Genomic DNA, 72,089 nt, shown 5'->3' on the forward strand with positions numbered 1-72,089 from the left:
CTATGCATTGGCCACAAATTCTGGGTTACCGTCCACCTGACGCTTATTGCCTCCTTGACTCGCCGGGTTATGCTGCTGACCCTTTCCATTACCGTTCTTCTTTCCCTTCCCTGTCTTTTCCTCATCAGACGCGGGATCCTTGGTACTATCAGAATTGGCATATGTGACTAAAGCCGCCATCAGCGTCCCCATATCATTGCAATCATGCTTAAGGCGCCCCAGTTTCTGTCTCAGAGGCTCAAAGCGGCAATTCTTCTGCAACATGAGAACTGCTGAGCCGGCATCCATCTGGTCAGACGAATGTATTATATCTTTGACCCGGCGCACCCAATGAGTCGTAGATTCACCTTCCTCCTGCTTACCATTTGTCAGGTCCACAATCGACATAGACTGCTTGCAAGTGTCCTTGAAGTTCTGGATGAAACGGGCCTTTAGCTCCGCCCATGAACTAATGGAATTGGGTGCCAAACCCTTTAACCAAGAAAGGGCCGTTCCGTCCAACATCATGGTGAAGTATTTAGCCATCGCTTCATCACTAACCTCCAGCAGCTCCATGGCCATCTCGTAACTTTCAATCCATGCCCCAGGCTGTAAATCGGCCGTATAATTCGGCACCTTTCGAGGTCCCTTGAAATCCTTGGGCAGACGTATATTACGTAGAGCCGGTACTAGACAAGGAACTCCTCCGGTTCTAGTAGCAACACCCGCCTCAACGGAAGTCGTCGGGTAAGCCGGTGAGTCCTGTTGGGCTGCTAGCTGAGCCGCTAGCTGAGCCGCCCGCTCGTCCTCCTGACGTATCCGATCCTGAACCGGGTTATACCCGCCGGGCTGGTTCCGGCGTTGAGCGCTACATGACAAGGCCTCCGACTCCATGTGTCTACTGTAACTCGGGCTCCGGTTTTGACAAGGCGGAGCTAACCAGGGCGGAGGAGTTGAGTGAATCCTGTCCCGGCTGTAGGAGTAGGTCTCTTGCTGAGCCAGGGTTGTTTGGACAAGTTCCTTGATCCTCCGGGTTTCCACCGCTCTCGGATCATCACCATCTACTGGGAGAGCCGCCAAACATGCTGATGCTCCGATTAAGTTCTCCATGGGGTTGGAGAAGTGACCTTGTGGTATTGGTACGTAATGGGGCGGTGCCATATTGCCGTGAAGAGGCGCCGTCACCGGAGGCTGGACTGGGCCTCCCGCTCCGGATGTCATAAACTGATTTGCACCTGGCGGGTTACTTGGGCCGGCCCCGGGTGTAGCAAAGAGATTCCGAGGATCATAAATCTGAGGTAAACGGGACTGAGTTTTCTGATGTCTCCTCCTGATTACCTCATTAGATGCGTTCAAGCTCAACGTGAGCTGAAAGGCCTCTGCCTGAAGTTGCTGCGCCCGTACGTCTAAAGCCGCCTGCTCTGTGGCTAATCTAGTATCTTCAGCTGCTAAGGTTTCCCTGGCCCGGGCGATCTCATCGCGAACCTGTGCCACCTCTGCCTCATGCTCAGATTGGTTCGCAGGGACGACTGTAGCAGTTAACAAGGCCGTAAGTTTATCAATGAGATCCATCAGCACCTGAGCCGGTGAGCGCACAGGGCCTCCTGCCCCGGCTGCTCCTAACCTGGACGTTATCGCCGCTGAGGCCGTAGAATTTTGGCCGGGTTGAGTACCAGTCATGAAGACTCCTGCCCGGTTTGGCGACTCTGAGGGGTCCGGAATAGTGCTGCCATCGGAACAGCCCCCAAACACACCATCTTGAACTTGATACAGCGAATTTTTTGAGCCGGCGGACGAATCACCGTCAGAGAGGATGGCCGGCTCACCATCACCTTCAGATCCTTCAGAAAGTTCACCTCCGTGGATGCAACCCACAAAGGCATGCTTCACGACGGGTTGAGCTCGGGTGGGTTTCACACGCTGAGCCGTCTCGATGAGGTCGGTGCAGCTGTCCGGCTCAGGGCCTGCCTCACCAATCCGGCCGATGAAGACGTGAATTCCGCCAAAGGGGACCCGGTACCCGTACTCAATTGAACCGACGTCGGGGCCCCAGCCTTCGTCGTCGATGTAGATCTTGCTGCGATGACTCTTGGTCATCTGGCCAACTGCGTATCCCTTGAGCCCTTTGAAGCTGCCCTTCAAGAACTCAAATCCACCGTGCGCTGGCCCCACGGTGGGTGCCAACTGTCGTGGAATTGTCATGGCAGATGTCCTTTTGCAAGGACTTAGTCGTGGAGCCATCACAACTATGAAGCTTAAAGGGGTTAATCGGGACAAGGACACGCGAGGTTTATACTAGTTCAGCCCCTTACGGTGAAGGAAGGCCTACGTCTAGTTGGGTTGGAATTACTTGAGGTTTCGATGACCAGGGAGCGAGATACGCTATGCCTGGCTCTCGATCAGTTGTCTCTCTCCCTATGCCGCTGGCGGGTCGTCCCCTTATATACACGGGTTGACGCCCTGCGGCCTACAGAGTCCCGGCCGGCTCATAAACAGTGTCCGGCTCGGCGACTAGTTACTTCTACCTTACAGTACAAGTTATACCATCATGGCGGTTTATCTTTACGGGCCTCAGAGTCGCCTGTGGGCCTTTAAGCCTTTTATTGAACCGCCATCTTCATGCCTTGGTCTTGGGCTTCTGATGAACCTCTATTTGCGTAACCCGGCCCCTCCTGGATGGCTTACACAAATAGTCATATCCCCAACAGGTTTCGTAGAAAAGGAATATCAAACGGAGTTCAAATGGAATGAAACCTTCGGGAACGTGATTTTCTCAACAAACAAGACCCAGGAGACTTGGACCCTAGGTCAAGACACAAAAGAGGAGGCCACGAGGTAGGGGGCATGCCTGCCTCCCCAGGCGCGCCCTCCACCCTCGTGGGCCCCCTGTTCCTCCACCGACGTACTCCTGCCTCCTATATATACCTACGTACCCCAAATGATCATATACGGAGCCAAAAACCTAATTCCACTGCCGCAACTTTCTGTATCCACGAGATCCCATCTTGGGGCCTGTTTCGGAGCTCCGCCGGAGGGGGCATCGATCACGGAGGGCTTCTACATCAACACCATAGCCCCTCCGATGAAGTGTGAGTAGTTTACCTCAGACCTACGGGTCCATAGTTATTAGCTAGATGGTTTCTTCTCTCTTTTTGGATCACAATAAAATGTTCTCCCCCTCTCTTATGGAGAACTATTCGATGTAATCTTCTTTTTGCGGTGTGTTTGTTGAGACCGATGAATTGTGGGTTTATGATCAAGTCTATCTATGAACAATATTTGAATCTTCTCTGAATTCTTTTATGTATGATTGGTTATCTTTGCAAGTCTCTTCGAATTATCAGTTTGGTTTGGCCTACTAGATTGATCTTTGTTGCAATGGGAGAAGTGCTTAGCTTTGGGTTCAATCTTGCGGTGTCCTTTCCCAGTGACAGTAGGGGCAGCAAGGCATGTATTGTATTGTTGCCATCGAGGATAACAAGATGGGGTTTTCATCATATTTCATGAGTTTATCCCTCTACATCATGTCATCTTGCTTAAGGCGTTACTTTGTTTTTAGCTTAATACTCTAGATGCATGCTGGATAGCGGTCGATGAGTGGAGTAATAGTAGTAGATGCAGGCAGGAGTCGGTCTACTTGTCTCGGATGTGATGCCTATATACATGATCATACCTAGATATTCTCATAACTATGCTCAATTCTGTCAATTGCTCAATAGTAATTTGTTCACCCACCGTAGAATACTTATGCTCTCGAGAGAAGCCACTAGTGAAACCTATGCCCCCCAGGTCTATCTTTATCATATTAATCTCCTACTACTTAGTTATTTCCTTTGCTCTTTACTTTTCCTTTATTTTGCTTTGCATATTTATCAAAAAAATACCAAAAATATTATCTTATCAGATCTATCAGATCTCACTCTCGTAAGTGGCCGTGTAGGGATTGACAATCCCTATTCGCGTTGCTTGCGAGGGTTTATTTGTTTTGTGCTGGTACGAGGGACTCGCGCGTAGCCTCCTACTGGATTGATACCTTGGTTCTCAAAAACTGAGGGAAATACTTACGCTACTTTGCTGCATCATCCCTTCCTCTTCGAGGAAAACCAACGCAGTGCTCAAGAGGTAGCAAATATATGTGATTTTTGGGAGTTGGAATCACCACAAACGGAGGCCTGTGGTGGGCACAACCCACCAGGGCGCGGTCCCGAAGCCAGGCGTGGCGTGGTGGGTTATTCCCACCTCGTACGTCGGTTGGAGCTCTACTTCAGGTGCAAGGAAGCTTATATCCGGAAAAGAATCTTGTTAAAATATCAGCGCAATCGGTGTTACGGATCTCCAGGAATATAAGAAACGGTTTTCGGCCAGATCTGGAGAACGCGAAATAGAAGAGAACAGAGAGGGAGATCCAATCTCAGAGGGGCTCCCGCCCCTCCATGGCCATGGAGACCAAGGACCAGAGGGGGAACTCTCCACCCATCTAGGGGGAGGCCAAGGAAGAATAAGAAGGAGGGGGGCTCTCTCCCCCTCGCTTCCGGTGGCACTGGAGTGCCGCCGGGGCAACGGTCGGGACGGCGATCTACATCAACAATGTCGGTGTCAAAACCGGCGGATCTCGGGTAGGGGGTCCCGAACTATGCGTCTAGGCCGGATGGTAACAGGAGGCAGGGAACACGATGTCTTACCCAGGTTCGGGCCCTCTTGATGGAGGTAAAACCCTACGTCCTGCTTGATTAATATTGATGATATGGGTAGTGCAAGAGTAGATCTACCACGAGATCAAGAAGGCTCAACCATAGAAGCTAGCCTACGGTATGATTGTTGTCTATGGAGTTGATCAAGTTGTCCTACGGACTAAAACCCTCCGGTTTATATAGACACCGGATAGGGTTAGGGTTACATAGAGTCGGTTACAACAGCAGGAGATCTTGAATATCCGCGTCGCCAAGCTTGCCTTCCATGCCAAGGAAAGTCCCATCCGGACACGGGACGAAGTCTTCAATCTTGTATCTTCATAGTCCAGGAGTCCGGCTGAAGGTATAGTCCGGCTACCCGAACACCCCCTAATCCAGGACTCCCTCAGTAGCCCCTGAACCAGGCTTCAATGACGACGAGTCCAGCACGCATATTGTCTTTGGCATTGCAAGGCGGGTTCCTCCTCCAAATCCTTCATAAAAGATTGTAAACACCAAGAGTAGTGTCCGACTCTGTAAAATAAGCTTCCACATATTGCCATAGAGAGAATAATATTAACACAAATCAAATCTGCTGACGTATTCTGCAGTGCGCCATCACACCACAACCAAGCCCTTTACTCGAATCGTTTTTACTTTTCCTCCTCAGCATGTTTTGCGAGGCGGTTTCCTTGGCACGTCTTGTCAAAGCAGAGATCGTGTACCCTTTTTACGGGATTCTCATCAATACGGACGTGGGTAACCCAACCATGCCATTTATCACGGCGCTCGGGAGGCAAGCGAGTTTTATTAGGTAGGTGGGGACGCATAACCGCATCCGCCTATATAAGGGGATAAGGATCCACCCTTTTTACCTACGCCTTCTTCCTCCCTTGCCTATCTATCTCTCGCGCACCCGAGCTCCAGCTCCCAAGCCCGCACATCCCACCTCAACCTTCTCCAGCAATGTCCGGAGCGGGAGGCAAACAGATGGTCTCCTCCATTACGGAGGGTAAAGTAAAAAAGCTAAGGAAGGCCGGATACCTGTCCAAGGACATCGCGCACCGGCTTCCCGAAGAGGGGCAGCTTATCCCCACCCCAAGGCCCCATGAGAGGGTCGTGTTTCTCCACCACTTCTTCCGCGGACTAGGTTTTCCACTCCACCCATTTGTCCGGGGGCTCATGTTCTACTACGGCCTGGACTTCCACGATCTGGCCCCAAACTTCATCCTCAACATCTCGGCATTTATCGTCGTGTGCGAGGCCTTTCTCCGCGTCCGCCCCCATTTCGGCCTCTGGCTCAAGACCTTCAACGTCAAGCCCAAGGTGGTGCGCGGCAGCCAGGCGGAGTGCGGAGGCGCTATGGTGGGCAAGATGGCCAATGTCCTATGGTTCGAGGGCTCTTTCGTGGAGACCCTAAAGGTATGGCAAGCCAGGTGGTTTTATATCACCGAGCCACGTGATCCAGAATGGACCGCAACCCCTGAGTTCCGATCCAGACCCCCCACGTGGCTTATGTCCTGGAAAGAGACGGGCCTGTCGTGGGGTGACGAAAAAGAGGTGACCGGATTGCAAACATGCATCCAGTCCCTGGTGAACAAGCCAGTCCGGCTTGTTAATATAATCCAGGTCATGCTCGTCCGCCGGATCCTCCCGTGCCAACAATGGGATTTTAATCTGTGGGAGTTCGACCCGGCGCAACACCAAACCCTCAATAGGCTCTTCGACACGACGTATGAAGACGCCTGGAAGGTGCTATTCAAGGGCGCCGAGGCTCCCGCATCCGCTTCCGAGGACCGCGGATACAGCTCGCAGCGTCACGCTAGCAAGGTATGCCATCTACACCCTTCACAGGATGTTAAGCCTTTTTCCATAGTTTGACACTATGCGGGATCTAAACTTCCTTTTCTCTGACAGGCTTGGCGGGTGATAGCCGAGCCGATTAACTGTCCGGCTCCGCTGCCCGAAGATCCAGCCCCAGCTTTACTGGTGAAGCTGCTGGCCCCGGCGCCTTATGTGGTGCCGGAGAAGAAGGTCAAGAAGAAGAAGACCACAGGGACTCGAAAGAGTGCCCGCAACGTGGTGGTGTCGGACTCGTCATCTGACGAGTCCGAGGTGCCCTCCTCCCGCGAGAACAAGGAGGAGGAAGAAGAAGACTCTCCCTCTCCAGTGGAGGGAGGAGAGAAGAGGAAGGTCACCCCAACGGGGGAGGCCGAGGGGTCTAGAAAAAGGAAGACCCCTCCGCCGGACTACGCCCCTGACGCCAAAGAGGGCGAAGAGGAATGGCCGGACAGGGCCAAGCGTCCGGCAAAATCGTAAGTGTTCAGATACCAGAGTAACTCATGATATTCCTTTTGTTGCACAGCTTCCCCTAATGTCGAATATAATCATGCAGCCCGCCCCGGGCCGCACTCAAAGAGTCGTCGAGCGGCTCCCTGGATTCATCGGACGTGAACTCTGTTCCGCCCGCTGTCTCCCCCCGCACTGTGGATGACGCCGAAGTGGCGTCGCAACGAGCTCCGGGGCAGGAGGAGGTGGTCCTGGAGGAGCCGCAAGGCGACCTCCCGGAGCCCAGGAGTGAAGGGGACAAGACCCCCCAGGGCTCCAAGTCCGGCCTTAAGCCGGACACCATGCCGGAATCTTCAACGATTCCGGACCGCGGCAGGCGAACTCCCTCCAAGAGGAGCAAGCCTTCTGAGCCGGCACCCTCCGTCCAACCGGAGGCGCCGGACAATCTGCTGGAGGTGCTTGAAGGTGCCTCCATCAACGAGGAGCACCGTACTATTATGAGTACGGTGATCCGGAAGGTTCAGTCCGCCAAGAGCGGGCTGAATGAAGCTTGCGCTGGCCTCCTAACAGGCTTCGAGGTAAGTAAAAATATGTAAAAATATTACCGCATAGACAGTAGCCCCTGATGCTCTGTTTGGCGTTCGGAAAGAAAAGCCGAACAGAGGATCTATGAAAGTTCGCAGGAGTCTAATAATAAAGAAGTCAATATGCGTATGCAGGATTCGCTGCTAGCCACCGCCGCATTGACTGCGGAGGTGGATACCCTAAAACAGGGACTCGAGCGGTCCGAGCAAGAGCTCGGCCGTGCCAAGCAGCAGCTCGAGGAGAAAGAAGGTAAGAAATACCTTATAAAAAGGTGCCTATAGAGAGGCGTGATTGCAAAAAATAACAGGATTGTACTGCTTATTGTAGGGGCCACGACTGAGGTGGAGACCCTCAAGCAGGCGCTGTCCGAGGCCGAAAAGAAAACGGCCGCGGAGCGCACCGAGCGAGAGAAACTTGGGTCTCAGGTCGGCGAGGTGCAGCAAGAGCTTCAGGCTCTCATGAAGAAACATGAGAGTTTGGAGCTTGAGTCAAAGACCCAAGCGTCCGAGCTCGCGACGGCCCTTGAGACTGCCAAGTCTGCCAAGGCCGAAGCCCAAAAGGCTCTCCGAGAGTTGGAGGATATGAAGAAGATAGCAGCGGGTAAGGCATTCTTTATGCAAAGCAGAAACATAAAAGTAAACTACTTGTTACTTACCCGAATCCGGAGTTCTCCAGGGGCCTTCGCAGATCTTCCCCGCAGCGTGTCTGATCCCGCCGCATTCTACCGAGCTGAAGAGGGCAGCTCGACAGAGAAGGTATTCTGGTCTCAGTATGCTGAGGCCGGACACCCTATGCCCTTGAGCAACCAGCTGAAACAGCTGGTCGAACTCCACAAGGCGGCCGAACAGGTCATGAAGGGCTTCATAGTTCGGCTGTGGCCCGGAGAGGCCTTGCCTGGGAGCTACTTCGGGCTGGTGCGGCGGCTGGTGGAGGCCTGTCCAAGGCTCGAGGTCATCAAGTGCTCCGCCTGCATCGAAGGTGCCCATAGGGCCCTTGCCCATGTAAAGTGCACTGGGGTAAGCTGGACGGTGAGAAGCTTGTGACGGACGGGCCGCCGCCGGGGAAGGAGCATCGCAAGCCGGAGAACTACTATAAGGATGTTCTTGCAGGTGCCCGCCTTGTGGCAGATGAGTGCACCAAGGATGTAATTTTTGAATGAATTTGCTCGTGTTTATCCTGTGCGCTGAAAACTTGTTCATATGCGCTAAGCAATGCTTATTGAATTTAAAATATTATTTTCTGTGCGGCCGTTTATCAAAAATTGAGAGATGGCCAGTCGTCGGCTTCTGCCCCATTCCACTAGTGCTGGGGTGTTCGGTGATAAACCTGGGCGCTCTTTTCCCCATGGTTGGGTCCTTCGAGGGAGGCGCTCAGCACGACGAACCAGGCAATCGGACTATAATGCTTGAACACTCTCACTTAGCCATAGAACTTTATAATTTTAAATTTCGGCAAAGCCCCTAGTTCGGAAGACCGAGTTCGGGGCGCTATCCACGCCTTGGCTGGGGTTATCCAGCTCCTCGCTCGAAGCGGCATAAGCCTTTAAGGACTCGAAAAACCTCTCGAACAGCGACCGGTCTCTCACCTCATCATGACAGTCAGTTTTAGCTTTCTCCACTGAGGTGCTTAACCCAGCTCAACCAGGGCACAATCGCAGTGGTTCTCCTAGTGCTACCTTAGCCGATATAGCGGAATGTAAGGCACCAAAACATAGGAGCCGGGCAAACCCAACTATTGACCCAAATCATGATTCGGAGCCGATGCATATAGTGCTATAAGTTCGGGGTGCCGCACTTGTGAAAGTGTGCGGACTTCTCACACCATATTAAAGGGTACTGAAGCCCCTGGCGTACTTGCCGTACCACAATGTACGGGTGCAACATGTCATTAATGAGCATATATATGAAAAGAGTAATGCAAAAAAAAAATAGAAAAAAATCTAGGCATTGTTTATGGAGAGGCTATTTATCAAAGCCAAACGATACAGATGGTGCGGTAAGCAAAAGATATTGGACTATTCAGTATGTCCTGACCAGGGGCAGGCCGCGGAATTATATATAAAGTAGGTATATCGCTCGTAACAGAGACCACCTGGGAGTTCCATAATGCGGCATGGCTTGTCTTCCTGGATCCTGCATCGTTTGTGCGGCAATCTAATTGCCGAACAGGTCGTCCGAAGTATGGAGTCCTGAAAGTAAGAAAAAATTAAAAAAAGAATCCGGCAGCCCTTGGTACATTTTAAGCTGTATTTTGGGCGTGCCGTTATTTTGCCCCTTCCCCTGTGCGCATGGTATTTCAAGGGCGTAGTTATGTACGCGAGGTACTAGTTTCGCTAGGTCGCGAAAGCTAGGGTTGGGGCCGCATTGCTACGCTTGCTCGGAGTGTGCCAGGCGGTCCTGTTGTAGGTTACTCCGGCGCGCTTGGCAATGTCTGGCTTTTTAATGGCCGGACTGGAGAATTGCCAAAGAAGGCTACTTTGTACCTCCGCTACGAGAGCCGCCGTATGCTCCTCCGTACGGAGGGAGCGTTCGGTGTTTCCGTTGACCGTGATTACTCCTCAAGGGCCTGGCATCTTGAGTTTGAGATATGCGTAGTGTGGCACTGCATTGAATTTTGTGAATGCGGTTCGTCCGAGCAGGGCGTGATAGCCACTGCGAAACGGGACTATATCGAAGATTAACTCTTCGCTTCGGAAATTATCCGGGGATCCGAAGACCACGTCAAGTGTTACTGAGCCTGTACAGTTGGCTTCTACACCTGGTATGACACCATTAAAGGTCGTTCTTGTGGGTTTGATCCTTGAGGGGTCTATGCCCATTTTCCGCACTGTGTCCTGATAAAGCAGGTTCAGGCTACTACCGCCGTCCATGAGGACTCTTGTGAGGTGAAATCCGTCGATGATTGGGTCGAGAACCAATGCGGCGAAGCCGCCATGACGGATGCTAGTGGGATGGTCCCTTCGATCAAAAGTGATCGGGCAGGAGGACCATGGGTTGAACTTCGGGGCGACTGGCTCCATCGCGTATACGTCCCGTAGCGCACGCTTCCGCTCCCTCTTGGGAATGTGGGTTGCGTATATCATGTTCACCATCCGCACTTGTGGGGGAAAACACTTCTGTCCATTGTTGTTCGGCGGCTTGGGCTCCTCCTCGTCGTCGCTGTGCAGCCCCTTGTCTTTGTTTTCGGCTCTTAACTTGCCTGCCTGCTTGAACACCCAACAATCTCTGTTAGTGTGATTGCCTGGCCTTTCGGGGGTGCCATGTATCTGGCACAAGCAGTCGAGTATTCGGTCCAAACTGGACGGGCCCTGAGTATTCTTTTTGAACGGCTTTTTCCGCTGACAGGATTTATAGCCTTTGAATCCGGCATTAACTGTCGTGTCTTCATTGCTGTCGCTACTAACGCGACATTTTTGCTTATTCCGACGTGTCCTGCCACTTTTGTCCTTGGTATCCGAATTGCCAGGGTTCTTTGATAAGTTGTTACTGCGAGCTAGCCAACTGTCTTCTCCCGCACAAAAGCGGGTCATGAGTGTCGTGAGGGCTGCCATAGATTTTGGATTTTCCTGTCCCAGGTGCCGGGCAAGCCACTCGTCGTGGATGTTATGCTTGAAGGCTGCTAGGGCCTCTGCATCCGGATAGTCGACTATCTGGTTTTTCTTTGTTAGTAACCGTGTCCAGAATTGTCTGGCCGATTCCTCTGGCTGCTGAATTATGTGGCTTAAGTCGTCGGCATCCGGTGGTCGCACGTAAGTGACCTGGAAGTTGTCGAGGAATGCGGCTTCCAGGTCCTCCCAAGAACCGATTGAGTCTGCTGGCAAGCTGTTAAGCCAATGCCGGGCCGGTCCTTTAAGTTTGAGCGGGAGGTATTTGATGGCGTGTAGATCATCGCCGCGTGCCATGTGGATGTGAAGGAGATAATCCTCGATCTATACCGCCGGGTCTGTTGTGCCATCGTATGATTCGATGTTTACGGGTTTGAAACCCTCTAGGATTTTATGCTCCATTAGTTCATTCGTGAAGCATAGCGGGTGTGCGGCGCCTCTGTACTGGGCTATATCACGACGTAGCTCGGAAGAGCTATGTCTGTTGTGTTCGGCCCGGCCGGATTTGTTGTATCCGGAGTGAAGATCATCGTCATGTGCCGTAGGGCGCCTGCGCGATCCGTAGATCGATCTTGTTTGTCTTGCCTTGTCCTCCAGTACGTCTCGCAGGTCTGGCACTTTTTCCTGTGCCTTAGTTGAGTGGCGTCGGGGCATGGCTTGGGTGGAGGGTTGAGAGACCTCTCTGTCGCGGCCGCGAGGTGGCCGGTCTGCCATGTCATGCGCTGGTGATGTAGGTGCTTCCTCCTCTGATCAGGGTAGCGGCCTGCGCTTTGGGTTAACTCTTGGAGGGGCGTTCGAGTTCATACTCTTTGGCCGCAAGGACTTCAGTCCATCTGTCAGCTAGCAAATCTTGGGCAGCTCTAAGCTGCTGCTGCTTTTTCTTGAGGCTGCTTGCCGTGGCTAAAAGCCTGCATCTAAAACGCTCTTGTTCGGCGGGGTCTGATGGTATGACGAATTCGTCATCATCAAGGCTTGCCTCGTCTTCGGAGGGAGGCATATAGTTATCGTCCTTAACCTCTTGGTCTGCCGCTCTCTTATGAGGGCTGGCTTCTCCATCTTCCTGTGCCGAATCTTGCTAAGGTGGGTGTTCTTCGGCGCTGTCCGGGGTAGTATTATCTCCCGTGCCGGAATCACCGTTTTTGCTTTGGCGGGATTTAGAGCGGCGCCGCTGACGCCGGCGCTTTGTCTGTTTCTTGGGGGTGTCCTCCCCCACTGTTCCATCGCCATCTCCATCCTTCGGAGTATCCACCATATATATGTCATATGATGAGGTGGCCTTCCAGCGCCCTACAGGTGCTGGTTCCTGTTCGTCTCCTACATCGTCGTCCATACTGTCGATGTCTTCGGGGCCAAAGTCAAGCATGTCGGTTAAATCGTCGACAGTGGCTACAAAGTGGGTGGTGGGTGGGCTTTGAATTTCTTCGTCGTCCGTATCCCATCCTCGCTGACCGTAATCCGTCCAGGGCTCTCCTGATAAAGAGAGAGACTTAAGAGAATTCAGGATGACGCCAAAAGGCGAGTGCTGAAAGATGTCTGCGGCGGTGAACTCCATTATCGGCGCCCAATCGGATTCGATCGGCAGGGGCGCGGGGGTTTCGGAGTCCGGGGAGGAGTCCGGATCCTCGGAGTCACGGATCATGCAGAGTGCGGGGCTAGCGTTCGGCTCGATCGCCTTTAAGATTGCAGCCCCCGAGGTGGCGTCCAACCGCTCGTCCTCCATTGGCGCAATAGGCTCCGAGATAGAGGTCGGAACCGATGTGTGTGCGGCCTCCAGGACACTACCCGGAGGCAGAGCTAGATCATGCCCCTCGAGATAGTGCGGCGCGCTTGGCCGTGGCTCGAACCCATCGAAGATCAAGTCTCCGCGGATGTCAGCCGTGTAGTTTAAGCTTCCAAACCTGACTTGATGGCCAGGGGCGTAGCTCTCGATCTGCTCCAAGTGGCTAAGAGAATCGGCCCGTAGAGCGATGCCGCCGAAGACGAAGATCTGTCCGGGGAGGAAAGTCTCACCCTGGACCGCATCGTTGTTGATAATCAAAGGAGCCATCGGACCTAACGGCGACGACACAGAGGAACTCTCAATGAAAGCACCAATGTCGGTGTCAAAACCGGCGGATCTCGGGTAGGGGGTCCCAAACTATGCGTCTAGGCCGGATGGTAACAGGAGGCAGGGAACACGATGTTTTACCCAGGTTCGGACCCTCTTGATGGAGGTAAAACCCTACATCCTGCTTGATTAATATTGATGATATGGGTAGTACAAGAGTAGATCTACCACAAGATCAAGGAGGCTAAACCCTAGAAGCTAGCCTATGGTATGATTATTGTCTATGGAGTTGATCAAGTTATCCTACGGACTAAAACCCTCCGGTTTATATAGACACCGGATAGGGTTAGGGTTACATAGAGTCGGTTACAATAGCAGGAGATCTTGAATATCTGCGTCGCCAAGCTTGCCTTCCACGCCAAGGAAAGTCCCATCCGGACACGGGACGAAGTCTACAATCTTGTATCTTCATAGTCCAGGAGTCCGGCTGAAGGTATAGTCCGGCTACCCGAACACCCCCTAATCCAGGACTCCCTCAAACAATATTGCTACCGTCAACACCAACTTTCTCCCCCTCTATGCAGCGGTGTAACACCTCTTCCCCCCGCTCTAATCTCTACTTAAACATGGTGCTCAACTCCATACATTATTTTGAAGGAAATATGCCCTAGAGGCAATAATAAAGTTATTATTTATTTCCTTATATCATGATGAATGTTTATTATTCATGCTAGAATTGTATTAAACGGAAACATAATACATGTGTGAATACATAGACAAACAGAGTGTCACTAGTATGCCTCTACTTGACTAGCTCGTTAATCAAAGATGGTTATGTTTCCTAACCATGAACAAAGAGTTGTTATTTGATTAACGGGATCACATCATTAGTTGAATGATCTGATTGACATGACCCATTCCATTAGCTTAGCACCCGATCGTTTAGTATGTTGCTATTGCTTTCTTCATGACTTATACATGTTCCTATGACTATGAGATTATGTAACTCCCGTTTGCCGAAGGAACACTTTGTGTTCTACCAAACGCCACAAAGTAACTGGGTGATTATAAAGGTGCTCTACAGGTGTCTCCAAAGGTACATGTTGGGTTGGCGTATTTCGAGATTAGGATTTGTCACTCCGATTGTCGGAGAGGTATCTCTGGGCCCTCTCGGTAATGCACATCACATAAGCCTTGCAAGCATTGCAACTAATGAGTTAGTTGTGAGATGATGTATTACAGAACGAGTAAAGAGACTTGCCGGTAACAAGATTGAACTAGGTATTGAGATACCGAGGATCGAATCTCGGGCAAGTAACATACCGATGACAAAGGGAACAACGTATGTTGTTATGCGGTCTGATCGATAAAGATCTTCGTAGAATATGTAGGAACCAATATGAGCATCCAGGTTCCGCTATTGGTTATTGACCGGAGAGGTGTCTCGGTCATGTCTACATTGTTCTCGAACCGTAGGGTCCGCACGCTTAACGTTACGATGACAGTTTCATTATGAGTTTATGTATTTTGATGTACCGAAGGTTGTTCGGAGTCCCGGATGTGATCACGGACATGACGAGGAGTCTCGAAATGGTCGAGACATAAAGATCGATATATTGGACGACTATATTCGGACACCGGAAATGTTCCGGGTGATTTCGGAGAAAACCGGAGTGCCGGAGGGTTTACCGGAACCCCCCGGGGAAGTATTGGGCCTTAGTGGGCCTGAGGGGAGAGAGAGGGCAGCAGCCCAGGAGGTGGCGCCCCCCCCCCATGGGGAGTCCGAATTGGACTAGGGAGGGGGGGCGCGGCCCCTCTTTCCCTCTACCTCTCCCTCTCTTTCCTTCCCTCTCTCTCTTCCTAGTTGGACTAGGAAAGGGGAGTTCTACTCCCACTAGGAGGAGGACTCCCCCCTCCCTTTGGCGCGCCCCATAGGGCCGGCCGGCCTCCCCCTTGCTCCTTTATATACGGGGGCAGGGGGGCACCCTAGAACACACAAGTTGATCTTCGTGATCGTTCCTTAGCCGTGTGCGGTGCCCCCCTCCACGATATTACACCTCGGTCATATTGTAGCGGTGCTTAGGCGAAGCCCTGCGACGGTTGAACATCAAGATCGTCACCACGCCGTCGTGCTGACGGAAATCCTCCCCGAAGCTTTGCTGGATCGGAGCCCGGGGAGCGTCATCGAGCTGAACGTGTGCCAAGAACTCGGAGGTGCCGGAGTAACGGTGCTTGGATCGGTTGGACCGGGAAGACGTACGACTACTTCCTCTACGTTGCGTCAACGCTTCCGCTTCGGTCTACGAGGGTACGTAGACAACACTCTCCCCTCTCGTTGCTATGCATCACCATGATCTTGCGTGTGCGTAGGAAATTTTTTGAAATTACTACATTCCCCAACATATTTCCCAATGATCTATGGTTATCCTATGATGTTTGAGTAGGTCCGTTTTGTCCTGTGGTTTTATCATGATCTTGGTTGGTATGATGGTATATCTTATTTATGGTGCCGTCCTACGGTGCCCTCCTTCTCGCGCAAACGTGAGTGGCCCTCGCTGTAGGGTGTTGCAATATGTTCATGGTTTGCGTATGGTGGGTTGCGAGAGTGACAGAAACTTAAACCCGAGTAGGTAAGGTATGACGTATAGGAGTAAAGAGGACTTGATACTTAATGCTATGGTGGGGTTTCACGACCTTAATGATCTTTAGTAGTTGCAGATGCTTGCTAGACTTCCAATCATAAGTTCATATGATCCAAGTAGAGAAAGTATGTTAGCTCATGCCTCTCCCTCATGTAAAATTGCAAGAATGATTACCCATACTTGTTATCGATTGCCTAGGGACAAATAACTTTCTTGTTGACACAAACCCTCTTACTAAACACCAACTTTCATTATCTTGCAAAGTACTTCTAGTTTTATTATTACAAAGTAGTTCTAGCATCACACCTACAAAATAGTTTCATACTTGTTTCCGATAAAGCAAACGTCAAGTGTGCGTAGAATTGTATCTGTGGTTGATAGAACTTGAGGGAATATTTGTTCTGCCTTTAGCTCCTTGTTGGGTTCGACGCTCTTATTTATCGAAGAAGGCTACAAACGATCCCCTATACTTGTGGGTTATCAAAATCTTCTGTTCTCTTTTGTTGCTGTTTCCTGCGCAGTTTTGAGAGTATGTCGTCCCAAGAATCTGACGGAGAGAGCCATGTCTCACATCTTATTGCTGACCCAAAGACCTATGAGGACCTATATCCTTATGGTAGAACTTAGGATGAGGAGGAGGATGCTCACTTGATGAGTATCGATGATTCAAGCTCAGAGGAGGAAGATGTTCCTCTACCTCAACCCGAGGATATGCATATAGAGTTCAAGAAATCCAGCCTCCCTAAACGACCTAACTGATCTATTCCCTCTCGTTTTTGGCAAAAAAGCAAAGGGGATTTATGTGACAAGATCTTGAAGATGGATTCGGAGGTCAACGATCTGAAAGAGGAAATTGCTATCCTCAACTACAATATGAAAAGGTTGAAGATCTCTTCTTCATGACCACCATCATCTTCTTCACCACCAAAGGAGAACTGAGTATCGGGTATGGTCACTCCCCTTGGCTTCTTCCAAGCTTGGGGGAGGTGCCCCGGTATCGTATCATCCCACTATCTTTTTAATATTACTTATCTTAGTTCGATCTTTTGCTTTTAGATGAAATAAAGTTTAGTTCGATCCTTTCTCATTCGAGAGTTTGCTTAGTCATCTATCCTTGCAATCATGTGCAAGTTATATAATAAAGTTAGTTTGAGTTTTTGCTTTCTTTACTTTCATGTTGCAAATAAAGATAAGAAATAAGAAAGAAAAAGAGGAAGGAAATAAATATAAGAAAAGAAATAAATTAATAAGATCATTTACTAATCCTATGGTAGGTGATGGCACCACATAAGGAAAAGTATAAGTAGAAAATTTTATTGGAGATTGGCAAACATAGCATTACTCAATGATGCAACTCATGAAATAATTAATAAGGGACGAGAAGATTCACATATAGATATACTATCCTAGAAATCTTTTGTGATTGTGAGCCCTCATCAAAATATTATATGCCAAAATTGTTGATGTTCGACAAGCAAGACAACTTAATGGTTTATGTTTGTTTATATTCACATAGAAGTCATATTGTCATCGATCCTTTAACATGTGATGCTTGCCCCCTATCTTTGCTAGCCAAAAATTCCACACTAAGTAGAGATACTACTTGTGCATCCAGAAACCCTTAAACCCAAATCTTTTTCAAGTGTCCACCATACCTGCCTAGGGATTGAGCAAGATCCCTCAAGTAAGTTGTCATCAGTGCAAAAAGGCAATAAAATTGCTTCTAAAAGTGTGAGATCATTTAGTGTAAGAGAAAAATGAGCGTTGTACGAACTTGGATGACAAAGAATAAAAGCGACAGACTGCATAATAAAGGTTTTCATCTTAAGGGGCAATACAACATGACATTCTCTGGCACTAAGGGATTGAACATACAAACAAATAAGCACATGGAAATTTCTGCAAAGGCTTTATCTTTTACTTTTATGCAAGAGTCAAAGTTTTTCTCTCTATTACTTTTATTTTTCTCTTTTGGAAAGCATCATGTGGTGAGGAAAGATCTAGGAACATATGTCCAGTTGAATATAGATAGGATGAGTTATTATTGCTGACATCACCCTTGAGGTGAGTATGTTGGGAGGTGAAACTATAAGCCCCTATCTTTCTATGTGCCCGATTGAAATGTTTTGTTCATCGGTACAAGGTGAGTGTTAGCAATCATAGAAGACTATATGATGGTTGAGTATGTGGACTTGCCAAAAGGCTCCGACACATGACCCTTCTTGAAAAGATGATGACTTGTAGTTGCAAAGTTGACTGAGAACAAAGTTTGTTGGTTTCTAATAGAGTTTTTTCTTTATACTTCGATTGTGTGATGGACTATTACTTATTCATGAGAAGTGTCGTGGAATTGTCACGACAGATGTCCTAGTGTAAGGACTTAGTCGTGAGGCCAATGCATCTTTGTAGTAGCTTTAGAGGGGTTGAGCGGAATCGAGAGACGCAACACAAGAAAAGGATTTAGACATCTTTGGGCCCTAGGAAACATCATCCGGTAATAGCCCTACATGCTGTCTGTGGCTAGATCTCATTATGTTCATGAGGGAGTCGCCGGTAAGCCGGCTCTTGGTGTCTAGCCCTAGAGATTGTTTTTTTCTTGTCCTTCTTGGGGTGCCCTACCCCTCCTTATATATGTTGAAGGGGTGGGTTACATGACTAGTCCTAGTAGGATTAGGATTACTCTATTACAAGTGGAGTCCTAGTCTTACTTCATTTGTAGGAGAATATTCCTTATGTCTTTCCTCTTTAATCCAGCCCATCATAACATGAGCCAGCCTTCTGGGCCTTGGGCCTTGTCATCCATCTGAAACACTCGCCGGGTCAATAATGAGTCTTCATGCTCGTGAGTCGTCACACCAGTGAACCGCGAGATACGTGAGTCGCCAATCCTCTGGCGGGTTACCAATGAAACGCCAAGTCCGGCCGGGTCATATATCTGGCCGGGTCATACCGCGGGGTATATTCCCGACAAGAAGTATATGATAAAATTTCTATAATAAAAGTCCTATGTTTAATTTTGTTGCTGTTATAACAATCAACATGATGATTCTATGTCCGTATTTTGTTTTTATTGACACCTCTCTCTCAAAGCATGTGGACATGTTTTTCGATTTTGGTTTTCGCTTGAGGACAAGCAAGGTCTAAGATTGGGGTAGTTGATACGTCCATTTTACATCATGTTTTCTTACTGTTATTTACAATGTCTTTAGCCATAATAATGCTTTTTGGAATAATTCTAATGCCTTTTCTCACATAATTTGCAAGGTACACACCTAGAGGGAGGATCCGACAGCTGGAAATCCGGACGTGAAAAAGCTACGTCAGGCTACCTATTCTGAACAACTCCAAATAAGCTGAAACTTCATAGAGAATTTTATGGAATCACTACTAGGGAAAACGTTATACACAGAACTTTAGCAGTAGCGCTTGTTAAAAGAGCACGCTACTGCTAGATAGCAGTAGCGCGTGCAAAATAAGCGCACTGCAGATGGACATATATCAGTAGCGCGTCTCACCGAAAACTCGCTACTACTAAAATTCCAATCACTTAGCCGATGGGCTACACATAGTAGTAGCGATCTTCCAAAAACCGCGCTACCGCTAATAAACTTATAGCAGCGCGTTTATGTGTAAATCGCTACTGCTAACTAAAAGAAAATGAAATGAAAAACGAATAGAGAAGTAAATGAAAATGAAAGAAATATAAAAAGGAGAAAGGAAAAATATATAATGTAAATAAAAATAAATGAAAAAGGGAAAAAATGATGAAGACGCAGCAGTAGCGCGCTCTCTGAAACGCGCTATAGCTAACTTAGCTATTGCGTGTTTTATGTAACGCGCTACTGTTACTTTTGACTTAAGTAAAAACAGTTTCCCCCCGGCCACTACTTCTCCCCCAAATCGATCCCTCGCTTCGCCGCCATCTCCCCCACTTTGCCGTCGCCCCCACTTCGCCCCCGTCTCCTACCGGCATCGACGCCGCGCTCATCCGCACGGCCGCCGCCTGAGGCCGCCCAGCCTCACCGCCGCCGCCTCTCGGGCCGCCCTCGACCTCACCATCGCCGCCCTCGACCTCACCGCCCCCGAGCCCACCAAGACTGTCGCGTGCCGATCCTGAGCCCGCCCACCCCTCCCCTACCTCCGTCGCCAAGCACCTCCCCGCCGCCGTCTCTCCCCTCTCTGTAAGCCCCCCAACCCATCCTTTTTAGTTAATAGTTTTAATGTTAAGTAGTAGATAATGTTGATGTTTTTTAGTTAGGGTAATAATAGACGATGTTAAGTAGTAGATAATGTAGATGTTAATTAGTTCAGTAGGGTTTAGTTTTTGAATTGAGTTTGTTTAACTAGATGTTAATTAGGGCAGTAGGGTTTAGTTTAGAGTAAAGTTTAGTTCAGTACTTAACTAAATATAATCTATATTTGGTTTTTGAATTGAGTTTGAGAGAGCATGTATGATTTGTGTAGATTTTCTTGAAGTGTCAAATGCTATAGGACATGCAAATTTGAAGTGGTCAGGATATATGCAAATTCCTCAATTGTGTTTGCCCATGTTTCGATTGTGCCCAAGTGGCCTTTTGTTGTTTCTAGGGAATGAAGCTGAGTGGCCTATGTTTTGCTGGAATGTTGATTCATTTCCGTTCTGGCAAATTTCAGGTTCTCGATTTGTCCACTTTTTAGCAAAGGTCATGCTGAAATTTTTCGTGAATTTTGACATGACTTGTGCTACAAACTAGGACATATCGAGTGACCGGGATTTGCCGCACCAGGAAGGAGTCAACGTTCCTGCAAAACATAGGCCTTTTGTATGCCATTATTCATTTTATTAGGTCTAGAATTAATTTACTAGATTTAATCGTAGGAAACATGGCTAGCAACGATGAAGGACATGGTTCTGGTGATTGCGACGACATCTACCGGGCGGCAGACGAATTTTTTAGCCTTGCCGACGATCAACCGGTGGCATCGGGGACTGAGACCGACACACAAACCGGTGCTGAGACTGAGACCAGCGTTGAGACTCAGATCGGCATCGAGACCGGCGCCGAGACTGAGACCAGCGCTGCCTCAGGGAGCGGAGCCAGTGTAGAACAGAAAGTAAAGAGCCAACGGCTTCCTAACAAACTCAAGACTACTAGACTGGTGGTCACGGAGGTGGACGACAGTAATTTTGAGCCAAAGGCGCCCGAGGAAGCGCGTCGATGGTACGGCAATCAAATAGGCTGCATCATACGGACAACCGCCACTATCAACGATGAGAAACTAACGAAGATAGAAAATATGAGGAGCTCCCTCCTAAAGAAGTTTCACCAGATATTCTTGTTCCCGGGCCGGAATGAGAAGGATTATGAAGATCCAGATGAGGACCCGACAATGAAGAAGATAAACAAACACGCCATGACCAAGTTTAGCAACGCGTTGGCCGCCTGGAAAAATCGAGTGAAAGCAAAGATCATCGACAATAAGGAACCCTACTCCGAGATTGTAAAGGATAATCCGACAATCATGGAAGAGCAGTTTCAAATATTCAAGGAGGCTTGCGAGGCCGAAGCTACCAAAAAAAGTCTCAGTACATGAAGGGGCTTCAAGAGAGGAATATTGGGAGCCACCACCCCGGAAGCCGTGGTTAAGGCGGAAAGAGGTCCAAATGGGCCAAGGAGGACGTGGATGCCGCGAGTCTTGGCATCCCAGACCACTTGGCGGATTTCACCCTCCCGCAGGAGTGTGACGTCCTCAGGGCCCGGCACCGTTGGGACCCAGTGATCAAGGTTTACGAGACAACACTGGTCATTATGGAGTTCATGAGACTGCTAGTAATTTTAGTTTCTGATCAATTCGACTGCACACGTTAGTCATATTTGTAAACGATCCTTGTGCCTTTTGCAGAGAGAGCAGCACCGGATTGCGGCCGAAAGCGACTCGCTGTCTGAGGCATTGGCGAGGCCCAAGTGGGACACTCCATTCAACCGGGCGATGAACATATTGAAACGACAACCAGTGGATACTCGACCGTCGTATGGACGCGTGCACGGTGTCGGAGACGGCGCCACATGGAAGAAGTACTACCGTGAGAACACGGAGGAGAGAAAGGAAAGACGGAGGTTAACTGAAGAAAACATCGACAAGAAGGTTGAGATTGCGGTTGAGAAGAAATCATCTCAAACAGTCGCAACAGCGGTAGCTACCGCAAAACAGGTGGTTGCAGATTTGTCTACTTCCTTGGTGACGGGCGTTATCACTTGGACAAGGCAAAATCCAGAGGACTTTCCCCTTGCCGACTTCTTGGGGAGCAGCTCGACTAGCGTTGCACCAGCACCGGCTGCCGCACCTGCTCCTGCACCTGCTCCCACACCGGCTCCTGCACCGGCTCACGCACCGGCTCCCGCACCGGACGTGCTCGGTGGTGCTTCATCTTTGGCTGAGATCGACGCCCTCACGGTATCTGTCACACCGGCCCCCTTTAATATAAATGTATAATCTCCCGTTTTCGTTGCCTTTCGGATGTCTCATGTCACAGACTTTTCTTTGCAGGCCGACGAAACCCCGTGCACCATATTGTACACCATCGGCGACCAGAAGGTGGACGTGGGGAAGGCGACGATAATGAAGCCGAAGGAACCATTGTTCCACAGCTGGCCGATCCCCCCCAAACATCTTCAAGGTTTCCGTGGCCAGTGTCAAACCAGGCCATGATAATTTGCCTCCTCCAATACTAGCGGGGGATGACGACGAGACACCGCGGCGGCTTGGTGATTGTTGCAATGGGTGGGTGTTGTTGTGGCCAAAGAGTCTGCTTCGTCTCGAGGCGGCCGGGAGCACACCCACGAGCACGCAGCCTCAGCAAGGTATGAACATCAACACCCCACCTACCCAATTAGCGTCGGGTGTCGGGTTGGGTGATAGCGGACGGGGTAAGGAGGAGGCTCCATTAGTCGCTGATGACGTCGCCATGGATGAGGATGAGGACGACGATGGCGCTGAACAGTATGTCTATACTAGCGCCTCCTCAGGGTTTGAGCGTCATGAGTCGGTGCCTGAATTGCCATCTCAACGTATAATGGATGACCTTCCGGTAGTAAAGAAGTCTAGGAAGAGAGCGAGGAAAGGCAAAAAAGCTGATTCTATGATCCAGCCGCCTCAGTAGCCTCGGCTTCAGGACTGTATAGATATCCCCGATGCGGATAAATGGCATATCCCCGGTCAACCAATCCTACCTGAAATAGCGCCACGGGCCAGATTCGGCGATCTAAGGAGACTTCATGACGATGTGCTGCGGGTAGAGAAAGGCCTCATCGCCTCGAAAGATCCAGGATACCCACTCTACGTGGTTAACGTTCCACGGAAAATGTCGTACGTCGACAGCTTCCCCGCGGATAAGTTCTTCCTCCGATTCGATTACATATTCGACATGTTTCACGTGAAGAAGCTGGATTTTACGTTTGTCCGCCTTTATGCCTTGCACATGAACTACATCATCGGGGTTGAGCAGATATCTAATATCTGTGTCGCTGACTCGTACTACATGCATGAGGGCTTCTTGGGAGTCTGCGCAAAGCACTGTGAATACGCGAGGGATTACATCCTCACTTTCATGCTCACCAATAAGGACAAGGAGGCGATTCTCGTGCCTTATCATCCCGTGTAAGTCATCCGCGCTGCTATCCTTCCTTCGATTTCAATCATTCATTTGCACGATGGAGGTTAATTAATTTGAGGTGTACTTATTTTGCGCAGCGGCGGGCGCGCCGTCCTCATCATCCTCTACCCCCGATTCTCACACGCTCTTTACTTGGACTCGTCGAAGAACATTCACAAAAAGGATTACACCCACATCAAGGATGTTCTCGACAGTGCTATGTTTTATTACCAAGCAAGGGGTGGAGAGGTCAGGGACAAGAAGACAAGGGGCGGCAGGGCCGCCTTCGGCCATAAGACCGACTTCTGCTGCATCCGGCAACCGAACGATTCTCTTAATGATGGATTCTATGTCCTACACCACATGCTGGAGTACAGACGGGATCACCAGAACCTTTGCATGTCACCTAGATCCGGCGATGCCCATATTCTGCAATGGGAAAAGGACATAGGAGATATCGAGGATCATCGACTTCGAGCTGAGTTCTATAACATCCAACGCGAACTTGCCCAAATCATCATGAAGGAGGTCGTCGGAAAAATAGGGATGTTCTACGGAGAAGGACAAATGTCGCGGGAAGACGTCCGAACATGGATAGCCTGTCAGCGTCTCGACATGAAGCCTTTCACTAAGCTCAAGGACTATCTCCCTGACTTGGATGGATGGAATGACATGTTGGAGTGATTGTCGATATATGACAATGTGTCCGTTTAGTCCATACTTTCTGTATGACAAAACTTTGAGTTATGCACGGTGAAACTTTATTTGTGATGTAATTAAATCATCCTCCTCCTCGACTAGTGAAAATCACTCTAGTTAGGGCATTTTGGGGTACGATGAACTTTGTTATTTATGCTTATGATATGCTGTTTCTATTTTTGCCAAGTCTGTCTCTTTCTGTTACTCAACTATATATGTTGCATATCATCGACTCATGTGACGATGCAGGTGCATAGATCATAGATGGCGAAGAAGTGCTACGCCAGGAGTATATATACGACAAGTGGCCGGAGTGTCAGGCCCAGGTGTACCGGTTTCCGGTTTCCGAGCGACAGGCAGTAGTTAGTTTAGGTTCATGCTAATGCGAGAGAGGGATACGAACTCATGTACTCAAAGTGATATCTCTTCTCGCGTATATCATTGTTTAGATGGATGACGATGTATTTGCAAGTAATCGATACTTGTATCGCTATTTTCGAGATGATGACGAGAGACCACTTTGTGTTGGATGATGATTATGATGAGACTATCTGTATGTATATGCTATGATTACATCTGTGGTCTCGCAGGCATTTGTATGTGTATCATGATGACATTTGTATGTGCTAAAGATTCTTCTATAAAGCCTGTTCAAATACAAAACAAATATGCCGGAAAAAAACGAAAAACTACTAAAATTAGCAGTACCAAGTGGAGAAAAGTTAGCAGCAGCGCAGTAGTAGCAGTAGCACGCACGGAAGAAGCGCGCTATAGCTATTAGCAGTAGCGAGCTTCCACTAAGCGCGCTGCTGCTACACTTGTGTAGCAGTAGCGCTGGTGAGCCCGCGCTACTACTATGTGTTAGCTGTAGCGCCTTATTAGTAGCGCCGGTCCACGTGCTACTGATACACCTAAAACCCGCTCTGCTGCTAGCCTTTTCCCTAGTAGTGAATATTTAAGAAATAAGGGAGCCAATAACCACCAGAGGGGGCCACCAGTTGGGCACAACCCACCTGGGCGCGTGAGGACCCCCAGGCGCGCCCGGGTGGACTGTGGCCTCCTCGGCCCACCTCCGGTGCCCATCTTCTGGTCTATAAGTGATTTTGACCTAGAAAAAATAAGGGGAGGAATTTCGGGATCAAGCGCCATCGCTTCGAGGCAGAACTTGGGCGGGAGAACTTTTGCCCTCCGACGGAGTGATTCCGCCGGGTGAACTTCCCTCTCGGAGGGGGAAATCATCGTCATCATCATCACCAACAACTCTCCCATCTTGGGGAGGGCAATCTCCATCAACATCTTCAACATGACCATCTCATCTCAAACCCTAGTTCATCGCTATTTAATACTCCTCTGATCATGAACATGTTTGTCAATTGTGAGTAGTTACTTTTGTTCTTGAGTTCACGGGAGAAACCATATTGCACATAATCATGTGAACTTGACATGTGTTTGATATTTTGATAGTATGTATGTTGTTATTCCTTAGTGGTGTCATGTGAACATCGACTACATGACTCTTCACCATATTTGGGCCAAAGAGAATGCATTGTGGAGTAGCTATTAGATGGTGGGTTGCGAGAGTGACAGAAGCTTAAACCCCAGTTTACGCACTATTCCATAAGGGACCGATTGGATCCAAAAGTTTAATGCTATGGTTAGAATTTATTCTTAATGCTTTTCTCATAGTTGCAGATGCTAGCGGGAGGGTTAATCATAAGTAGGAGGTTTGTTCAAGTAAGAACGACACGTAAGAACCAGTCCACCCACAAATCAAATTATCAAAGTAGCGAACACGAATCGAACCAACATGATGAAAGTGACTAGATGAAATTCCCGTGTACCCTCAAGAACGCTTTGCTTATGATAAGAGACTATTTTGGCCTGTCCTTTGCCTCAAAAGGATTGGGCTACCTTGCTGAACTTTTGTTACTATTATTTGTTACTTGCTCGTTACAAATTATCTTGCTATCAAACTACTCCGCTACTTACAATTTCAGCACTTGCAGACATTACCTTACTGAAAACTTGTCATTTCCTTCCGCCCCTTGTTGGGTTCAACACTCTTACTTATCGAAAAGACCTACAATTGATCCCCTATACTTGTGGCTCATCATAGGTGCTCTAAAAGGACTTGTATTTCTTCATCGTAAGCAAGCAAATTCGAGAAAGAAAGTATCCCATTCAATCATTTGTGTTCAAGTAGTAGCACACGATGAGCTAGCTATTGAGAGTGCTCCAAGGCACTCATAGTTTCAGTCCTGAGAATAGTAGTTGTTGCAAAAAATTGGCATCAGTGCATTATTCACGCGACCATCTCGAGCAGAGGAGCACGGCAATGGTGAGCCTCTAGCGGCTATAAGACAACACCGCGTGAACTGTTAGGCTCCAATGGCTATGACGCTACCGCAACAACAATGACATCACTTGCAGAGCCGTGGTGCATTATGACATGTCGCGGCGCTGGCAATGAGATCATGGTAAGGAAGGTCATGGGCGAGACCAGTGGTGATAGCGTCACTAGCCTCTCCCTCCCGATGCTCAAATGCACCAACTCTAATAACTGGGCGCTGGTGATCGAGGTGAATCATCAGTCGGCGTGAATGTAGGATGCCATTAGGGATGGCACTGTCTTATCAAGAGACATCAACTAGGTACTGGCGTCACTGGTCTACACCACTCCCCCACCAGAGATGCATAACATGCTCGCGGGGAAGGGAGCACCAAGGAGGCATGGGGTTTCATTAAAACCAAACGCCTTTCCAGCGATCGCGTGCATGAGGCGAACACATAATTGCTGTGGATGGAGTGTGAGTCCATCATCTTCAAGGACGCCGAGCGAGTCGATGACTTTGCCATGTGAATCACCAGCCTCGGAACCTTGCTTCGCTCCCTCGATGATGCGGTCAACGATCAGGATTATCTAAATGTTCTTTGCCTCTTCTTCGCTGACGCTCTCCATCGAGGCGCTAATGGGGTGGCTCCAGGTGGTCGAGGACTGCTTGTACGTAGTCGAGAAAGCCCCAGCGGCGAATGTCTTCATATCACTCAGGAGGAGCGGTTGGCAAAGAAGGGCCAGCCACATAGCAGGGGAGCCTCGGGTAGCGGCGGTGGTTGTGACTGCACATGCGGAGACAGTAGCACTCGCTCACATAAGCTAGGACAGGGCTAGCAGTAGTGCGACCAGTACACGCTCTGGGCAACAATGACGATCATGACATATTTCAGTATTAAGGGCCATCGGGATAGTGAGTGCTGGAAGAAGCTATGTTACGCGATGGTTGTTGTTGTGGTGAATCTCGTCCAGGCGGAGGAGGATGAGGGACCATGCCTGATGATGGCCTGGATCGACTGTGTCCAGGAGGACTTGATGTCTCTTAGTACTGGCTCCAAGGCCGTGACCCTGAGCTTAGTCAAAACAATAAGCACGGTTCGACCATCGGCACAAAATGCTGGCCACATCTTCCTTAACAAGGAGAAGATGGTGATCATGCCCATGCATGATGGCAGAAACCAAGTCGAGGTCTGGTTCCTTGACAAGGGCGCGACAAAGCACATCATGAAACCATCTAAATTAGTGAGGTCAGCCATGATACCATCCTAGGACATGAGGTCAGGAGTGATGTCATCTAGGACATGACATAAGCAATGAGGTAACCAGCCTCGTCGTGTCAGTTTATTTGTCCTATTAAAAGACTTGTATTCCTTCATCACAAGCAAGCCAATCCGAGAGAGAAAACATTCAACTTCAATCAATAGTGCTTCAAGTAGTAGTACCACGCTGAGCCAGCTATTGAAAGTGCTCCCAAGCCCTCATAGTGTGGTCCCCAATCATAGTAGTTATGACTAACAATTGGCATCAGAGCCTTATTCAGGTAACAATGTCGAGCGGAGGAGCACACCAGCGGTTAGCCTTAGGTGGCTCCAAGATGCAAGCACGATGATGTTAGCATCTGGCGGTTCCAAGACGCCACCGAGACAGTAGAGACATTGCTCACAGAGTCACGGGCGCATTATGACACGTCGTGCAGCGGGCGCTGAGATCATGGTAAGGGAGGTCATGCGTGAGACCGGTGGTGGTAGAGGCACCAACCTCTCCTTCCCCATGCTCATCATACCAACTATAGGGACTGGGTTCTAGTGATCGAAGTGTAACACCAGGGGCCGTGTGTCGTGGTTTTGTCACGGAAGATGTCCTAGAGAAAGGACTTAGTCGTGGAGCCATTGCAACGGGTTAGCTTGAAGGGGTTTAAAGCGGACATAGGGACGCAAGAGAGTTTATACTAGTTCGTCCCCTTCGATGAAGGTAAAAGCCTACGTCTAGTTGTGATGGAATTGATGGGGTTTCGATGACTAGGGAGCAAACAAGCTTCGCCTAAGTCTCGAGTTGTTGTCTGTCCTCCTTGAACCGCCACCGGGTCGTCCCCTTATATACACGGGTGACGCCCGTCGGTTCATAGAGTCCCAATACCGGCTCATAGATGTGTCCGGTTTGGTCTCTACTTATTCCTAACTTACAATACAAGTTATATGCCAACGCTGGTTTACGACTACAGGCCTTGAACCGACTATGGGCCTTGAACCCTCATCTGCCTTCTTGGGCTTTAACATAGTTAACTACTGACGAAGTCAACCCGGCCCAGATAGGCCGGTTTACGCCCAGTAGTGATATCCCCAACATTAGGCCCCAGATTGATTTGAACAGGTTCATGTCAATCCTTAGCAAAAATCTTCATCTTCAACATCTTCTTGTAGTTTTTTGAACCGTCGTGATGTCATCTTCTCTGGTCGTTGTAAACCGGCGTGACGTCACCTGTTATAAAGAAACTTATCCATGATACCTTTTTTGTTTAATAGGTCTGCGACAATCGAGGTGACAGCTTCGTTTCCAAACCCACGGTCCCTTGATTATCGCGCCTGACACATGTCCCTTGCCTTATAAATAGGACCGAAGGGTCATTTCTTTTTTCCCCTTCGTGCCCTTCTGCTTCGTCTTCCCCGCGTTGTCCAGCTTCGGAGCTCCACCGCCGTCGACGACCTCTGCTCCAACCTTGGACGCTGCATCACCCTGATTGTACCAGAGCATCACGGCGACCTTCTGCTTCTTCCTCGGCTCCGGTGAGTTCTTCACCTTTTCCTCCGTAGATCCGTTCTAGGGTTTCCAAGTTCTTCAGTGTTCATCGTCTGCTTCATACTCATATGATAGATCTTAGATGAACCTGTGAACCTTTGCTCTGTGTAGCGGTAGTTTTTAGCATCCGCCTTCACTTACATGCCTCAAGACCATAGATCTACCTGTATCTCTGCCCATTGATTCGGTACTGTTGTTTTTTGAACCTTGAATATTTTCCTTCTTTTCTGAACTTGCTTCAGATCCGTCACTGTAGAGAAATCTTGTGAAATCTGTTTCTATACACTTACCCATCCGTAATCTCAAATGTTTCAATGCTTACATCCGGCGGTTTAACTTGGTGTAGAAAAAATTAACAAACCGGTATATACCATTAGTCCCCTTGTTGAACCGCCAGATGCTATTGCTTCATAAAACTCCGGTTTAGTTAGAGCTGTCTCCGGTTTAACATTGTACATACCAGTGTACTTTAATCAATGAATTCTTGAACCAGAATCACCTATCTTGTAGATTTCATCATGGCCAAGCAAGTATATGAGTGCAACTGGGTTCCTTCTCGCGTCACAGAGACTCAACTGAACAATTTAGTCTTGATCGGCTCTTTAGGCAGCAAAGACACCATCCATTGGAGGGTTCCTGGCAAAGAATGCCCTCCCACACCTCAAGAAGGAGAGGTTGTCGTTTTCGTGGATCACTTAGCCCGGGGTTTTAAGCCGCCCGGTTCTAAATTTTACCGGGACGTTTTAGCCGATTTTCTACTCCGCCCACAAGACACTGGTCCTAACTCTGTTACAAACATGTGTCACTTCCAAGTGCTCTGTGAGGTGTTCTTTTAAGAGGAGCCCACAGTGGGAGTTGTTCAGAGACTGCTTCCATCTAAACCGCCGTACTGAGTTTACTGATGGTTCCAATACGGAATTGGGTGGTGTGGTGATTCATAAAAGGAAAGAGGTCACATACCCTCACGCCAAACTGCACAGCCACCCCAAAGAGTGGAATCAAACATGGTTCTATTGCAAAGACACCTCCCCTGCTGGTGAAAATCCTTTGCCTGGCTTTCGTCCGGAGCAGCTTAGCAATACACACCCCTTTCCACAAAGGTTGACTACCAAGGAGAGAAGCAAATACGCTCCTCAACTATCCAAGCTCAGAGCCTTCATGGCCAATGGTTTAACAGGAGTTGATCTCGCTCGCTGTTGGATATCGTGGGGCATACGTCCCCTTAGCCAGCGCTCCGGTTTGATGTGCGAGTATACTGGCAGTGTTGATGACCCAGTGCGACATGCTAACATCCAGCTCACCGATGAAGAAATCACAGAGGCTGTGAATAAAATGCTGAATGAACCGGAACACGTCTGCGCTCGAACCGGCCCGCTCCCCTTCTGTGCCACCAACAAACCGCCAGCTGTAAGAGTTTGATTTTTCCTTTTACTGAACCTGTTACTAATATATCTGGTCATTGTTTGATATCCGTTTTGGAGCAAGAAACTTCCACAGGAGAAGCCAGAAAAAACAGACAAACCGGAACGACCAAGCCGGCCAAAGACTAATGTCGTGAAACGGCCTGCTCACAAGAAGCAAACCACTCCATCTTCTGATCCGGCCCCTGATGATGATGTGGGTAATCCGGACCTTGAGGTAGAGCTTGACTCACTTGGATTATTTTTCATGCGCCTTATTGAAGATGATATTTGTCAGGATGATGCCGAAGCCAGCCATGCTGATGCTGCAGAGGTAATTATTCTCTCTTCCGATTCAGACCCTTTGCCTTCACTAAAAATCTGTCAGGCAAACCGAAAGGTTAAATTTTCTCATCCTCTTGCTTACTTGGATCCCAAATTTCTTATGAAGACCCAACAGCACGAAGCTCGCCGCACAACCCGGCACAGCGGCTAGGTAGTTACCTCCGCCAGTTTATCGAACAGTCCGGTTCGGAAACGCCGTTCAGAGGTCTCTAATTTGCTTGTCAGTGCTTGTCCTAAAGCGGGCTGTTTTTGTCAACCTCTTAATCCATCTGACTCCGATTATGAGGTTACTTCCCACTCATCCTCTGGCGAGTCATCGGCTACTCAGCTGCCACCGCTCAAAACGGTGCTTGGGTAAGCTATACTTATCATAATATTTCCGGTTCATCACCTTGGAACATATGCTGTATTTGACTTTGTTATTCCTTTCAGGGCCAAGCCTAGGCCGAGCAAGAAGGCTCGCCTGGATAAAGCGGCCGAGGAGGACGCCGTCCCTGAACCGGGTAAAGCACCAGATCTTGAAGCGGCTATTCATGAAGACATACCCAATGATCCACCACAGCAGGATGACATTTTTATTGCTGAAGAAAGGCCTATTGACACCTCGGGCCCTGTCAACCAGCCAACAAGCCACATCCGGATTGAGAAATCCACCGGTCCATCAAAGCCAACTGATAAGCCAACTGCCCCAGTGCAAACCGGCGATGCCAAGGATGATGAGGTTTTTATTACTGGCATTGGTCGCACAGAGCCAGGCAATCCCGTTGCTTTATCCAGACACACTGGCAAGGAAGAATTTGCTGCCATTGGCAAGGGAAAATGGAATGTCGATCTGACAACTTATGCCGCTTTGAACGCCCAAGATCTCCATTCCGGTTATCTGAACCGGCTATACACCAGCCGTGACTATGAAGCTGGTCTGGTTAATATGATGAAAGAGAAATTTGAGGTAACTTCCATGTACTTTTTCCTCTTTGGATATTTCAATCTTGTTAACTCTCCTAGCCCCCAAGGGCCGGTTTAGAATCTGCATCCAAACCGGGACTTGCTAATATAAATCCCAATGCTTCGGAATTCGCTGATGTAGCCCCCAAGGGCCAGTTCAACTTAGTTTAGTTAAACCGGGACATGCTAATATAAATCCCAATGCTTCGGAATTCGCTGATGTTGCCCCCAAGGGCCGGTTCAACTTAGTGTAGTTAAACCGGGACTTTAAGTAATTTAGATCACCGCATCAGAATATATTCGAGCAAATAGCCATTAGCCCCCAAGTGCCAAGTTGAATACTTGTATTGATCTTGGGACTTTATAATCAACTGAAATATGAAGATCAAATAGGCATTAGCCCCCAAGCGCCAAGTGCATAACTTGTTATGTGGTTGGTGCTTCAATTCTTGCACTGCTTGCTGAATCATATAACTGTCTGTATGCAGGCTGAGCTGAAGACAAAAGAAAACCAAATCTCTGATCTCCAAGAAAATCTGAAGTCCCAACAGACTGAAACCTCAAAAGCAAAAGAGGAGTTGACCAGCGCCTTAAGCGTCATGGAACAACTTAAGAAGGATTTCAAGAAGGAGCGGGCGGATTGGGCCACTGAAAAATCTGCTTTAACCAAACGAGCAGAAGACGCCGAGGCTGCACTAAAACCGGTGGTGGACAAACTGACCAGCATAAAGCGGCACGTGCATGCCATGACCGCTGCTATCTTTGGTAAGCCGGTTTGATTTCTGAATTGATTCGGCCGTCTTATAGAGCTGCTGGTTTGTTAACCCTTTGTGATATTTCAGGGACACGCATTGGTCACTTGGGGTCAGATGTGCGGAAGAAATTGAAAGCCACCTACACGTTGATTGAACAACTGTACACTGGTGCACAGCGGATCATCTGTACTGCATCCCACAACAATCCGGCACCCACTTTGATTCAGGACACTCTGAAGAAACTGTCGATGCTTCCTGCCCGGGTTGAAGAGCTGAAGAAGTCTGCTGCTCGAACCGGTGCGATCAATGCCTTAATCCGGGCAAAAGCTTGGGTGCCGGATTTTGATCCTATTGAAGCGGCTCAAGGCTATCCTAGCTTGAAGGAAGACGGGTCAGAGTTTAGTGAAGCGGATCTACGAGCAATAAACTGGGAGGTGCGTCCGCTAGCTTGTCAATTGGTTGAAGAAGCAGACTTGTCTCATTACCAAGCCCAATATGACAACCAAAACAAGCGAGTAGCTGCACCAATTCCCGAAGCGGAAAATCTTATCCCTCCAATCCGTAAGCATACTTACACTCCCGATATTGAACCGTCGTTGCTGATCCATGATGAAGCTATCTTTCGAGCATTAATGGGAATCGACTGGACAACTGTTGATTTCCAGCCGCTGGGTAGAGAAACTGAAGTTGAAGCGGCGCAGGATGACCCACAATCATCAGGCCAGGCTGGTGACCAAGCTTGAACCGGAAGCCGGTTTAAACTGCTTCTCCTTTGAAAAAACAATGATCTTATTTTGGGCACCGTGTTGCCTTGTAATAGGCTAGCTGATACTCTTGATTTTGATATGCCTTCGTGCATAACTGCTGCAACTTTTGCTTCCTTTGGGTGATGAACTTTCCAAAGTATTTTCTGCAACATAAAAAATCTTAAAGTGCCACTGCGGTTGTACCGTCAGGCGGAGTATGATGTCTGCATATATGAAATCAAAATATCTGAAATTTAAGCATATGATCAAATCTTTGAGATACATAATACCTGCCATTGTTGGGCATGAAGTTGGCGTAGCCAATCTTGAAGCGGAGGTTTCATAAACCCACACTGTTGGAGGAGATAGCAGCTCCTGTATATATATAATGCCGGTTTACCATGTAAACCGTGCCGGGTTATAAGAAAACACCGTGTTACTCCGTAATAGGATGTTAATAAAAAATCAAACCGGGCAAATAGTCTCCGGATTAAAAATGAACCGTGCTCCGTCAATTGACAGTTTGAACCGGCTTAAAACTTTGTCGGTTTAAAAAACGCAACAAAAAGGAAGAAATATCTATCAAAGAAAATTGTGAAGCAAAGGCAATGATAAAACCGTTTGCAAAAAGAGGCTTTATTTGAGCCGATCAGATGGCGTTACCATGGTCGGACACGACCAAGCTCCCGATAGGTGTAGCTATGGTTCAAGTCAGCCAGGTCCCCAAATGAAACCGTGGCATTTATGCCGATCAAGAGGCGTGGCAATGGTTCGGGTTTGACCAAGCCCCCAAGTGATTCTGTGGCCTTAGGCCGATCAAGAGGCATGACTGGTTCAGACGTGACCAAGTCCCCAAGTGATCTGGTGGCTCTCACCTATCAAGAGGTGTTGCATTGGTTGGGACACGACCAAGCCCCCGAGTGATATAACATGATGCTTTGAAAAGCTAACTCAAGGGGTAAACCGGAGGCCGCTTTAGAACAACTCCGTGTAACCACACATGATGTAAAAGAATAGATATCCCGCTTTAGCTGAGGTTCCGGTTTATTATATTTAATCATAATATATACATCGTCGTAATATGTACATAAGTAGAGCCAATGGCTCAGGTATAGTAAGGCCGAAGATGAGCTATGTTCCACGGCCTGTTGGTCTCCTCTTCTGATGTACGTGAGTCTTTATGCTCTCGAATATCGATCAGATAGTATGACCCATTGTGCAGATTCTTGCTGACCATGAAAGGTCCTTCCCAAGGTGGGGATAGCTTATGCATATCAGTCTGATCTTGGATGAGCTGAAGCACCAAATCTCCTTCCTGAAAGGTTCTGGTTCTGACTCAGCGACTATGATAACGACGAAGATCCTGTTGGTAAATCGCCGAGCGGGCGGCTGCTATGTCACGTTCTTCATCCAACAGGTCCAAAGCGTCTTGCCATGCTGTCTCGTTTTTCGCTTCAACATAAGCCGCCACACGAGGTGAGTCATGACGGATATCACTGGGGAGAACCGCCTCCGCTCCGTAGACCATGAAGAACGGTGTGTATCCTGTTGATCTGTTGGGTGTAGTATTGATGCTCCATAACACAGATGGTAACTCTTCTACCCAACAACCTGGTGTTCTCTGCAAAGGAACCATATGCCGGGGCTTGATGCCTCTCAATATCTCTTGATTAGCCCTTTCTGCTTGACCATTGGACTGTGGGTGCGCCACTGATGAAACGTCAAGCCGGATGTGCTCCCGTTCGCAGAACTCCTTCATGGCACCCTTGGACAAATTGGTACCATTATCTGTGATGATACTGTGTGGAAAGCCAAACCGGAAAATCACTTTTTTGATGAACTGAACCGCCGTGGCCGCATCACACTTGCTAACAGGTTCTGCCTCCACCCACTTTGTAAACTTGTCAACCGCCACCAGGAGGTGGGTCTTCTTATCTTTGGACCTTTTGAAAGGCCCAACCATATCCAGCACCCAAGTCGAAAATGGCCAAGTGATTGGAATCATTCTCAATTCTTGAGCCAGCACATGAGCACGTCTTGAAAACTTTTGGCAACCATCACATCATCTGACCAGATCCTCCGCATCAGCATGAGCAGTTCACCAATAGAAGCCATGGCGAAATGCTTTAGCCACCAAAGATTTTGAACCGGCGTGGTGACCACAATCTCCTTCGTGGATCTCACGCAAAATTTCACAGCCTTCTTTAGGAGACACACAGCGTTGAAACGCCCCTGATACACTGCAATGATGCAACTCGCCATTGACAATAGTCATGGACTTGGACCGTTGGATTATCTGTCGGGCCAGAGTCTCATCCTCTGGTAATTCGCCCCGGTTCATGTACGCCAGGTAAGGAAGCGTCCAATCTGGAATCACATGAAGAGCTGCCACCAATTGAGCCTCCGGATCAGGAATAGCCAAATCCGCTTCACCAGGGAGCTTGACCGACGGGTTGTGCAGCACATCCAGAAAAACATTGGGCGGGACCGGTTTGCGCTGAGAGCCGAGCCGGCTTAAAGCGTCCGCCGCTTCATTCTTCCGTCTGTCCACGTGGTCCACCTGATAGCCTTTAAAGTGACCTGCAACAATATCCACCTCACGACGATATGCTGCCATGAGTGGGTCCTTGGAATCCCAAGTGCCAGACACTTGTTGAGCCATGAGGTCCGAGTCACCAAAGCACTTAACTCGACTTAGATTCATCTCCTTAGCCATCCAGAGACCATGGAGCAAGGCTTCATACTCAGCTGCATTGTTAGTACAAGGGAACATTAAGCGGAGAACGTAACAAAACTTATCACCACGTGGGGAAGTTAATACGACTCCAGCCCCGAGCCTTCCAATTGCCTGGATCCGTCAAAATGGATGGTCCAATATGTGTGATCCGGCTTTTCGTCAGGTGCTTGCAGTTCCGTCCAATCATTGACGAAATCAACAAGTGCTTGAGACTTAACCGCCGTCCGAGGCACATACTTCAACCCGTGCGGCCCAAGCTCTATAGCCCACTTGGCAATCTGGCCAGTCGCTTCCCGGTTGTGGATGATATCCCCCAAGGGAGCAGAACTGACCACCTTAATGGGATGCCCTTGGAAGTATTGTTTGAGCTTCCGGCTTTCCATAAAAACTCCATATACCAGCTTCTGCCAAATGCGGATACCTTTGCTTGGACTCAATGAGTACCTCGCTGATATAATAGACCGGACGTTGAACCGGATGCTCCTTGCCTGCCTCTTTTCGCTCCACCACAATAGCCACACTGACCGCATGAGCATTAGCAGCAACATATATTAGCAACGGCTCCTTGTCCATGGGAGCGGCGAGCACAGGCGGATTGGCCAATTGCCGCTTTAAGTCCTCAAATGCTTTGTCAGCAGCAAAACTCCAGACGAATTGATCCGTCTTCTTCAACATCTGATACAAAGGGATTGCCTTCTGACCAAGGCGGCTGATAAACCGGCTTAACGCGGCAATCCAGCCTGCCAGGCGTTGAACATCGTTGATACACTTCGGTTTAGCCAGGGAGGTGATGGCTGTGATCTTCTCCGGATTAGCCTCGATTCCCCTGTTGGACACCAGAAAACCCAATAACTTGCCTGCCGGTACTCCAAAGACACACTTGGCCGGATTAAGCATCATCTTTTACGTCCTCAGGTTATGAAAGGTTTCCTTCAAGTCGTCAACCAGAGTCTCCTTCTCCCTTGACTTAACCACGATATCATCCACGTAAGCATGTACATTACGACCAATCTGCTTGTGAAGACAATTTTGTACACACCGTTGATAAGATGCCTGGGCACTTTTGAGCCCAAAGGGCATAGACACATAGCAGAAGGCTCCAAAGGGAGTTATGAATGCCGTCTTCTCCTGGTCCTTAACTGCCATTTTGATCTGATGATAGCCAGAATATGCATCCAAAAAACTCAAACGCTCACAACCCGCCGTAGCATCAATAATTTGATCAATACGGGGGAGGGCAAAAGGATCTGCTGGACAAGCCTTATTAAGATCTGTGTAATCCACACACATGCGCCAGGTGCCGTTTTTCTTAAGGACCAGCACCGGATTGGCAAGCCACTCAGGGTGGAAAACTTCAATAATAAAGCCAGCTGCTAAGAGCCTGGCTACCTCTTCTCCAATCGCCTTGCGTCTTTCTTCGTTAAACCGGCGGAGGAACTGTTTTACCGGTTTGTATTTAGGATCCACATTAAGGGTGTGCTCAGTGAGTTGCCTCGGTACACCTGGCATGTCAGAGGGCTTCCATGCAAAAATTTCCCGATTCTCATGGATGAACTCGATGAGCGCGCTTTCCTATTTCAGATCCAAGTTGGCACTAATGCTGAACTGCTTGGACGAATCGCCAGGAACGAAGTCAACACGCTTAGTTTCAGCTGCCGATTTGAACTTCAGGGCCAGATCATGCTCCGTAGTTGGCTTCTTTAATGGAGTCATGTCCGTCGGATCAACATTGTCCTTATAATACTTCAGCTCCTCGGTGGCACAAACCGACTCTGCGTAAGCCGCATCTCCTTCCTCGCACTCCAAAGCAATTTTACGGCTTCCGTGAACCGTTATTGTCCCCTTGTGACCCGGCATCTTGAGCTGCAAATACACATAACAGGGCCGTGCCATAAACTTGGCGTAGGCTGGTCGCCCAAACAGGGCGTGATATGGACTTTGGATTTTCACCACTTCAAACATCAATGTTTCCGACCTGGAATCATGATCATCTCCAAAGGCCACTTCTAGAGCTATCTTACCAACAGGATATGCTGACTTGCCAGGTACCACACCGTGGAACACCGTGTTGGAAGGTTTGAGATGTTTATCTGTTAGTCCCATACGACGGAAGGTCTCATAGTATAAGATATTAATGCTGCTCCCTCCATCCATGAGCACCTTGGTGAACTTGTAACCTCCCACCTGAGGCGCCACCACCAGAGCCAACTGACCCGGATTATCAACCTGGGGAGGGTGATCCTCTCTGCTCCATATGATTGGCTGTTCAGACCAGCATAGATAACGGGGCACGGCCGGTTCAACAGAGTTGACTGCCCGCCTCTGAACCTTCCGGTCTCGCTTGTCCAAGCTAGTGGTGAAAACATGGTACTTCCCACTATTCAACTGCTTTGGGTTGCTCTGGTAACCCGACTGTTGCTGCTGCTGGTTGTAACCACCCTGGTTATAACCACCCTGGTTGTTCTGATTATTTTGATTGTTATGTCCGCCCGGATTACCATTAAATCCTGAATCGGAATTTCCTCCACCGTATCCCGGCCCGGATCCTGAGCCACCGCTGGAGCCGTGATCATACCGGAAAGCATTAGAATTCTTGAACTCCTGTATAACGAAGCAATCCTTCCAAAGGTGGTTTGCTGGCACCTCCTTCGTCCCATGCTTTGGACAGGGATGGTTCAATAGATAATTTAAGCGGTCCGGGTTAGGGTTAGGCGCTCCACTGCAATTCGGCGGTTTACCCTTGCGTCGCTGACCCTTGTCCTACGCGTTGGTATTAGCCATGAAGTCCATGTTGCCATCCGCTTTACGCTTGCCTCCGTTACCGTTACCTGCCGAGTGGTGCTGTTGACCTTTGGAGTTGTTGTTCTTCTTTCCCTTCCCTGTCTTGTCATCATCAAACTCGGGATCCTTGGTACTATCAGAATCAGCATACTTTACCAAGGCAGCCATGAGGGTCCCCATGTCAGTGCAATGGCGCTTCATCCATCCTAATTTCATCTTTAGGGGCCCAAACCGGCAATTGCCTTCTAGGGTTATAACCACGGTTTCAGCGTTGATGCGATCTGATGAATGCAGAACCTGCGAGACCCGGCGCACCCAATGAGTCGTCGATTCTCCTTCCTCCTGGACACAGGCAGCTAAGTCCACTATCGACATAGGCTGCTTACATGTATCCTTGAAATTACTGATAAACCGGGCTCGTAATTGGTCCCATGAACTGATAGAATTGGCCGGTAAGCTTTTTAACCAAGTACGGGCCGTTCCTTCGAGCATCATGGTGAAGTACTTCGCACATGCCGCATCATCCACATCAAGCATTTCCATGGCCATCTCATAGCTCTCCACCCATGTCTCTGGAGGTTGATCCGCCGTGTAATTTGGTACCTTGCGCGGGCCTTTGAAATCCTTGGGCAGGCGCACATTGCGTAAACTGGGGACAAGGCAAGGTACCCCCAAAGAACTAGAAGTAACACCAGGTTCGACCGAGATAGTTGGGTGAACCGACGTAAGCTGCCGAGCCTGATACTGTGCAGCTAACTCGGCCTCCCTGCGCGCTCGGGCCCGGTCCACCACTTCCTGAGCATTATCAGCACCACCTGCCGGGTCGTTTCCGCGGGGTGCTCCACGTTGTTCATTACTTGACATTGCCGGTTCATCCATGGGCCCACTATAGCTCCGGCTTGGACGAGGGGTCGAGTGGATCCGGTCGCGGCCATACGAGTATGCTTCCTGTTGGACCAAAGCTGTCCTAAGAAGCTCCTTGACCCGTCGCGTCTCTACCGCCTGCAGCGAGTCACCTTCAATTGGAATGGCCTCCAGCCGTGCAGCAGCGGCAATGAGATTGTCCATCGGGTTGGAGTAGTGACTCGAAGGTGTTGAAACAGCCTGAGGTATAACAGTGTTTTGACGAGGCAGATCCATCAGACGGGGTTGAACCGGTGCGCCGGTCCCAGGAGCTTCCGCCCGGTTTCCCTCCAGCGGGTTACTGGTTCCTGCTCCTGGGGTGTTGAAAAGGTCTCTGGCCTCGAAGGCCGAAGGCAAACGGGATCGGTACTTCCTCTTCATGACTTCATGCGACGCGTTCTGGTCCAACATGAGCCTGTAGGCTTGTGCGTCTAGAGCGGCCCGCTCTGCGGTCATCCTGGCATTCTCAGCTGCCAGGTCCGCCTTGGCCTGGGTGATCTGTTCCTTCACCTTTGCAATCTCCGCGTTGTGGACGTCCTGATCCGCCGGGTTAGCTTTTGCCATAAGCACGGCCAATGCATCAAATAGATCTGATAGAACTTGAGCCGGCGGGCGTAGAGAGCTTCCTGCCACGGCAGCCGTCGCTGCTACTGAACCGGAGGTCATTGGCACAGCGGTCGAAGAATGAAGCGCTGCTTGTGTGCCAGCCATGAATATTCCAACTTGGTTGGGTAGATCAGAGGGGTCCGGAAGACTGTCACCATCGGAATAGCCCCCAATCCGGCCATCTAGTAGCTGATATAGAGATTCGGTTTCTCCGGTTGATGACTCGTCGCCGGAATAAACGACGGTCTCGCCGCGAAATTCCGATCCATCCTCGTAACTTCCTCCATGGATGACTCCCATGAAGGCACGCTTCACGGCAGGTTTAACCGGGGCGGACCGCGCACGCTGAGCCGTTTCGACGAGGTCGGTGCAGATGTCCGGCTCAGGGCCCGGTTCACCGATCTTGCCGATGAAAACGTGTATGCCACCAAAGGGGACCCGGTACCCGTACTCAACTGAGCCGGCCTCGGGGTCCCATCCCGCATCATCGATGTAGAGCTTGCCGCGACGACTCTTAGTCGTCCGGCCCACAGCGTAGCCCTCGAGTACTTCAAAGCGGCCCTCCAAGAACTTGAAACCATCATGCGATAGCCCCACGGTGGGTGCCAATTGTGGTGGTTTTGTCACGGCAGATGTCCTAGAGAAAGGACTTAGTCGTGGAGCCATCGCAACGGGTTAGCTTGAAGGGGTTTAAAGCGGACACAGGGACGCAAGAGAGTTTATACTAGTTCGGCCCCTTCGATGAAGGTAAAAGCCTACGTCTAGTTGTGATGGAATTGATGGGGTTTCGATGACTAGGGAGCAAAGAAGCTTCGCCTAAGTCTCGAGTTGTTGTCTGTCCTCCTTGAACCGCCACCGGGTCGTCCCCTTACACGGGTGACGCCCGTCGGTTCACAGAGTCCCAATACCGGCTCATAGATGTGTCCGGTTTGGCCTCTACTTATTCCTAACTTACAATACAAGTTATATGCCAACGCCGGTTTATGGCTACAGGCCTTGAACCGACTATGGGCCTTGAACCCTCATCTGCCTTCTTGGGCTTTAACATAGTTAACTACTGACGAAGTTAACCCGGCCAGATAGGCCGGTTTACGCCCAGTAGTGATATCCCCAACACCGTGCCTATGGGATGCCAGTAAGGATGACACTGTCATGCGTAGAGACATGATAGGTAGGCACTAGCGATGCTGGTCTGCTCCAGCCCCAACCATCTTCCCACAGAGATGCACAACATGCTCATGCAGAAGGTGAGCCCCAAGGATGCATGCGCTTCAAGGACGCCTTGGCAGCGATCACGTGCGCGAGGCAAAAGCATAGAGGTTGTGGGAGTATATCAAGTCCATCATCTTCAAGGACACCAAGCGAGTTGACGAATTTGCTATGAGGATCACCAGCCTCGCCACCTCGCTCAGTTCCCTCGATGATGATGTCAACGACCAAGATAGTCCAAAAATTTCTTTGCATTGTTTCGTCTAGCTTTGCGCTAGTGGCAATCTTCATCGAGACTCTGCTTGATCTATGCATGATCTCCATCGAGGAGCTTACAGGATGGCTTCGGGTGGTCGACGATCGTTTTGATGACAGTAGTCAAAGCCCTAGAGGTGGACATCTCATTCTCACACAGAAGGAGTGGGAGGCGAAGAAGGGGCAGCCGTGTGGTGGTAGAGCGTCAGGCAGCAGCGCTGGCTTTGACCATAGGCGTTGAGGTAGCGGAAACCGCACATAGAAGTTAGGAAAGTTCCAGCTATAGTGCGGGCTAGTACGCGCTCCCGACAATAGCTACACATATGCCAGTATTTGGGGAATAAGGCCCACCGGGCCTATAAGTGCCGCAAGCAGCAAGTTTGTGGGGACGTCGTTGTGGCGGCAAATTTCATCCAGACAGAGGGGGATGCGGGACCAAGCCTAATGATGGCTTGCATTGAGTCCATCATAGAGGAATGATACGTCTCCGTCGTATCTATAATTTTTGATTGTTCCATGCTAATATTCTACAACTTTCATATACTTTTGGCAACTTTTTATACTATTTTTGGGACTAACATATTGATCCAGTGCCGAGTGCCAGTTCCTGGTTGTTGCATGTTTTTTGTTTCACAGAATATCCATATCAAAGGGAGTCCAAACGGAATAAATACTGATGGAGATTTTTTTGGAACATATATGATTTTTGGGAAGAAAAATCCACGCGAGACGATGCTCGAGGGGCCCACGAGGCAGGGGGCGCGCCCCTGACCTTCGTGGCCACCCGGTAAGGCCGTTGATGCCCTTCTTTCACCGCAAGAAAGCTAATATCCAGATAGAGATCGTGTTAAAATTTCAGCCCAATCGGAGTTACGGATCTCTGGGAATATAAGAAACGGTGAAAGGGAAGAATCTAAGAACGCAAAAACAGAGAGAGAGAGAGAGAGAGAGAGACAGATCCAATCTCGGAGGGGCTCTCACCCCTCCCACGCCATGGAGGCCATGGACCAGAGGGGAAACCCTTCTCCCATATAGGGAGGAGGTCAAGGAAGAAGAAGAAGAAGAAGAAGAAGGAGGGGGGCTCTCTCCCCCTCGCTTCCGGTGGCGCCGGAGTGCCACCGGGGGCCATCATCATCACCGCAATCTTCACCAACAACTTCACCGCCATCATCACCAACTCTTCCCCCTCTATGCAGTGGTGTAACCTCTCTCTTACCCGATGTAATCTCTACTTAAACATGGTGCTCAACGCTCTATATTATTTCCCAATGATGTATGGCTATCCTATGATGTTTGAGTAGATCCGTTTTGTCCTATGGGTTATTTGATGATTGTGATTGGTTTGAGTTGCATGTTTTATTATTCGTGCTGTCCTACGGTGCTCTCCGTGTCGCGCAAGCATGAGGGAGTCCCGCTTTAGGGTGTTGCAATATGTTTATGATTCGCTTATAGTGGGTTGTGTGAGTGATTGAAACAGAAACCCGAGTAAGGGGGTTGTTGCGTATGGGATAAAGAGGACTTGATGCTTTAATGCTATGGTTGGGTTTTACCTTGATGATCTTTAGTAGTTGCGGATGCTTGCTAGAGTTCCAATCATAAGTGCATATGATCCAAGTAGAGAAAGTATGTTAGCTTATGCCTCTCCCTCATATAAAATTGCAATAATGATTACCGGTCTAGTTATCGATTGCCTAGGGACAAATAACTTTCTCGTAACAAAAACATCTTTACTAAAACTCACTTAGTTGTGTCTTTATCTAAACAGCCCCTAATTTTTATTTACATGCTCTTTATTATCTTGCAAACCTATCCAACAACACCTACAAAGTACTTCTAGTTTCATACTTGTTCCAGGTAAAGCGAACATCAAGCATGCGTAGAGTTGTATCGGTGGTCGATAGAACTTGAGGGAATATTTGTTCTAACTTTAGCTCCTCGTTGGGTTCGACACTCTTACTTATCGAAAGAGGCTACAATTGATCCCCTATACTTGTGGGTTATCAAGACCTATTTCTGGCGCCGTTGCCGGGGAGCAATAGCGTGGGGTGAATATTCTCGTGTGTGCTTGTTTGCTTTATCACTAAGTAATTTTTATTTGCTGTTCTTAGTTGTTTTCTATCTTTAATTATGGGTAGGAAACACAAAATACCAAAAAAAATAGTTGTACCTACTAAACCAATGGTTGAAGAACCACTCAAAATCTATCACACAGCTGAAGCTTATTACTTGGATCATCTTCGATCCCTTTGTGCTCGTGCTGAAACCCCAACTAGCTTAGTTGAGGGAAAATCTTTAGATGAGCATGCTTGTTATGTGAGACACCGAATATCTGAAAAGGGGAAAATTTTACTGGGTCAAATTCATCGTTTGCAATGCTATTCTTGGAATTTATGCGAAATATATGATATTACTTGTTGTTCTGAAAACCCTAAGAAACACCTTCCTTATCAATGTGAGTTTAGTGATAATGGAATCGTATCTTCGTATGCTAAGGGTGTTTATAGTTACTATGATGTTCAAAAAATTGAAGAATTTGTTGGTTTTAAGGGTGCTTATGAAATTGCTTCTTTGATTGAAAAGTATGATGCTACTCTTTACAAATCTGAAAATTTTGCCATACTTAAATATTGCTATGATAATTATGCTTCTAATGCCTATGTTGAACCATATATTGAGGACTACTCCACTGTCCAAGAAGAGACTAATATTTTGCAGGAGTCTATGGAAGAAGAAATTGATGAAACTGTGAGCTCATTGGATGAAAAAGATGAGGAGGAGATCGAAGAACAAAAGGAGGAACTCTTCAACTCATACATTGTTTAATTTCCCTTCGTGCTTACCGAAGGATGATTGCTATGATAATCGCTATGATCCCTTTGATTCTCTTGAAATATCCCTTTTTGATGATGCTTGCTATGCTTGTGGCCAAGATGCCAATACGAATTATGCTTATGGAGATGAACTTGCTATAGTTCCTTATGTTAAACATGAAATTGTTGCTATTGCACCCACGCATGATAGTCCTATTATCTTTTTGAATTCTCCCGACTACACTATATCGGAGAAGTTTGCCCTTATTAAGGATTTTATTGATGGGTTGCCTTTTACTACTACACTGATGATTTTGAGGAATATAATATGCATGTGCTTGCTGCTCCTACTTGCAATTATTACGAGAGAGGAACTATATCTCCACCTCTCTATGTTTCCAATATGATAAAATTGCAACGAACTGTTTATACTATGCATTGGCCTTTACTATGTGTGCATGAATTGTTCTTTTATGACATGCCGATGCATAGGAAGAGAGTTAGACTTCGTTGTTACATGATTTATGTTGCTTTGTGCTCACTATTAAATTAAAAATCATTGTTAATTAAAATTGGCTTTGATATACCTTGGGATCCGGGTGGATTCACTACTTGAGCACTATATGCCTAGCTTAATGGCTTTAAAGAAAGCGCTGCCAGGGAGACAACCTGGAAGTTTTAGAGAGTCATTTATTTCTTTTGAGTGCTTTCATATAGTTTAAAAACAACAAAAATAAAGAGGGGAACCCAAAACTTTTTCAAAAAGGAAAGCAAAAGTGAGAAAGACAAGCATTGTTGAAGTGGGAGAGCTCCTTGAACTTTGTTCATGCTCACGACAACTTTGTGAATCTTGATTACAGAAACTTTTCAACAAAAATAATTATCCCCTTGTACAATTCCATTTTATTATAAAAATAATGTGCCAAGGTTTGCCTTTAGGATGTTTACATTTGCTTGATGGTTTGTACGGTGCAGGATAGAAGCTTTGGCTGTAGTGCACGATTTTACATTTTAGCTGGAACATCAAATGGTTCTGATTCTTTTTGCACTGTCTTTCTTTACAAATTATTTATTGTTCCTAATTTTGGTAGAATTTTTAAAGTAACAGAAGTATGGTGAATGTTCAGGTTATTACAGACTGTTCTGTTTTAGACAGATTCTGTTTTTGATGCATAGTTTGCTTGTTTTGATGAAACTATCAATTTATATTAGTGAGTTAAGCCATGAAAAAGTTATATTACAGTAGACACAATGCAAAAACAAAATATTAATTGGTTTGCAACAGTACTTAGAGTAGTGATTTGCTTTATTATACTAACGGATCTTACCGAGTTTTTTGTTGAAGTTTGTGTGGATGAAGTGTTCGATGATCGAGAAGGTCTCGATATGAGAAGAAGGAAGAGAGGCAAAAGCTCAAGCTTGGGGATGCCCGAGGCACCCCAAGTAAATATTCAAGGAGACTCAAGCGTCTAAGCTTGGGGATGCCCCAGAAGGCATCCCCTCTTTCTTCAACAAGTATCGGTATGCTTTCGGATTCGTTTCGTTCATGCGATATGTGCAATCTTGGAGCATCTTTTGCTTTAGTTTTCACTTTTATTTTATGCATCATGCTGGTATGAGATAGTCCTTGGTTGATTTATAGAATGCTCTATGCACTTCACTTATATCTTTTGAGTATGGCTTTATAGAATGCTTCATGTGCTTCACTTATATCATTTGAAGTTTGGATTGCCTGTTTCTCTTTAAATAGACAACCGCCATTTTTAGAATGCTCTTTTGCTTCACTTATATTTGTTAGAGCGTGGGCATATCTTTTGTAGAAAGAATTAAACTCTCTTGCTTCACTTATATCTATTTAGAGAGATGACAGGAACTCGTCATTAACATGGTTAGTCATAAAATCCTACATAAAACTTGTAGATCACTGAATATGATATGTTTGATTCCCTGCAATAGTTTTGCGATATAAAGATGGTGATATTAGAGTCATGCTATTGTGGATTGTAGAAATACTTGTATTGAGGTTTGTGATTCCTGTAGCATGCATGTATGGTGAACCGTTATGTAACAAAGTCGAAGCATGATTTATTTATTGATTGACTTCCTTATGAGTGGCGGTCGTGGACGAGCGATGGTCTTTTCCTACCAATCTATCCCCCTAGGAGCATGCGCGTAGTACTTTGTTTCGATGACTAATAGACTTTTGCAATAAGTATGTGAGTTCTTTATGACTAATGTTGAGTCCAAGGATTATATGCACTCTCACCCTTTCACTATTGCTAGCCTCTCTAGTACCGCGCAACTTTCGCCGTTACCATAAACCCACCATATACCTTCCTCAAAATAGTCATCATACCTACCTATCATGACATTTCCATAGCCATTCCAAGATATATTGCCATGCAACTTCCATCATCATCATATACATGACTTGAGCATTCATTGTCATATTGCTTTGCATGATCGTAAGATAGCTAGCATGATGTTTCCATGGCTTGTCTGTTTTTTGATGTCATTGCTATGCTAGATCATTGCACATCCCGGTACACCGTTGGAGGCATTCATATAGAGTCATATCTTTGTTCTAGTATCGAGTTGTAATATTGAGTTGTAAGTAAATAAAAGTGTGATGATCATCATTATTAGAGCATTGCCCCAGTGAGGAAAGGATGATGGAGACTATGATTCCCCCACAAGTCGGGATGAGACTCCGGACGAAAAAATAAAAAAAATTAAAAAAGAGAAAGGCAAAAAAGGCCCAAAAAATATAAAAAATATTAAAATGAGAGAAAAAGAAAGAAGGGGCAATGTTACTATCCTTTTACCACACTTGTGCTTCATATAGATAGTCTCTTGAGTTATCACTTTCATATACTAGTGGGATTTTTCATTATAGAACTTGGCTTGTATATTCCGATGATGGGCTTCCTCAAATGGCCAAGGTCTTCATGAGCAAGCAAGTTGGATGCACACCCACTTAGTTTCCAGTCTAAGCTTTCAAACACTTATAGCTCTTAGTGCATCCGTTGCATGGCAATCCCTACTCACTCACATTGATATCTATTGATGGGCATCTCCATAGCCCGTTGATATGCCTAGTTGATGTGAGACTATCTTCTCCTTTTTGTCTTCTCCACAACCACCATTCTATTCCACCTATAGTGCTATGTCCATGGCTCACGCTCATGTATTGCATGAAATTTGAAAAGGTTTGAGAACATCAAAATTATGAAACAATTGCTTGGCTTGTCAACGGGGTTGTGCATGATGTGAATATTTTGTGTGGTGAAGATGGAGCATAGCCAGACTTTATGATTTGGTAGGGATGACTTTCTTTGGCCATATTATTTTGAAAAGACATGATTGCTTTATTAGTAGGCTTGAAGTATTGTTGTGTTTATGTCAAATGATAGACTATTTCTTTGAATCACTCGTATCTTAATATTCATGCCATGATTAGATATGTGATCAAGATTATGGTAGGTAGCATTCCACATCAAAAATTATTTTTTTTATCATTTACCTACTCGAGGACGAGCAGGAATTAAGCTTGGGGATGCTGATACGTCTCCGTCGTATCTATAATTTTTGATTGTTCCATGCCAATATTCTACAACTTTCATATACTTTTGGCAACTTCTTATACTATTTTTGGGACTAACCTATTGATCCAGTGCCCAGTGCCAGTTCCTGTTTGTTGCATGTTTTTTGTTTCACAGAATATCCATACCAAACGGAATAAGAAAGATTTTTTTGGAATATATATGATTTTTGGGAAGAAAAATCCACGCGAGACGATGCTCGAGGGGCCCACGAGGCAGGGGGCGCGCCCCAGGGGGGCAGGTGCGCCCCTGACCCTCGTGGCCACCCGGCAAGTTGGTTGATGCCCTTCTTTTGCCGCAAGAAAGCTAATATCCGGCTAGAGATCGTGTTAAAATTTCAGCCCAATTGGAGTTATGGATCTCTGAGAATATAAGCAACGGTGAAAGGGAAGAATCTGAGAACGCAGAAACAGAGAGAGACAGACAGACAGATCCAATCTCGGAGGGGCTCTCGCCCCTCCCACGCCATGGAGGCCATGGACCAGAGGGGAAACCCTTCTCCCATCTAGGGAGGAGGTCAAGGAAGAAGAAGGAGGGGGGCTCTCTCCCCCCTCACTTCCGGTGGCGTCGGAGTGCCACTGTGGGCCATCATCATCACCGCAATCTTCACCAACAACTTCACCGGCATCATCACCAACTCTTCCCCCTCTATGCAGCGGTGTAACCTCTCTATTACCCGCTGTAATCTCTACTTAAACACGGTGCTCAACGTTATATATTATTTCCTAATGATGTATGGCTATCCTATGATGTTTGAGTAGATCCGTTTTGTCCTATGGGTTATTTGATGATCGTGATTGGTTTGAGTTGCATGTTTTATTATTGGTGCTGTCCTATGGTGCTCTCCGTGTCGCGCAAGCATGAGGGATTCCCTCTGTAGGGTGTTGCAATACGTTTATGATTCTCTTATAGTGGGCTGTGTGAGTGACTGAAACACAAACCCGAGTAAGGGGGTTGTTGCGTATGGGATAAAGAGGACTTGATGCTTTAATGCTATGGTTGGGTTTTACCTTAATGATCTTTAGTAGTTGCGGATGCTTGCTAGAGTTCCAATAATAAGTGCATATGATCCAAGTAGAGAAAGTATGTTAGCTTATGCCTCTCCCTCATATAAAATTGTAATAATGATTACCGGTCTAGTTATCGATTGCCTAGGGACAAATAACTTTCCCGTAACAAAAACCTCTTTACTAAAACTAACTTAGTTGTGTCTTTATCTAAACATCCCCTACTTTTTATTTACATGCTCTTTATTATCTTGCAAACCTATCCAACAACACCTACAAAGTACTTCTAGTTTCATACTTGTTCTAGGTAAAGCGAACATCAAGCGTGCGTAGAGTTGTATCGGTGGTCGATAGAACTTGAGGGAATAAATGTTCTACCTTTAGCTCCTCATTGGGTTCGACACTCTTACTTATCAAAAGATGCTACAATTGATCCCATATACTTGTGGGTTATCAAGGACTCAACGTCTGTTAGTACTGGCTCCTACCTAGGTCACGAACCCGACGTTGGTCAAACCCGCGAGCATGGTCTGACCACCGCACACATGGGTGGCCACGTCATCCTCAACGATGAGAAGGCGATGATCAAGCCCATGCATGATGGCAACAACCGAGGCGAGGTCTAACTCCTCAACACAGGCACGACAAACCACATGACCGGATAGGCTGACACATTCGCTGAGATGGACTGATTGATATCCGGTAAGGTATAGTTCATGGATGGGTCGCTCGTCGAGATCCACAACCGTGAGAGTATGGTCTTTCCCATCGATAGGGGAGACTATCGGGCGTTCATCGATGCCTTCACCTGGTTCTACAAATCAATGGTGTCGGCCTCAGCCAGCTAGACAAGAATTGGTATGAGATTCCAATGGCCGTGAGGTGGTCACTGTGCGCCATTAGGTCTACCACCTCCTCATCAAGGTAACACATGCACCGAATCACTAGTCCAAGCTTTCATTTCAACCTGGTCGCCTAGTGTTCACCACCGTGCGTCATTTCACCAGCACACTGGTGAGCTCTGTGAGGCGAGCCGAGTCAGTAGGTTGATGTGGCGTATACTATGGTGTCGGGCTTACTTGCATTGATTCACCCTATTTGTATCAAGCGATTTAATTACCATATTGGGGTTTACAATTTACCAAAAGGGGTCGCATCATGGTCGACATAACAACACCCAGCCCGCGGGTAGTCTCAGTAGCCTAGCCCTAGTGACCATGACTTGTTGTTGATTCCCCTAACCGTGAGTAAATTGCAATGTTCCTGGCGTCATCCCCTAGATGCCATGTATTGGCCATAAGGGCAATGCAACATATCGGTTTATGTAAAATTATATTTCCACCTTTGGTGCTTAAGTTATGTATACCATATGAAGATGTGTGACCACAATTGGCTTTGTACAAGAAACCTTCTAGTGCTTATGCAGTTTCTTTGTTTTAGACATTGTGCCTGTCCAGACCTTAATGAGCAGATAAATACACCACCACCACAAAACAACATGTTCTCCCACGACATAGTTCTATAGATACAGATACCAAGGCCAACACAATTTTGGAAGTATGCCACAACACGAATCAAGTCAACGTCGGCACACTACAGTTACCAGGCAAAGGGAAGCAAAACAACTACACCTCGGACGATCATCTTGTCGCCATGTGCTTTGCTTGTAGCTTCAACTTTTGGAGCAGCCTCGATATCCCCCATCTACACATCTGCAACTAAATCTCTGTCGGTGCTATCACGCGTGATACGTAAGGGAGCAGCCAGATTGTTGATTGGCCCTCCTTGATCTGGTGGGTTGGGAACCACGGTTTCCTCTTCAGGGTTCATATTCATCCTCTTGTGCGGCTTTTAGGCTTTCCGCTCAGCTAGGCTATGATCATTACAATATCAGTCAACATCAGCAGATAGTCGCAACACACCTTCCTTAGTGGAACAATCTCCTATCACGTAAAAATAAATGAAAAATAAAGGCACAACTTTTCCAAAAATATATTTATTCATAGTACCAAACATCATAGAAACAAACTAAACCCATCACTCTGCTTTTCGTTTTATTTGAGTACATAGTAAGATAATTAGCAGAGAACAAAAAAGCATAGTATTTTGCACTATTATTCTTCCCCAACAATCTTCCTTGAACATCCAAATTTATATTGTATCGATGCCAAAGATATTTCCGATTGGAGATGAAGTCACAAGGAAATTCCAAAGTAACTCTGGTTGCCTTGAAAAACTAGGATGGATTCTGATGGGTTGACAAATTCTTTCTCGAATCCAGGATAAAGTCCAAAATCTAATTTTATGTGGAGACAAACAACCCTAGCCCCAATTATGAGATCCTAGCATGGTGTAACATGGTAACAGAGTAAATGCTTGCACACTGGATAGTATTAAGAAGAAGGAGAGTTATCTCGAAGTGATCGTGGTCATAACAAACAAGAAAACTATGGCGGCAACTGCTTACATCGCCTATTCAACCTCATATCACCTAGAACAAGTCATGGACTTCTTCAATGAAAGAAAGTCTCATGGTAACTTTTTCAACAAAATAAGGACCATAAAAAATAGATTTCTTGATCTTTTGTGTGTGCCTTTCAACTTCATGGACATGAGCATCAAAATAGAGGGCCTGCTCTTTACGTTCCTATTCAATTCAGAACAGGAATTTGAGAAGTCACCTCGAATAATTGGTAACACTACATTACAAGACAACTAAATCACATGAAAATAGATTGGCCCTTTGTTCAGGTTTCCTTCACAATGTTTTTTACTAGACTTTCCTTTACAATGTTACTTACACTCAGTAACCAAAACTCATTACTCAGATGCTCTATAATACTCCAATTTGAGTATGCTATTGTCTTGAACTAGAAGTAAATTCATGTACAGTTAATATCAACAATCTAATTTGTTGGCCCCGTTGTTTGTGTGCAACTAGCAAAGTATTTATTAGGAAGCCTTATTTGATGAAAGTTGGAATATCCATCTTATAAATGAAAAAAAATGAAAAATAAGATTTTCAGAGTTCATTTTAATAAAAAGTAATAATAATATTTATGGAATAAATTCACACCCAACTTAAGATTAAAAATTAATATTAATACTCAAAAGTATGGTGTTATTAATAAAATGTGGTGATTTTACAGTAATTTGGCCATTCAAACCTCAACTTATAAATTGTCAAATCAGTGCTGCCGGTTTGACCAAGTCGCTTTACAGTAATATTCTATTATGAAATATGATTACCAAGATATGGAAAGCCACAGGCAACATATGTTGTACTCCTTAACTAAATGTCCTATTTACTGCAGCTACAACACTGTATATAGCATATAAAATGCAGGCACCAGTGGAACTTACAATTCTTAATAATTAAGAAAGGCATTTAATAATTATTGTCAAGCATAACTATTTGAAAACTCACATACTGGAATTACTACTTTTAACACAAACAAGGAATATAGCCTATGAATTGCGGAACCTTGAGTTTCAGCGGAGTTGAAATATATAATCAATTGCATCTCTTGAAAAGGGCCAAATGAATGACTTGGCTCAGTAAGCACTATTTCTGTTTGTTATGTGCACCGCAGCTAAAACACAAACTTCAAAATACTCAACACTTTTGGCAGGTGAGACCGGGCTGACATATCCATCACTCTATCAGAAGCCAACAAGTGACAAAAAGAAAACAATGGTGGAATAGTAAGTTAACTAGTACAATTTTCAAGTGCATAAAAAAGCAAAATTCTGTGGCTAAAAAGATGAACTGTCTTAGTAATCCAAAAAGGATAATTAAATCTTCATGAAGACATGAATTATCAATTGTGCCATGCTAACTTGCCGAGTAAACTTAAGAGAAGTCTTTTAAGATGACTACCTGATAACAAAGAAAGAGATCCCAGGAAGCACATCAACACATTCTATGGCCACACATGGGAGAGAATACAGTCTCAAAGATTTGCAAACCTTAATACATTATTCGTCCACAGCCCCAAATATAGAAAACCAAACTTGTACTTCCTGAAACAGAGAAAATAAATTATTGCAAGCAAAATTGGCATAATGCACAGGTAGTGAATCCGCTGTGGAGAGTGATTAAACGGGCAACTTATGTAAATCAAGTTACATATTTTACATAAAATGCAACATGGGTAACTAGGATTGGAGAAGGGGGAGGAAGGGGAAAAAATTATATGAGACCAGGTCTCACGGTTAGCAGGTGCGACCCGTCCTGATGGATGACACGTGGCATTCACAAATCATAAAGCATCTAATCTCTCTCCCCCCTAATTTTAAGTGGGGTGGGGGATACTTTGTGATTTGTGAATGACACGTGTCATCCATTAGGATGGGTCTCGCGTGAGACCTGTTCTCATAGAATTCTTTTCCGAGGAAGGGGCCCCAGCCACCTGAAAATCAGGGAGCCCGAGAGTAGAGATTAGGTAGTTTACGTAGATTGTTTCATAGCTTAATGTAGATGTAGGATTATGGGTGATTAAATACTACAACACATGAGCATTATATAATTCTTGAAAAATGAGCGAGCCTAGGTTTCACCCTCGACTGCAAAAAGAAGCACAAATCACCCTAAACAGGGTTTGACGGTAATATTTGCCATATTGGCAGCAACATCAACATATCTGCTTCTCGTTACTTCTCTACATAGATCTCATGTCAACCAATACTCAAGTTGAATCACAGGGACCACAGCCAGTTGCACAACAAAAATCAGATGTTCACTTTGGACTGGACGGTTTGTGCAGCGCTGCACCAACCCTTGGGTGCCCGTCAGACATGATCTTGGCAGGCGGCGGGATAGTGCTCGTGGATTGCATTGTGTGCGCCAGCCACACCGCGTGCTCCTGTCTCTTGGCGCCCTCGCACCAGTCGCGGGATCGCGAGGATCCGATTTCCTGGTTCAAAGCTTTGGCTGCCTGTGACCGGGATGAGGTGTAGGCTGCTGAGAACAATCCCTCTTTGCATGGCGCAGACGTGGTCCTCTCCGGCGATGAGCATGCTAAGGATGATGGCCCCTCGTCTATGGTGCAACCGAGAAAGACGAAGGCTAAGGAGGAACTAGTGAAAAAATTCTAAGAGTACATTGGCCTCCCTTCGGTGGATTCGGATTTTAGGAACAACGGAGCTCATCATCGTAGTTTTCATCTTCCAGTAAGGTAAGCTGAGGTTCGGTTTACTATGACAGATTGTCTTTAGGACGTATGTTATCGCAGGAGGGTGTCGATGTCGGGCCATTACCGAGCAACTTACGAGAGACGGAGTGTGGGCCCATTAATCGAAGGCCCCTCCTACAGCGAAGGGTCATGCCGCTAGTTGCTCTCGTGGCCTTCATCACGTCGTAAGTCGAGCCGCCGACAGTTTTCGTGTTGCCTACAATTCAAAATCACGAAGTTGCCAATAATGGCGATAGTGAAGGAAATATGCCCTAGAGGCAATAATAAAGTTGTTATTATATTTACTTATATCATGATAAATGTTTATTATTCATGCTAGAATTGTATTAACCGAAAACTTAGTACATGTGTGAATACATAGACAAACAGAGTGTCACTAGTTTGCCTCTACTTGACTAGCTCGTTGAATCAATGATGGTTATGTTTCCTAACCATAGACTTGAGTTATCATTTGATTAATGGGATCACATCATTAGAGAATGATGTGATTGACTTGACCCATACATTAGCTTAGAACAATGATCGTTTAGTTTGTTGCTACTACTTTCTCCATAACCATACATGTTCCTATGACTATGAGATCATGCAACTCCCGAATACCGGAGGAACACTTTGTGTGCTACCAAACGTCACAACATAACCGGGTCATTATAAAGGTGCTCTACAGGTGTCTCCGATGGTGTTTGTTGAGTTAGCATGGATCAAGATTAGGATTTGTCACTCCGATTGTCGGAGAGGTATCTCTGGGCCCTCTCGGTAATGCACATCACTACAAGCCTTGCAAGCAATGCAAGTAATGAGTTAGTTGCAGAGTGATGTATTTGAAGGAAATATGCCCTAGAGGCAATAAAAAAGTTATTATTTATTTCCTTATTTCATGATAAATGTTTATTATTCATGCTACAATTGTATTAACCGGAAACATAATACATGTGTGAATACATAGACAAACATAGTGTCACTAGTATGCCTCTACTTGACTAGCTTGTTAATCAAAGATGGTTAAGTTTCCTAACCATAGACATGAGTTGTCATTTGATTAACGGGATCACATCATTAGGAGATTATGCAACTCCCGTTTACCGGAGGAACACTTTGTGTGCTACCAAACATCACAACGTAACTGGGTGATTATAAAGGTGCTCTATAGGTGTCTCCGAAGGTACTTGTTGAGTTGGTGTATTTCGAGATTAGGATTTGTCACTCCTATTGCCGGAGAGGTATCTCTGGGCCCACTCGGTAATGCACATCACTATAAGCCTTGCAAGCATTGTAACTAATGAGTTAGTTGTGGGATGATGTATTACGGAATGAGTAAAGAGACTTGCCGGTAAGGAGATTGAACTAGGTATTGAGATACCGACGATCGAGTCTCGGGCAAGTAACATACCAATGACAAAGGGAACAACGCATGTTGTTATGCGGTTCGACCGATAAAGATCTTCATAGAATATGTAGGAGCCAATATGGGCATCCAGGTTCCGCTACTGGTTATTAACCAGAGAAGTGTCTTGGTCATGTCTACATAGTTCTCGAACCCGTAGGGTCCGCATGCTTAACGTTCGTTGATGATATAGTATTTATGAGTTATGTATGTTGGTAACCGAATGTTGTTCGGAGTTCCGGATAAGAACACGGACATGACGAGGAACTCCAGAATGGTCCAAAATAAAGTTTGATATATGGGATAATAGTGTTTGGTCTCTGGAAGGGTTCCGGAATTCATCGGAAGGGGTTCCGGATGTTTCCTGAAATGTTTGGGTACGAGAACACTTTATTTGGGCCAAAGGGGAAAGCCCACAAGGTTTTTGGAAAGTGCAAAAGGAAGTTTTGCGGAGTCCAGGGGCCAGACGCCAGGGTCCCTGGCGTCATGGTCCAGACGCCGCGAACCCTAGCGTCTGGCCCTGGAGTCTGAGAAGGACTCTTTCCTTTCGGGTGAAACCGACTTTGTGGAGGCTTTTACTCCAAGTTTCGACCCCAAGGCTCAACATATAAATAGAGGGGTAGGGCTAGCACCCAAGACACATCAAGAAACACCAAGACGTGTGGCGGCAACCCCGTCCCCTCTAGTTTATCCTCCGTCATAGTTTTCGTAGTGCTTAGGCGAAGCCATGCGGAGATTGTTCTTCACCAAAACCGCCACCAGGCCGTCGTGCTGCCGGAACTCATCTACTACTTCGCCCCTCTTGCTGGAGCGAGAAGGCAAGGACGTCATCGAGCTGAACGTGTGCTGAACGCGGAGGTGCCATACGTTCGCTACTTGATCGGGACGGATCGTGAAGGTGTATGACTACATCAACCGCGTTGATAAACGCTTCCGCTTATGGTCTACGAGGGTACGTAGACAACACTCTCCCCTCTCATTGCTATGCATCACCATGATCCTGCATGTGTGTAGGATTTTTTTTAAATTACTGTGTTCCCCAGCAGTAGCATCCGAGCCAGGTTTATGTGTCGATGCTATATGCACGAGTAGAACACAAGTGAGTTGTGGATGATACAAGTCATACTGCTTACCAGCATGTCATACTTTGGTTTGGCGGTATTGTTGGATGAAGTGGCCCGGACTGACATTACGCGTACGCTTACGCGAGACTGGTTGTACCGACGTGCTTTGCACACAGGTGGCTGGCGGGTGTCAGTTTCTCCAACTTTAGTTGAACCGAGTGTGGCTACGCCTGGTCCTTGAGAAGGTTAAAACATCACTAACTTGACGAACTATCGTTGTGGTTTTGATGCGTAGGTAAGAACGGTTCTTGCTCAGCCCGTAGTATCCACGTAAAACTTGCAACAACAAAGTAGAGGACTTCTAATTTGTTTTTGCAGTGCATGTTGTGATGTGATATGGTCAAGACATGATGCTATATTTTATTGTATGAGATGATCATGTTTTGTAACCGAGTTATCGGCAACTGGCAGGAGCCATATGGTTGTCGCTTTACTGTATGCAATGCTGATGTCTACTACACAACCTTCTTCCTGTAGACGTTGTTGGGCCTCCAAGTGCAGAGGTTTGTAGGACTGTAGCAAATTTCCCTCAAGTGGATGACCTAAGGTTTATCAATCCGTAGGAGGCGTAGAATGAAGATGGTCTCTCTCAAGCAACCCTGCAACCAAATAACGAAGAGTCTCTTGTGTCCCCAACACACCCAATACAATGGTAAATTGTATAGGTGCACTAGTTCGGCGAAGAGATGGTGATACAAGTGGTATACGGATAGTAGATATGGGTTTTTGTAACCTGAAATAATAAAAACAGCAAGGTAGCAAGTGATAAAAGTGAGCGTAAACGGTATTGCAATGATAGGAAATAAGGCCTAGGGTTCATACTTTCACTAGTGTAAGTCCTCTCAACAATACTAACATAATTGGATCATAAAACTATCCCTCAACATGCAACAAAGAGTCACTCCAAAGTCACTAATAGCAGAGAATGAACGAAGAGATTATGGTAGGGTACGACACCACCTCAAAGTTATTCTTTCCAATCAATTCGTTGGGCTATTCCTATAAGTGTCACAAACAGCCTTAGAGTTTGTACTAGAATAACACCTTAAGATACAAATCAACCAAAACCCTAATGTCACCTAGATACTCCAATGTCACCTCAAGTATCCGTGGGTATGATTATACGATATGCATCACACAATCTCAGATTCATCTATTCAACCAACACAAAGGACCTCAAAGAGTGCCCCAAAGTTCTACCGGAGAATCACGACGAAAACGTGTGCCAACCCCTATGCATAGGTTCATGGGCGGAACCCGCAAGTTGATCACCAAAATATACATCAAGTGTTCTCAAATCTTTAAAGACTCAATCCGATAAGATTACTTCAAAGGGGAAACTCAATTCATTACAAGAGAGAAGAGGGGGAGGAGAAACATAGGATCCAACTATAATAGCAAAGCTCGCGATACATCAAGATCGTGCCAAATCAAGAACACGAGAGAGAGAGAGAGAGATCAAACACATAGCTACTGGTACATACCCTTAGCCCCGAGGGAGAACTACTCCCTCCTCGTCATGGAGAGCACCGGGATGATGAAGATGGCCACCAGAGAGGGATTGCCCCCTCTGGCAGGGTGCTGGAATGGGTCTAGATTTGTTTTCGGTGGCTACGGAGGCTTCTGGCGGCGGAATTCCCGATCTATTGTGCTCACGGACGTTTTTAGGGTATATGGATATATATATATATAGGCGGAAGAAGTGTGTCAGGGGGCCACGAGAAGCTCACGAGGGTGGAGGGCGCGCCCCCTGCCTCGTGACCTCCTCGCAGATCCCCCGACGTGCACTCCAACTCTTCTGGGCTTCTTTCCTTCCAAAAATGAGTTCCGTGGTGTTTCAGGTCAATTGGACTCCGTTTGATTTTCCTTTTCTTCGAAACCCTAAAACAGGGTAAAAACAGAAATTGGCACTGGGCTCTGGGTTAATAGGTTAGTCCCAAAAATGATATAAAAGTGTATAATAAAGCCCATAAACATTCAAAACAGTAGATAATATAGCATGGAGCAATCAAAAATTATAGATACGTTGGAGACGTATCAGCATCCCCAAGCTTAATTCATGCTCGTCCTCGAGTAGGTAAATGATAAAAACAGAATTTTTGATGTGGAGTGCTACTTGGCATAATTTCAATGTAATTCTTCTTAATTGTGGCATGAATATTCAGATCCATAAGATTCAAGACAAAATTTTAATGTTGACATAAAAATAATAATACTTCAAGCATACTAATAAAGTAATTATGTCTTCTCAAAATATCATGGCCAAAGAAAGCTATCCCTACAAAATCATATAGTCTGGCTATGCTCTATCTTCACCACACAAAGTATTTAAATCATGCACAACCCCGATGACAAGCCAAGCAATTGTTTCATACTTTTGATGTTCTCAAACTTTTTCAATCTTCACGCAATATATGAGCGTGAGCCATGGACATAGCACTATAGGTGGAATAAAATGGTGGTTGTGGAGAAGACAAAAAAGAGAAGATAGTCTCACATCAACTAGGCGTATCAACGGGCTATGGGGATGCCCATCAATAGATATCAATGTGAGTGAGTAGGGATTGCCGTGCAACGGATGCACTAGAGCTATAAATGTATGAAAGCTCAACAAAAGAAACTAGTGGGTGTGCATCCAACTTGCTTGCTCATGAAGACCTCGGCCATTTGAGGAAGCCCATCATCGGAATATATAAGCCAGGTTCTATAATGAAAGATTCCCACTAGTATATGAAAGTGACAACATAGGAGACTCTCTATCATGAAGATCATGGTGCTACTTTGAAGCACAAGTGTGGTAAAAGGATAGTAGCATTGCCCCTTCTCTCTTTTTCTCTCATTTTTTTATTTTTTTATTTGGGCCTTTTCTCTTTTTTATGGCCTCTTTTCTTCCTTTTTTTATTTGGGCTTCTTTGGCCTCTTTTTTTTATTTTTCGTCCGGAGTCTCATCCCGACTTGTGGGGGAATCATAGTCTCCATCATCCTTTCCTCACTGGGACAATGCTCTAATAATGATGATCATCACACTTTTATTTACTTACAACTCAAGAATTACAACTCAATACTTAGAGCAAGATATGACTCTATATGAATGCCTCCGGCGGTGTACCGGGATGTGCAATGACTCATGAGTGACATGTATGAAAGAATTATCAATGGTGGCTTTGCCACAAATACGATGTCAACTTCATGATCATGCTAAGCAATATGACAATGATGAAGCGTGTCATAATAAATGGAAAGGTTAAAAGTTGCATGGCAGTATATCTCGGAATGGCTATGGAAATGCCATAATAGGTAGGCATGCTGGCTGTTTTGAGGAAGGTATATGGTGGGTTTATGGTACCAGCAAAAGTTGCGCGGTACTAGAGAGGCTAGCAATGGTGGAAGGGTGAGAGTGTGTATAATCCATGGACTCAACATTAGTCATAAAGAACTCACATACTTATTGCAAAAATCTATTAGTTATCGAAACAAAGTACTACGCGCATGCTCCTAGGGGGATAGATTGGTAGGAAAAGACCATCGCTCGTCCCCGACCGCCACTCATAAGGAAGACAATCAATAAATAAATCATGCTCCGACTTCATCACATAATGGTTCACCATACATGCATGCTACGGGAATCACGAACTTCAACACAAGTATTTCTCAAATTCATAACCACTCAACTAGCATGACTCTAATATCACCATCTCCATATCTCAAAACAATTATCAAGTATCAAACTTCTCATAGTATTTAACACACTCATAAGAGAATTTTATTATTCTTGAATACCTAGCATATTAGGATTTTAAGAAAATTAACATGCTATTTAAGACTCTCAAAATAATCTAAGTGAAGCATGAGAGTTCATCTATTTCTTCAAAATAAACTACCACCATGCTCTAAAAGATATAAGTGAAGCACTAGAGCAACAACAAACTACTTCGGAAGATATAAGTGAAGATCAATGAGTAGTCGAATAATTATGCAACTATGTGAAGACTCTCTAACATTTAATAATTTCAGATCTTGGTATTTTATTCAAACAGCAAGCAAACCAAAAGAAAATGACATCTAAGAATAGCAAACATTATGTGAAGAAGCAAAAACTTAGGATCAACCGATACTAACCGATAGTTGTTGAAGAAGAAAGGTGGGATGCCAACCGGGGCATCCCCAAGCTTAGATGCTTGAGACTTCTTGAAATATTATCTTGGGATGCCTTGGGCATCCCCAAGCTTGAGCTTTTGTGTCTCCTTAATTCCTCTCATATCACGGTCTCGCTAAATCTCAAAAGCTTCATCCACACAAAACTCAACAAGGAATCGTGAGATAAGTTAGTATAAACCATTGCAAAAAATTTATCATACTCTACTATAGCAAATAACTAAAATTATTATTCAACATTTAATACTAAATGCCTCTACATATTTAATAGTCCTATCCTCAAATAGAATCATTAAAGAAGCAAACATATGCAAACAATGCAAACATAACAGCAATCTGCCTAAACAGGATAGTCTGTAAAGAATGCTGCAACATCCATACTTCCCTAGCTCCAAAAATTATGAAAGAAAATTCCCACTGTAGTAAATTTATCAGATCTTAATATGCAAAAGGTTTCAACATTTTATCACATTCTGACTTTTCTAGGGAATTATTTCAACAGCGGTAAACTTTCTGTTTTCAAACAGCAACATGAAGACTTGTAACATAGGCATAGTAAAGGCTATCAATGCCACTTTTATTGAAATAAAACATGCAAAACATTGTTCCAAATAACAGCAAGAAAATCCTAACAAAATAAATTGACGCTCCAAGCAAAACACATATCATGTGGTGAATAAAAATATAGCTCCAAGTAAAGTTACCGATGAACGAAGACGAAAGAGGGGATGCCTTCCGGGGCATCCCCAAGCTTAGGCTCTTGGTTGTCCTTGAATATTACCTTGGGGTTCCTTGGGAATCCCCAAGATTAGGCTCTTGCCACTCCTTATTCCATAGTCCATCGAATCCTTACCTAAAACTTGAAAACTTCACAACACAAAACTTAACAGAAAACTCGTAAGCTCCGTTAGTATAAGAAAATAAATCACCACTTCAAGGTACTGTAAAGAACTCATTATTTATTTATATTGGTGTTAAACCTACTGTATTCCAACTTCTCTATGGTTTATAAACTCTTTTACTAGCCATAGATTCATCAAAATAAGTAAACAACACATGGAAAATAGAATCTGTCAAAAACAGAACAGTCTGTAGTAATCTGAATCAAACGTATACTTCTGAACTCATAAAATTTTCAAATAAATTGCTGGAACTGAGGAATTTATCTATTAATAATCTTCAAAAATAATTAACTAAATAGCACTCTCCAAATAAAAATGGCAGCAATTCTCGTGAGCGCTAAAGTTTCTGTTTTTTACAGCATGATCAACAAGACTTTCCCCAAGTCTTCCCAAAGGTTCTACTTGGCACAAACAGTAACTAAAAGCATAAAAACACATCTAAACAGAGGCTAGATGAATTATTTATTACTAAATAGGAAAAAAGCATGGAATTAAAATAAAATTGGGTTGCCTCCCAACAAGCGCTATCGTTTAACGCCCCTAGCTAGGCATGATGATTTCAATGATGCTCACATAAAGGATAAGAATTGAAACATAAAGAGAGCATCGTGAAGAATATGACTACCACATTTAAGTCTAACATTCTTCCTATGCATAGGGACTTTGTGAGCAAACAACTTGTGGGAACAATAATCAATTAGCATAGGAAGGCAAAATAAGCATAACTTCAAAACTTTAAGCACATAGAGAGGAAAATTGGTATTATTGCAATTCCTAAAAGCATATATTCCTCCCTCATAATAATTTTCAGTAGCATCATGAATGAATTCAACAATATAACCAGCACCTGAAGCATTCTTTTCATGATCTACAAGCATAGAAAATTTACTACTCTCCACACAAGCAAAATTCTTCTCATGAATAATAGTGGGAGAAAACTCAACAAAATAACTATCATGTGATTGAAAATTAAGATCAAGATGACAAGTTTCATGGTTATCAATATTCTTTAAAGCATACGTGTCATCACAATAATCATCATAGATAGGAAGCATGCTTTCATCATAATAAATTTGCTCATCAAAACTTGGGGGACAAAAAATATCATCTTCATCAAACATAGCTTCCCCAAGCTTGTGGCTTTGTATATCATTAGCATCATGGATATTCAAGGAATTCATACTAACAACATTGCAATCATGCTCATCATTCAAATATTTAGTGCCAAACATTTTATAGATTTCTTCTTCTAGCACTTGAGCACAATTATCCTTTCCATCATACTCACGAAAGATATTAAAAAGATGAAGCGCATGAGACAAACTTAATTCCTTTTTTGTTATTTTCTTTTATAGACTAAACTAGTGATAAAACAAGAAACTAAAAGACTCGATTGCAAGATCTAAAGATATACCTTCAAGCGCTAACCTCCCCGGCAACGGCGCTAGAAAAGAGCTTGATGTCTACTACACAACCTTCTTCTTGTAGACGTTGTTGGGCATCCAAGTGCAGAGGTTTGTAGGACAGTAGCAAATTTCCCTCAAGTGGATGACCTAAGGTTTATCAATCCGTAGGAGGCGTAGGATGAAGATGGTCTCTCTCAAGCAACCCTGCAACCAAATAACAAAGAGTCTCTTGTGTCCCCAACACACCCAATACAATGGTAAATTATATAGGTGCACTAGTTTGGCAAAGAGATGGTGATACAAGTGGTATATGGATAGTAGATATGGGTTTTTGTAATCTGAAATAATAAAAACAGCAAGGTAGCAAGTGATAAAAGTGAGTGCTAACGGTATTGCAATGATAGAAAATAAGGCCTAGGGTTCATACTTTCACTAGTGTAAGTCCTCTCAACAATACTAACATAATTGGATCATAAAACTATCCCTCAACATGCAACAAAGAGTCACTCCAAAGTCACTAATAGCGGAGAACGAACGAAGAGATTATGGTAGGGTATGAAACCACTTCAAAGTTACTCTTTCCAATCAATCCGTTGGGCTATTCCTATAAGTGTCACAAACAACCCTAGAGTTCGTACTAGAATAACATCTTAAGATACAAATCAACCAAAACCCTAATGTCACCTAGATACTCCAATGTCACCTCAAGTATCCGTGGGTATGATTATACGATATGCATCACACAATCTCAGATTCATCTATTCAACCAACACAAAGTACCTCAAAGAGTGCCCCAAAGTTCTACCGGAGAATCACGATGAAAACATGTGCCAACCCCTATGCATAGGTTCATGGGCGGAACCCGCAAGTTGATCACCAAAACATACATCAAGTGAATCACGTGATATCCCATTGTCACCACAGATATCCACAACAAGACATACATCAAGTGTTCTCAAATCTTTAAATACTCAATCCGATAAAATTACTTCAAAGGGGAAACTCAATTCATTACAAGAGACAAGAGGGGGAGGATCCAACTATAATAGCAAAGCTCGCGATACATCAAGATCGTGCCAAATCAAGAACACGAGAGAGAGAGATCAAACACATAGCTACTAGTACATACCCTCAGCCCCAAGGGAGAACTAATCCCTCCTCGTTATGGAGAGCACCGGTATGATGAAGATGGCCACCGGAGAGGGATTGCCCCCTCCGGCAGGGTGCCGAAACGGGTCTAGATTGGTTTTTCGGTGGCTACGGAGGCTTCTGGCGGTGGAATTCCTGATCTATTGTGCTCACGGATGTTTTTAGGGTATATGGAGATATATAGGCGGAAGAAGTACGTTAGGGGGGCCACGAGGGGCTCACAAGGGTGGAGGGCGCACCCCCCTGCCTCGTGACCTCCTCGCAGATCCCCCGATGTGTACTCCAAGTCTTCTGGGCTTCTTTCCTTCAAAAAATGAGTTACGTGGAGTTTCAGGTCAATTGGACTCCGTTTGATTTTCCTTTTCTTCGAAACCCTAAAACAGGGTAAAAACAGAAACTGGCACTGGGCTCTGGGTTAATAGGTTAGTCCCAAAAATGATATAAAAGTGTATAATAAAGCCCATAAACATTCAAAAAAGTAGATAATATAGCATGGAGCAATCAAAAATTATAGATACATTGGAGACGTATCAAATGCAATCGCCCTGTAATGCTTTACTTTAGCACTAAGCGGTAGTGATAGTCGTAGAAGCAAAAGTTGGCGAGACGACAACGATGCTATGATGGAGATCAAGGTGTCGCGCCGGTGACGATGGTGATCATGACGGTGCTTCAGAGATGGAGATCACAAGCACAAGATGATGATGGCCATATCATATCACTTATATTGATTGCATGTGATGTTTATCCTTTATGCATCTTATTTTTCTTAGATCGGCGGTAGCATTATAAGATAATCTCTCACTAAATTTCAAGATAAAAGTGTTCTCCTTGAGTATGCATCGGTGCCAAAGTTCGTCATGCCGAGACACCACGTGATGATCGGGTGTGATAAGGTCTACGTTCATCTACAACAGGCGCAAGCCAGTTTTGCACACGCAAAATACTCGGGTTAAACTTGACGAGCCTAGCATATGCAGATATGGCCTTGGAACACTAGAGACCGAAAGGTCAAGCGTGAATCATATAGTAGATATGATCAACATACACTACAAGAAATATGCTCAATTGTGACCTTCTGGCAGTGACCGTCGAAGAAATCGTCATAAATCTATGACCATTTCGATCCAATTGGTCGTGGCCTGTTTAGGAGAGTCGAAACCATAAACCATAGTGACTATTTTGGTCAAAAAGGTCATAATTGCCTTACACAAAATGGTCATAAGCAGACAACAATGGTTGACAGCCTTATTTCTAGCTGATTATGACCAATCCAGATGGTCATGGTGTTGTAACATGGATGACTGGACGTCCACATCATCAATTTTACCTATGTGTCATATCATTTTGGCTTATGTGTCGGTTGTAGCGTCAGTCCGTCCATAGATTGATTTATTGACTAAACTGGGTCTACATTTACAGACGAGGCCAACTAACACAATACAAATGACATGTGGGACCCGTCCCACAAAGGTGAATAAAGCAGAAAAAGGCAAAAAATCACTTTGTCTCATAGGTGTATATGCACCCATTGTCTAAATACATATTTTAAAAAGTTAAAAAAATTCGAGAAAAAATCCCACGTGTAAATCCAAACACTATATGTGTGCGCATCAAGTTTCAATGAAAAATGACATTTTTTGTGACTTGTGTAAAAAAAAGACAATTTTCGATGCTTGATTACAGCTATCAGAAGCCATTTTTAATCTTTTTTACACATGCAACAAAAATGCCCTTGTTCACCGAAATTTTGTGTGCGAACATAGGATGTCCAGATGTACACGCGAAATTTTTTCTATACATATTTCATAATAGGTGTATCTACATCTAAGATCCAAAACGCTACTCTCAAAGAAAAAAAGGACCTGTCCCACAAAGGTGAATAAAGCAAAAAAGAAAGGCCACCGCGCCAAAACGCCACTCTCAAAGAAAAAAAGGACCCGTCCCACAAAGGTGAATAAAGCAAAAAAGAAACCACACTACGTGATTAGGTGTATATGCACCCATTGTCTAAATACATATTTTAAATAGTTAAAAAAATTCGAGAAAAAATCCCACGTGTAAATCCGAACACTATATGTGTGTGCATCAAGTTTCAATGAAAAATGACATTTTTTGTGACTTGTGTAAAAAAAGACAATTTTCGATGCTTGATTACAGCTATCAGAAGCCATTTTTAATCTTTTGTACACATGCAACAAAAATGCCCTTGTTCACCGAAATTTTGTGTGCGAACATAGGATGTCTACATGTACACGCGAGATTTTTTCTATACATATTTCATAATAGGTGTATCTATATTTAAGATCCAAAACACTACTCTCAAAGAAAAAAAGTACCCGTCCCACAAAGGTGAATAAAGCAAAAAAGAAAGGCCACCACGCCAAAACGCCACTCTCAAAGAAAAAAAGGACCCGCCCACAAAGGTGAATAAAGCAAAAAAGAAACCACACTACGTGATTCGAACTAGCTACTAGTTGAGTTCGCCTAAGGAGACAAACCACCAAACCGTAACAAAGACACTGGTACATTCTCGCCCGTAACCTATTTAATGGGTAGTGTCGAGTGGGCTTGGGCCTTGGTGGGACAAGGGCACCTTTTTTCTTTTATATTTTTCATCCGCCGAGTGGGCCAACTACTGGGCCGCGGCTTGTTTTTTGGTCTGTTTTTTGTTCGTTCATTCTGTTTTTAATTTCGTTTATTATTTGTACTTCCAATTATTCTATGTATATATATTGAAAAACAAATTTCACATAAAACGTTTGAAAAAATGTTAACCAAGCATTTGAAAATCTTACATATGTACAAAAAATATACAATGTGTGTGGAAAAAGTTGATCATGTATTTAAAAATGTTAATCGAGCATTTAAAAAATGTTAAACAATTATATAAAAATGAAAATCAAGCATTTGAAAATGTTAAAATGTGTAAATAAAAAAATATTAATCTTGTATATAAAAAACATTTAAATGTTGTATATAAAAATGTTGACTATGTATTCAAAAAGTTCTAACCAAGCACTTGAAATTGTTAACTGTGTATAAAAAAATTGTGTCTCATGTATAAGAAAAATGTATACAGAAAATATACAATGTGTGTGAACAATGTCAATCTTGTATTTAGAAAATGTTAAAGCAAGCATTTGAAAAAAATGTTAAACAAGTATTTAAAAGAAAAATGTAGAATGAAAACCAACATTCAACATTCATTATTTTGAGCCCAGCTTCAACATTCATATTTCTGTCTAGTGTGGTACTATGCAAAGCAAGTACCACCTAGGCTCCTCCTTTTGAGTTGAAAATTTGTGAAGACAGTCTTCTTAGTAGCTGATCATCCTCAGCCAAAACTCACGCTCATTGGCCATGCGCATTTCCCATACCACTAATCAAACACTTGGCTGCTAATTCATGTTTGAGCATAGTTCGGTCTCCTCGTGAGAATCTTATATTGTAATTTTCTTCTTAGAACATACCTGGGGAGTGACCAACCCACTAGACATGCCTAGGCTGCCCAAAACACAAGGCAACGCCACGATCACGCGGTGACCACGTGGCGGGCGCGAGTTTACGCGCTCTGGAGTTGGGGCCCTCGGCCACTGTCCAAACCTCGATGTATCGCCACCAAACCATGTATTTATGATTAAATAGATACTTATGTAACTAGAAATGATTTTTGGGAAAAATAAAGACCAAACTATGAGGCAGCTGCAGTTCAAATTTGACCCGCTTCCTACTGAATCGGCGGAAATTTGTCTATTTCACCAGAGGTGTATAAATACTTTTGACGACCAACCATTTTGTCAATTGTACATTAAATATGGCCTAATAAATTATAAAAATGACCTGGTCGCATTTTGCAACAAACATATGGTAGGTCATTCACAAAAAAACACATTTTGGGCATTCAAAAAATGAAAATTGAATTTTTTGTCCAAAGAAAATGAAAACTCCCTTAGGCAATATTGTTTGCCATTCCAAGATGCACCCTTGTGCCCGATATGAGATCATTTGAATAAACTATGACATGAATGTGGCCATAAGATTGATCATTTGGATTGAAAGCCATGAATCTCCAATCATGATAGCTCATTTCTGAGAACATTTTTTTAAAAGAATTATCGTACTACAAGTTTATTATTTTTCCTGCTTACTTGGTCACATATAATAACACAATGCGAAGGTTTTCCAATTTTTTGATTTTTTTGGATTTTTTTATCCCCGTTTCAAAATGCGGTCCAAACGGCGGGCATGACCGTTCCTAGCTAGTGGTTGAATCTTGGAAAACATTTGGTGTTTCTCTGATTAAATAGATACTTATATACCTAGAAATGATTTTTGGAAAAAATAAAGAGCAAACTATAAGGCAGCTGTAGTTCAGATTTGACCTGCTTCCACCTGGATCGGCAAAAATTTGTCTTTTTCACCAGAGGTGGATAAAATCTTTTGACACCCAACCATTTGGTAAATTGTGCATTAAATATAGCTTAATATATTATAAAAATGATCTGGTCCCATTTTGCAACAAATATATGGTAAGTCCTTCACAAATAAACTCATTTTAGGCACTCAAAAAAAATGGAAAATGAATTTTTCGTCCAAAGAAAATGAAAACTTTCTTAGGAAACATTGTTTTCCATTCCAAGATACACCCTTGTGCACAATATGAGATCATTTAAAAAACTATGCCATGAATGTGGTCATAAGATTGATCATTTGGCTTGAAAGCCATGAATCTTCGCACATGATAGCTAATTTCTGAGAACACTTTTTTAAAATAATTACCGTATTACAAGTTTATTATTTTTCCTTGTAACCTGGTCACATATAGTGACACAATGCGAAGGTTTTTCAATTTTTTGAATTTTTTTGAATTTTTTATGCCGGTTTCAAAATGCGGTCAAAACAGCGGGAATGACCGTTCCTAGCTAGTGGTTGAATCTTGGAATTTTTGTGGTGTTTCTCTGATTAAATAGATACTTATGTATCTAGAAATGAATTTTGGAAAAATTAAAGAGTAAACTATAAGGCAGCCGCAGTTCAAATTTCATCCACTTCTAACTGAATCGACGGAAATTTCTCTTTTTTACGAGAGGTGGATCAAAGCTTTTGACACCGAACCATTTGATCAATTGTACATTAAATATGACCTAGTATTTTAGAAAATTGATTTGGTCCAATTTTGCAACAAATATTTGGTAGGTTCTTCACAAAAAAACCATTTTTGCAACAAGAAAAATGATTAAAAATAGCTAGAAAGATAAAAAAATGCATGCAAATTGGTGATCATTTGTAAAATGTGGTATAACTTGAGTGAAAAATTTAGATGAGCCGTTTTGCAAAATATTTTTGATAGCTGCTTCACAAAATGCCTCTAGTTTTAGTACTTAGAACTATTTTGTCATAAATTTCCTGAACCAATGATTGGTACTTTTCCCACGGATCATCCCACTGTAGCCGATCTGGACCGTCCACACCCAATGGATCAAACGTCTCTCACTCATTCTCAAGTCTCAACCACCCAACCCAAACCCTAGCAACCCAATATGGATCTCTCTCCCCCTCTCCTCACCCTGTTGCCGCCCCTCCTCCCCCTCCCAGTCACTCCCCTTTGCCCTCCCGCAGCAGATCGAGCGCGCCAGCGCTGGTGTTCGCCGCCTCCTTCCTGAGGCTGCCGTCCCGCATGTCCAAGCAGCAGAAGCGCAACAGGGTGGACGCCATCACCACCTCCCCGTCCCCGGCCTCCTTCCGCGACGCATCCCGTAGCGGCGCCCACCGCCCTCGTGGCTGGCTGCTTGCGCGGCGACGATGGCGGCCTCGTCTTCCCCGGAGGCCGCGGTGCCTCAAGGCTAACCTAGCGCCCCCTCCTCGCCCTTCCGTCGCCTCTGAGCTGGGGTTCGGTTTGCATGCAACGGCGGTGGCGTACGAGGCGAACAAGCCGCCGGTGGTCGAGGACGTGTAGGTGGCGCCGCCGCTGGCCGGTGAGTCTGCGTCAAGGTCCTCTCCACTGTGCTCTGCCACACCGTCTACTACACCTGGAGCGGCAAGGTCCGTCACCCCCCATCCTCCTCGCCCTGCACTTCCTCGAATCTAGGTTTCAATGGCCGCAGTTGCCCAGGGCCTGTAGCCAGCGCTGGCACTGCTGCTAGTCACCACCTCCCCCAACCCCAGCAACTTATCCTTGGATTTTCCCTATCGTTAGTGTTATTCCACTGTCAATGGCTGCGATGAGACTGAGTAATTCGGGATTAATTGACTTCCATGTAGCTTTGTATGAGTTGTTCCTCATAGTGTCGGGTTGGGTGTAGAGTGAATTGACATGATGTACAGTAGAAAATGTTTGTGCAAATCTAAAAGCCTACTGCATGCTGTAGAGATTTACTAGAATTTGTGTTCGTGTCATGAAAGGATTTCTTTTGCTATGCAGGATCCCGAGGGCCTCTTTCCTTGCATTCTCGGTGACAAGGCTGCTGGGTAAGCCCACAAATTTGTGTGATTTCAGGTATTATCATCCATAGCTAAAGATAACTGTGCACTGATAAGTTTTCTTCCATAGCTGCTGATAGAATTGTTGAGAGTGTCGGCGAAGGAGTGACCGACATGCAGCCAGGGGGACTGCAAGATGTGCACTAAGTAAGGATCCGATCTGATTGGGCTCTGCTCGTGCTCGTGGTAGATAGTGTGGTCTGCCACATGCCTGGCAAGATGCTCTTGTTGATTCGTATTTTATAGGTTAGTTTATTTCCATATTTCTCTGTATGCCACCTTGTTGTGATTAAATAGGTTAGTCTATTTCCATATTTCTAAAATATACTCTACTTACTATTCGGAGTTGATTGCAAATTAGTTCTGGTGCCTCCGCAGTGGAGTAGAGTGTGGGGAGCCAAGTAGAAAATAAGATTTATCTCTTTCAATTCATTTAATTTGCTTACTAAAATTAGGTGGCTGCCTTGATACAGTATTATACAGTTGGTCTGCCCCAACTCTATTGAACTGAACCTTATAGATTGGGAGTTAGTTTTTAGCTGCCATCTAGCTCTTTAAATTGAGTTAATTTGCTTACGGAAATTAGGTTGATGCCTTGATGTACTGTTTTCTTGATATGTTTGATGTTCATCCATCGTCCATATTTACTAGCACACCAGATAGAAATCGTGACCGATGCCACTCAATAGAATTTCCTAGACATTTTATTGGATCGTCAGATGGTTGGGGTGGCAGGGTGTGTTTGGCTAACAAATTGCATTGGAATTATATTCTTCATCGCCTAATGTTCTTGTTGCTGATAATAGGGCCTGTAGATAGCAATTTATTTTCCTAGTGGTTACTTACGCTTATTGTGTCTCACGCTGAAAGAAAATGCGCAATGAGCTTGTTTGACTTTTTTTTATGCTTGTAGT

The sequence above is a fragment of the Triticum urartu genome, chromosome 6A (genome assembly GCF_056163025.1).
Source record: "Triticum urartu cultivar PI428250 chromosome 6A, HENAU_Tu73, whole genome shotgun sequence".
Lineage (NCBI taxonomy): Eukaryota > Viridiplantae > Streptophyta > Magnoliopsida > Poales > Poaceae > Triticum > Triticum urartu.